Source organism: Schistocerca serialis, chromosome 5 (genome assembly GCF_023864345.2).
Source record: "Schistocerca serialis cubense isolate TAMUIC-IGC-003099 chromosome 5, iqSchSeri2.2, whole genome shotgun sequence".
Classification (NCBI taxonomy): domain Eukaryota; kingdom Metazoa; phylum Arthropoda; class Insecta; order Orthoptera; family Acrididae; genus Schistocerca; species Schistocerca serialis.
Genome location: NC_064642.1, coordinates 208,783,664 through 208,855,752, shown reverse-complemented (window position 1 = coordinate 208,855,752; position 72,089 = coordinate 208,783,664).

Here is a 72,089-nt window from a genome sequence, read left to right as displayed (position 1 = left end):
CCACTTGAGTTTGCTAAACATCTCCGTAACGCTATCACGCTTACCAAATAACCCTGTGACGAAACGCGCCGCTCTTCTTTGGATCTTCTCCATCTGCCCTGTCAACCCGACGTACGGATCCCACATTGATGAGCAATACTCAAGCATAGGTCGAACGAGTGTTTTGTAAGCCACCTCCTCTGTTGATGGACTACATTTTCTAAGGAATCTCCCAATGAATCTCAACCTGGCACCCGCCTTACCAACAATTAATTTTATATGATCTTTCCACTTCAAATCGTTCCATACGCATACTCCCAGATATTTTACAGAAGTAACTGCTACCAGTGTTTGTTCTGCTATCATATAATCATACAATAAAAGATCCTCCTTTCTATGTATTTGCAATACATTACGTTTGTCTATGTAGGGGGCAGTTGCCACTCCCTGCACCAACTGCCTATCCGCTGCAGATCTTCCTGCATTTAGCTGCAATTTTCTAATGCTGCAACTTCTCTGTATACTACAGCATCATCCGCGAAAAGCCGCATAGAACTTCCGACACTATCTACTAGGTCATTTATATATATTGTGACAAGCAATGGTGCCATATTACTCCCCTGTGGCACGCCAGAGGTTACTTTAACGTCTGTATACGTCTCTCGATTGAGAACAACATGCTGTGTTCTGTTTGCTAAAAACTCTTCAATCCAGCCACACAGCTGGTCTGACATTCCGTAGGCTCTTACTTTGTTTATCAGGCGACAGTGCGGAACTGTATCGAACGCCTTCCGGAAGTCAAGGAAAATGGCATCTACCTGGGAGCCTGTACCTGATATTTTCTGGCTCTCATGAACAAATAAAGCGAGTTGGCTCTCACACGATCGCTGTTTCCGGAATCCATGTTGATTCCGACACAGAGTAGATTCTGGGTTTCCAGAAATGACATGATATGCGAGCAAAAAACATGTTCTAAAATTCTGCAACAGATCTATGTCAGAGATATAGGCCTATAGTTTTGCGCATCTGCTCGACGACCCTTCTTGAAAACTGGAACTAACTGTGCTCTTTTCCAATAATTTGGAACCTTCCGTTCCTCTAGAGACTTGCGGTACACGACTGTCAGAAGGGGGGCAACAAGTTCTTTCGCGTACTCTGTGTAGAATCGAATTGGTATCCCGTCAGGTCCAGTGGACTTTCCTCTGTTGAGTGATTTCAATTGTTTTTCTATTCCTTGGACCCTTATTTCGATGTCAGCCATTTTTTCGTTCGTGCGAGGATTTAGAGAAGGAACTGCAGTGCGGTCTTCCTCTGTGAAACAGCTTTGGAAAAAGGTGTTTAGTATTTCAGCTTTACGCGTGTCGTCCTCTGTTTCAATGCCATTATCATCCCAGAATGTCTGTATATGCTGTTTCGATCCACTTACTGATTTAACGTAAGACCAGAACCTTCTAGGATTTTCTCTCAATTCGGTACTTAGAATTTTACTTTAGAATTCACTGAACACTTCACGCATAACCCTCCTGACGCTAATTTTGACATCGTTTATCTTCTGTTTGTCTGAGAGGTTTTGGCTGCGTTTAAATTTGCAGTGAAGCTCTCTTTGCTTTCGCAGTAGTTTCCTAAGTTTGTTGTTGAACCACGGTGGGTTTTTCCCGTCCCTAACAGTTTTACTCGGCACGTACCTGTCTAAAATGCATTTTACGATTGCCTTTCCATAAACACTCAACATTGTCGGTGACGGAACAGAAATTTTCGCTTTGATCTGTTAGGTAGTCTGAAATCTGCCTCCTATTACTCTTGCTAAACAGATAAACCTTCCTCCCTTTTTTTATATTCCTCTTTACTTCCATATTCAGGGATTCTGCAACGGCCTTATGATTACTGATTTCCTGTAACTGGTGTAACCGCCAGTATGGTGAATGTAAGAATGCAAAAGTGCATTGTGTGCTACAGGTGCTGGATGCCAGTTTGTGGGATGGAGTTCCATGCCTGTTGCACTTGGTCAGTCAATACAGGGACCCGTAATGGTGTTTGAGGATGACGTTGGATTTCTCATAAGATGATGTCCCATATCTGCTCTATTGGAGACGGGTATGGTTATCGTGCAGGCCAAGACAACATGTTGATACTCTGTAGAGGTCGTCGGGTTACAACAGCGGTGTGTATGGCAGCATTATCTTGTTGGGAATCACCCCCCTGGAATGTTGTTCATGACGGCAGCAGGACAGGCTGAATCAACACTCTGAGATACAAATTTGAAGTCAGGGGGCATAGAATAACCAAGATAATTCTTCTGCTGTCATTCTTTTTGGCACCCCAGACCAAAATTCCAGATGTAGGTCCAATTGTCTAGCTAGCAGATAGGTTGGTTCCAGGCCCTGAAATGGCCTCCTTATAACCACGCGAGACCATCACCTGTACCGAGGCAAAAGGAGCTTCCATCAGAAAACACAATGGCCAACCAACCCTCCAGTGAGCTCTCGTTTGACACCACTAAAGTCACAAATGGCTTTGGGTTTGGGTCAATGGAAAGCACGCTACAGAGCGCCTGGCTTGGAGCTGTCCTTGAAGTAACCGACTTGTAACAGTTCGTTTCATCACTGCGGTTCCAGGTGCTGCTGAAATTGCTGCTGCAGATGCAGTACGATTCGCCAGAGTGATACGCCGAACACGATGATCTTCCCTCTCGGTAGTGACACGAAGCCCAGTCTTCTTGCGACTGCACATTCTCGTGAACGTCACCGCAAGAAATCATGTGCAATGGCCATAGTCCCGCCAAATATCAGAAGGAACGTCCAGCTTCTCTTGGCACTATCTGAGACTACCTCGTTCATACTCAGTGAGGTGTTGATAATGGCTTCTTTGTTCCCTCAAGGGCATTCTTGACTGACATTAATTTACCACGTCGAACCTTAAAGGTAATTAAAGCTCACGACCGTTATAGAGTGTATTAAAAGCAAACCGGATTTGCATCCACATAGTGCAACTACTAGCGCCACTCTTATGCGACTGGCGCCAAATTCGAACAGACATTATCTCTCAGATATAAAAATACTCTATCATCTTTCGTATATGTCGCACAACTCCTTCTAGGAGTTGCTATATTTTTGCTGTCGTGAATTTAGGTGAGTCAGTTAAATACTTTTTCCAACGAAAGTGTGCCATGAGAACAGGATGAAGGATTATCAGGTATACAAGATTATCAGGAAACGCAATTTACAATTCCTAAGAAGAACTGAATACTACCTGTAAGATGTAACTTCCTGGCAGATTAAAACTGTGTGCAGGACCGAGACTCGAACTATGGACCTTTGCCCTTCGTGGGCAAGTGCTGTACCAACTGAGCTACCCAAGCACGACTCACGTCCCGTCCTCACAGCTTTACTTCAGCCAGAATCTCGTGTCCTACCTTCCAAGGAAGGAGACGAGATACAGGCTGAAGTAAAGCTGTGAGGATGGGGCGTGAGTCGTGCTTGGGTAGCTCAATACCGGCACGGTAGCTCAGTGTGTTTGGTCAGAGAGTTAGCTGCCCTCTTAAATAAAAAATACCGAGTTAAGGGATCAACGACGAACTCAAACGGGTGTTTTGCGACATCCGCCCCGAGCAGATGCAACGAAAGAAGATGAGCAAAGTGAGATTTTAAAAAAAGTTGGTGGAGCACTTGCCCGCGAAAGGCAAAGGTCCCGAGTTCGAGCCTCGGTCCGGCACACAGTTTTAGTTTGCCAGGAAATTTCATATCAGCGCACACTCCTCTGCAGAGTAAAAATCTCATTCTACCCGTAAGATGTACGTAATGAAGATCAATGTGAAGAAGACTAACAATTCTAATTTAAAATCAATCGTCCAATACAGCATTCTGGAAATTTCATGTAAGAAGTGGCATCTTTAATTTACAGCCCTGCTCAGTTCTTACCTACTCCTAACGACTTATATCTGAACTAGTGGTGATGTCAGAGTCCAGACTAATTTCCTGTTTGATTACATGAATGACTGCTTGAGAATGGTGTCGTCAGCGTGAAACTGGTCTAGATCGAAAGATAAGTAAATAAAACGGAAACAGATTGTAGCTATAGAGCCTCTACTTCCAAAATCAGTACATCAATGGAGTCATTACCCTGCACCAGTCGTCATGAAATGTTACGTGATGTTTCTAAACAACAATTGCTAACTGCTGTACAACTTTCATTTCCATACTTGAAATAATTCACAATGAAGTAAAATTCATGTTTTATCGTTTGGCATTAGAAGCAACCGCCTGAAACATTGATAATACACTGCCGCAAAAAAAATTAATGCACCTAGAAAGACGACGTCGATTTTGATCCGATGACCGCACGTGCCACCTGCGATAGTAGATGTACTGATAATGGTTTGGCTCTGAGCACTGGGACTTAACTGCTGTGGTCATCAGTCCCCTAGAATTAGAGCTACTTAAACCTAACTAACCTAAGGACATCACACACATCCATGCCCGAGGCAGGATTCGAACCTGCAACCGTGTAGTCGTCTCGCTGCTCCAGACTGTAGCGCCTAGAACCGCTCGGCCACCCCGGCCGGCGATAATGGTTTCAACGGCGCCTCCCAAAAGGTTACGTAGTAGCGTAGCTACAAATGCGTCATGTGTGTCTACCCTCGAATAAGGAATGCTCACAGACAGAAGGCTCATTGTGGTGCAAACATGTGAAGCAACCAGGGAACCACGCCACAGAGACGCGCTCGTACTTCCTATAGCCGACTGCGTGACTCTCAAAGAACTCAAATTGTTACCTTCCGAGTGACGGCAAGGTCCTTTGTGATAAATGCCACACAAGTTGGACAATAAGTGTCACGTGAACAATTTCACGCCTGTAGCCGAGATTCAGGACGTCCACGCAGCACAGACACCCACCAGGATAATCGTATTGTAAGGGCAGCAGCTACAGACCTTAGAGATACCACAGATAAGAAGGCTTCTCAGACCAGACGTACCAACAGAAACTGTTACGAACCGTAATCAGCAGTGGAACTACGGCCACGCACATCTGTAGCCCGTCTTCCACTGACGCTACGGCATCGACGTGCACAGCTCCACTGGTGCGGCCAGAGCATCACTTGGAAGATGGAATGGCGGGCCGTGGTCTTCAAGGATGAAATCGGATTCTGCCTGCACGCAAGTGATGGCCGTTTTCATGTACGACGTAGAACTGGTGAGCGATGTCGCGTAGAGACACACCCGCCCTACCTCAGGCCTTTGGTCTGTGGTGCAATAAGCTACAACTCTCGTACCCCTTTGATGTTTCTGGAGGTGACGCTAAACAACCCTCAGTACGAGCAGAATGTTGTTAGACCCATCCGTTTTCCATTGAGCAACTGGAAGGTGATGTGTTATTCCAACAGGGCAATGCTCGCCCACACTGCCCGTGAAACCCAACGTGCTCTGCTAGACGTACAGCAACTACTCTGACCAGCACGATCTCATGATTCGCCTCCAATCGAGAACGTGTGAGACATAATGGGACGAGAAGAAAGTCATGTGACTCGTCAGCAAACAACTCTTGCATAACTTCGTCAACAGGTCGAGCAGGTGTGGCATAATGTATCCCAGAACAGTAGCCTCCCTCTGTACGATCGACTGGACCCAGAGTCATCACCTACAATGCCGCCTGTGGAGGCTACACCACAAACTAAATAGGTACTTCAGGATGAGTCAATACCTGGTATCTCAGAACAGCTTGTGCTATTGATTTCTGAATGCAATCATCTCGTGTACTCTACATGCACGGCTGCAAAATAAACTTTGAGAGAAATGAAAACATCTAAAAGCCTATCCTAAATTTTTCCCGGCATTGCATTTCTATGGGTACGTCAAAGAGGGGGGGGGGGCTGCAACAGAACCCTTTTTTCCTATATAATTCGTTATACAGTATATGGTCTAGGAAACTGTGTTTCACATTTCGAACAATAATTATTTTCAGTTGTCTGTCAGTATTATTTACACCGTCAGAAGCTGGCACGGTAGCCCAGCGTTTTCGACCAGAGGGTTAACTCCCCTCTGTAGACGGTCGCGGTGGCCCAGTGGTTCTAGGCGCTTCAGTCTGGATCCACGTAACTGCTAAAGTTGCAGGTTCGAATCCTGCCACGGGAATGGGTGTGTGTGATGTCCTTAGGTTAGTTAGGTTTACGTAGTTCTAAGTTCTAGGGAACTGATGACCTCAGATGTTAAGTCCCACAGTGCTCATTGCCATTTGAACCATTTGCCCTCTGTAATAAAAAATAAAATGAACTTGCATAGGTGTGATAGGACGTCCGCCCCGGACAAATGCAAAGAACCATAACAAAGAAAGTGAGATCGGAAAAAAGTGATGTATGAGTCCTGAAATGTATTACTAATTAGAAATGAGTGAGTGTGCGTACCACATTCTGCTATCATGCATCAGTCATATACTTGGCGTGAAATATTTATTAAAAAGACGTCAGTTATGTATTGTAGGACAAAATATATTCCTCTCTCCTTAAGGTATTTGTCTGGAGCGACTGAAGGAAATTACGGAAAACCTAAATCCGGACGCTGATTTGAACCGTCGTTCTCCCTGATGCGAATCCAGCGTACTAACCACCGAGCTATCTCATGCAACCTAGCTTAGCACAACTAAGAGAGGGTTGCTACCAGTCAGGATTCAGCATTTGTAAACTGAAAATGTACTGCGCTGTCCCCTAGTAGTTTTGTGAAGATGTCTTACGTTGCATTTTGTTGAGAAGCTGAGTGTTTCGGAAATTGATAACAGCCGTTGTAAATGACGTTTCCGGTCGTTTTGGGACTTTTAATGAAAACTGTGATTTCGTCTGGCGAGAAAAAATTCAGCATGACTTAGGACTACTATGCAGCCGTATTTCAGGAACTTGAAGTCCTGAATAATGGTGAACTGTACAACGTTGGGCGAGCATGCTAAACCGATGAACGTCATGCGGAGTTTCAAACTGTTTATTGGCTGTTTATAGTTGCGGCTCTTTGGACATCAGATCGGTAGTTCGTTGTTTACACTAGCTGCTAGTGAGCAAATGTGAGCGAATGTGCTGTTTGGATGAGCGGAACGGTGCAAATTTCGATCAAATATTTGCCTTTACGTCATGAACTGTGTATGAGAGCGGACTTGGTACTAGCGTGTGTGTTGCTACAGTGGTAGTGCAGCATAGATATTTTATCGAGTAACTTGTCTTATATACTAGCTCCATCCTAAGCTAATAGAATGAACCCACTTTTTACTTGTGTGACAGTAAATTTTATGCATCCTGCTAACACTTATAATGCTGCCAGTGTTTCTGGGTTGAACCACATTCTGCATTCCTTGAGGACAGGCGGCGATTCTTCTGAAGAGCAGTGGTAAGTTCAGGGAAAGGATCGGGACCGCGCCGACAAAATTCTTCTTCAAAAGTAGCGGAGAAGGTTAGGAAAAGTGAAAAATGTCGATTATCATGGAACCCCAATATTTTAACTCATATCGATTTCTGCTGGTAATATTTTCCTCTTACTTCCTTGGGTTCTTACATTAACACATCACAACTATACGTTAACGACATAAAAGTCGTACGTTTTAAAAAGGACACCAGTGACTAGTAAATTCGGAAGGGCCAAGCACAATGCAACAGTATCAAGCAGACTGGTTATGTACCACTTTATCAGACATTTCAGACAAACACACATTTACTACACTGAAGTGCCAAAGAAACTGGTATAGGTATGCATATTCAAACACAGAGATATCTGATCAGGTGCTGCGGTCGGCTACGCCTATATAAGACAATAAGTGTCTGGCGCAGTTGTTAGATCGATTTCTCCTGGTACAATGGCAGGTTATCAAGATTTAAGTGAGTTAGAACGTGGTGCTACAGTCCTCGCACGAGCAATGGGACACAGCATCTCTGAGATACCGATGAAGTGAAAAAAAAGAGAAAAGTTGAGATTTTCCCATACGACCATTTCACGATGTACCTTGAATATATGGAATTCGGTGAAACATCAAATCTCCGACAGCGCTGTGGCCGGAAACAGATCCTGCAAGAACATGACCAACGATGACAGAAGAGAATCGTTCAACGCGACAGAAGTGCAACCTTTCCGCAAACTGCTGCAGATTTCAGTGCTCGGCCATCAACAAGTGTCAGCGTGTGAACCATCAACGAAACATCATCGATATGAGCTTTCGGTGCTGAAGGTCCACTCGTGTACCCTTGATGACTGCACGACACAAATCTTTACGCCTCGCCTGCGCCCGTCAACACTGGTATTGTGTTGTTGATGACTGGAAACACGTTGCCTGGTCGGACGAGTCTCTTTCAAATTGTATCGAGCGGATTAACGTGTACGGGTAAGGAGACAACCTCATGAATCCGTGGACCCTGCGTGTCAACACGGGACTGTTGAAGCTGGTAGACGCTCTGTAATGGTGTGGGGAGTGTGCAGCTGGAGTGATATGGGACTTATGATACGTCTAGATAGGGCTCTGACGGATGACACGTACATAAGCATCCTGTCTGATGACCTGCATCCATTCATGTCTATTGTGCATTCCGACGGACTCAGGCAATTCCAGCATTACAATGCAACATCCCACACATCCAGAATTGCTACAGAGTGGCTCCAGGGATAATCTTCTGAGTTTAAACACTTCCGCTGGCCACCAAACTTCCCAGACATGAACATTATTGAGCATATCTGGAACGCCTTGCAACGTGCTGTTCAGAAGAGATCACCTCCTCGTACTCTTACGGATTTATGGGCGGACCTTCAGGATTCATGGTGTAAATTTCCTCCAGCACTACTTCAGACATTAGTCGAGTCCATGCCACGTCGTGCTGCGGCACTTCCGCGTGCTCGCGGGAGCCCTACCCCATATTAGACGCCAGTTTCCTTGGCTCTTCAATGTAATATCGACCCAACGTAATGCACTTTTACAGTGCTGAATGTAGATGGTAAATTTGAAAAATAAATTATACAGCTCTTTAACAAGATCGCATTGCTAGAACATCTGTTTTAATGAACAAAGAAGAAAGGAAGGCATTCATTTCAGTTTAATTAAGCAGAAGCTAAATGTTGAATGCGGACTGAATGTAATCCTGGCCAGAAATAAAAAAGTACTTAGTATGTATTTGTATATATTCTGCGTGAAATCTGATGGCAAGGGCAATGAATGGTATTCATAAGAGTGTTTAATCGATTAAAAGTTCGAGGTAGAAACAAGACAGTAATCTTGTAATAGGTGAATAATAATGTTAGAAACAAATGTCACGTAAGAAATTAAACATTGTTTCTATCAGTCATTAGACTACAGGTAGTTTGTTATCCTACTTTTTCACGCTGTGAATATGAGACTGAAGCACCTCTGCTAACCCAACATCACCTTTCCGAAACAAACAAAGAATGTGATTTGAAAAATATTGGTGTTACGAATTAAATAAGGATGAATGTATTCTTCTTTTCAAGCCAGTGACTTAGACCTCAGAGATCATTTCAGTTGTCATTAAAATAATAAAATAATATAGATACCTGACCCTGTCTGCTGGAGAAAGATTATGAATTCAACGTAGACAAAGCTTCAGACATGAAATTTATATTGCCTTGATCGCATGTAGGCGCATTGGATTACTTGTTTCGGCAGGGCTAATCAGCCATCTTCAGATCCTCAGTCGACAGATTACGAAATCGCACTGTGCGACAAACAGCGTGTTTGATTTTGCACCACCGTAACGAACTCATGACGAAAAGAAAGTAAAACATCAAAAAAATATAACTCTGCACTCATGGCAACACTGAGTTATAGAAGTGTGGCACATCAAGGAGTATCACATCTGTCTGGGTTGACACCCGGCTGCATACTCAACGTAGCTTCCGTTCAGGGCTGACGGTTGTAGGAGATGTGACGAAGCAATTTTTTTGTGTATATCGTAGTTCCACAATCCACATTCGGATGATAATTTCTGCAATAGCAGTGATTTTCTGTTCTAATGTTGACACTGACCTTTAAATGTGTCTCCGTCACGAGATGTATGCCGAGACGTTCTCTGCCGAGATAGAAGATAGTGTCGAAGTTCTTCTGCTTGGCTGAATAGGCGATTTGCATTCCATAAGACGATAGTTAATCGAAGACATCTGACGTCCGTCTTTGGTGGTAACAGATGTGACAGAGGATGTAGCCTCTACCACAGTACTACGAACGCCGCTTTTTACATGACGTGGAATGTCGTGTACCAGATCCTTTAAAAGCTTCAAGATGTAGTTACTAAAGTTCAGAGTTTTGCGTCGAAGATCTGGTGTCTTCAGGGGTAATGCTTTTATCGGACGAAGCTCCGGAGGCGGATGGGATGAAAAACCCCGTTTTTTGTTTTTCTGTCAGCCCTCAGTTCAGGAGCTCATCGGTACGCTGTAATACTTGAGACAGCCGCTGAGCAGTTGACTCCTTTTTTTCGCAGCGCTGACTTCTTGTGCTAATTTCCCTGCATGAAGACTGCTCGCTTGTACCACTTACAGCCGTTCCAGACAGCAACGTGTTCTCCACTGTATTTGGACCATTTCGGTTTGTTCTTTGAAAACTCATGTATTCATTCACCTCTGTTATGGTTGCCAGCACGTGTTATACATTTTGCAGACATGCTACAATGTACTGAGATATTGCCGTGTTCCTGGTATTTATAATGCTGTACCGGTCTTCCTCTGTATTTAAGTTTCTCGCTAGTGATATCTGCTGCCCATAGCTTCTTAACGTCGGAGAGTTTTCTGTTCTCGATGTGGTCCGGGGTAACGATGAGACACAGTGACATTATCTTTCTTCTTGAATGTATCATTTTCGCAATAGTGTGCACGGTTAGACCTCGTTTCTCGATAGTCTCTTTCAGATAATTAGGATCGGCATGCTTCTGAGGATTCCTAATCACCAGCTATCTACAGCTGTCGTATGGTGAGTGTAGTTGCAGTTTGTAAGGCTACCACTGCTGCCTCACGGTCGTTAGGATTTGCGGCGAGGTGGTTAAATCTCTCTTTTTGCTCGTTTTGAAAGCGCATTGTGGTATTAGTCGTATTTGTCGTTCAGAGTTGACTGGAGTCGTTAAGAGACATCCTTGAATAGGTGCTGTAGTAAACTCATTGCCTAAAATTAATGATGCATCTTGAAACAGTGTTTTGCGCATTAAATACTGTCAAGAGATGTGTGATTCACTGTCTAAAGTGGCCACGATATGGAGTAGGTCTACACTATTTGTGAACTTCAGCCATTTATTCAGATGTAATTAAGAATAGAATCTCAAACAAATGCAATGCAACAGCATCTACACCAATGTCTTCATTACGTGATTACTCTGCTATTCACAATTAAGTGCCTGGCAGAGGATTCAATGAACCACCTTCAAGCTGTCTTTCTACCGTTCCACTCTCGAACGGCACGCGGGAAAAACGAGCACTTAAATTTTTCTATGCGAGACCTCATTTCTCTCATTTTATCGTAATGATCATTCCTCCTTATGTAGGTGGGTGCCGACACCCAACGTTTTCGCAATCGGAGGAAAAAACTGGTGATTGAAATTTCGTGAGAAGATCCCGTCGCAACGGAAAACGCCTTTGTTATAATGAATGCCACTGCAAAGGATTCAAATGGTTCTAAGCACTATGGGACTTAACATCTGGGGTCATCAGTCCCCTACACTTACAACTAACCGAAGGACATCACACACATCCATGCCCGAGGCACGATTCGAACCTGCGACCGTAGCAGCAGCGCGGTTCCGGACTGAAGCGCCTAGAACCGCTCGGTCACAGAGGCCGGCTTGCCACTGCAACTGACGTATCATGTGTGTGGCACTATCTCCTATATTTCGCGATAATATAAAACGAGCCGCCCTTCGTTGAACTTTTTCGATGTCATCCGTCAGTCCCACCTGATATGCATCCCACATGGCACAGCAGCAATACTCCAGAATATTGCAGACAAGTGTAGTGCAAGCAATCTCCTTAGTTTCCAGAATGAGATTTTCACTCTGCAGGGGAGTGTGCGCTGATATGAAACTTCCTGGCAGATTAAAACTGTGTGCCCGACCGAGACTCGAACTCGGGACCTTTGCCTTTCGCGGGCAAGTGCACTTGCCCGCGAAAGGCAAAGGTCCCGAGTTCGAGTCTCGGTCGGGCACACAGTTTTAATCTGCCAGGAAGTTTCAATCTCCTTAGTAGATCTGTTGCACCTTCTAAGTCTTTGATTTGTTCTATCCACAACATTATCTATGTGATGGTTCCAATTTACGATATTTGTAATTGTAATCCCTAAGTATTTCGTCGAATTTACAGCCTTCAGATTCGTGTGAGTTATCACGTAATCGCAATTTAGCTGAATTCTTTTAGTACTCATGAGAATAACTTCACACTTTACTTTATTCAGGGTCAATTGCCACTTTTCGCACCACACAGCTATCTCATCTAAATCAGCTTGCAATTCGTTTTGGTCATCTGATGACTTTACAAGACGGGAAATGACAGTATCATTTGCAAACAATCTAAGACGGCTATTAAGATTGTCTCCTATATCGCTAATATAGATCAGGAACAACAGAGGGCCTGTAACACTTCCTTGGGGAACGCCGGATATTACTTCTGTTTTACTCGGTGACTTTCCGTCTATTACTACGAACTATGACCTTTCTGGCAGGAAATCAGGAATCCAGCCGCACAACTGAGGCGATATTCGATGGGCACGCACTTAGGTTAAAAGACGCTTGTGAGGAACGGTGTCGAAAGCCTTCCGGAGATCTAAAAATATGGGATTAACTTGACATCCCCTGTCGATAGCACTCAATACTTCACGAGTATAAAGAGCTAGTTGTGTGATATTTTATGAATCAATGCTGACTATGTCTCAATAAATCGTTTTCTTCGAGGTACTTCATAATGTGTTCCAAAACGCTACTGCAAATCGACGTTAGTGATATGGGACTGTAATCCAGCGGATTACTCCTTCTTCCGTTTTTGGGTATTGGTGTTACTTGAGCAATTTTCGCGTCATTAGGTTTGGATATTTCTGTGAGCGAGAGAGCTATAGCATCAGCATACTCTGAAAGGAACCTCACTGGTATACAATCTGGACCGGAGGCCTTGCCTTTATTAAGTGATGAACATGAACCATGACCCATGGACCTTGCCGTTGGTGGGGAGGCTTGCGTGCCTCAACGATACAGATAGCCGTACCATAGGTGCAACCACAACGGAGAGAGGCCAGACAAGCGTGTGGTTCCCGAAGAGGGGCAGCAGCCTTTTCAGTAGTTGCAGGGGCAACAGTCTGGATGCTTGACTGATCTGGTCTTGAGACGCTAACCAAAACGGCCTTGCTGTTGTGGTACTACGAACGGCTGAAAGCAAGGGGAAACTACAGCCGTAATTGTTCCCGAGGGCATGCAGCTTTACTGTATGATTAAATGATGATGGCATTCTCTTGGGTAAAATATTCCGGAGGTGAAATTGTCCCCCATTCGGATCTCCTGACGGGGACTACTCAAGAGGACGTCGTTATCAGGAGAAAGAAAACTGGCGTTCTACGGATCGGAGTGTGGAATGTCAGATCCCTTAATCGGGCAGGTAGGTTAGAAAATATAAAAAGGGAAATGGATAGGTTAAAGTTAGATATAGTGGGAATTAGATAAGTTCGGTGGCAGGAGGAACAAGACTTTTGGTCAGATGAATACAGGGTTATAAATACAAAATCAAATAGGTGTAATGCAGGAATAGGTTTAATAATGAATAAAAAAAATAGGAGTACGGGTAAGCTACTACAAACAGCATAGTGAACGCATTATTGTGGCCCAGACAGACACGAAGCCCACGCCTACTACAGTAGTACAAGTTTATATGCCAACTAGCTCTGCAGATGATGAAGAAATTGATGAAATGTATGATGAGATAAAAGAATTTATTCAGGTAGTGAAGGGAGACGAAAATTTAGTAGTCATGGGTGACTGGAATTCAACAGTAGGGAAAAGAAGAGAAGGAAACGTAGTAGGTAAATATGGATTACATGAAATGAAAGAGGAAGCCGCCTAGTAGAATTCTGCACAGAGCATAACTTAATCATAGCTAACACTTGGTTCAAGAATCATGAAAGAAGGTTGTAAACATGGAAGAACCCTGGAGATACTAGAAGGTTTCACATAGATTATATAATGGTAAGACAGAGATTTAGGAACCAGGTTTTAAATTGTAAGACATTTCCAGGGGCAGATGTGGACTCTGACCACAATCTATTGGTTATGAACTGTAGATTGAAACTGAATAAACTGCAAAAAGGTGGGAATTTAAGGAGATGGGACCTGGATAAATTGACTAAACCACAGGTTGTACAGAGTTTCGGGGAGAACATAAGGGAACAATTGACAGGAATGGGGGTAAGAAATACAGTAGAAGAAGAATGGGTAGCTTTGAGGGATGAAATAGTCAAGGCAGCAGAGGATCAAGTAGGTAAAAAGACGAGGGCTAGTAGAAGTCCTTGGGTACCAGAAGAGATACTGAATTTAATTATGAAAGGAGAAAATACAAAACTGCAGTAAATGAAGCAGGCAAAAAGGAATACAAACGTCTCAAAAATGAGGTCGACAAGAAGTGCAAAATGGCTAAGCAGAGATGGCTAGACGACATATGTAAGGATGTAGAGGCTTATCTCACTAGGGGTAAGGTAGGTACTGCCTACAGGAAAATTAAAGTGGCCTTTGGAGAAAAGAGAACCAATTGCATGAATATCAAGAGCTCAGATGGAAACCCAGTTCTAACCAAAGAAGGGAAAGCAGATATGTGTAAGGAATATATAGAGGGTCTGTACAATGGCGATGTACTTGAGGACAATATTATGGAAATGGAAGAGGATGTAGATGAAGATGAAATGGGAGATGCGATACTGCGCTAAGAGTTTGACAAAGCACTGAAAGACCTAGGTCGAAACAAGGCCTCGGGAGTAGACAGCATTCCTTTAGAACGACTGATAGCCTTGGGAGAGCCAGTCCTGACAAAACTCTACCATCTTGTGAGCAAGATGTATGAGACAGGCGAAATTCCCCCAGACTTCAAGAAGAATATAATAATTCCAATCCCAAAGAAAGCAGGTGTTGACAAATGTGAAAATTACCGAACTATCAGAGTTAATAAGTCACAGCTGCAAAATACTAACGCGAATTCTTTACAGACGAATGGAAAAACTGGTAGAAGCCGACCTCGGGGAAGATCAGTTTGGATTCCGTAGAAATGCTGGAACACGTGAGGCAATTCTGACCCTACGACTCATCTTAAAAGAAAGAATAAGGAACGGCAAACCTACGCTTCTAGCATTTGTAGACTTAGAGAAAGCTTTTGATAATGTTGACTGGAATACTGTCTCAAATTCTGAAGGTAGCAGGCGTCAAATACAGGGAGCGGAAGGCTATTTACAATTTGTACAGAAAGCAGATGCCAGATTTAAGAGTCGAGGTGTATGAAAGGGAAGCAGTGGTTGGGAAGGGAGTGAGACAGGGTTGTAGCCTCTCCCCGATGCTATTCAATCTGTATATTGAGCAAGCAGTAAAGGAAACAAAAGAAAAGGTAGGAGTAGGCATTAAAATCCACGGAGAAGAAATAAAAACTTTGAGGTTCTCTGATGACACTGTAATTCTGTCAGAGACAGCAAAGGACTTGGAAGAGCAGTTGAACGGAATGGACAGTGTCTTGAAAGGAGGGTATAAGATGAATATCAACAAAAGCAAAACGAGGATAATGGAATGTTGTCGATTTAAGTCGGGTGATGCTGAGGGAATTAGATTAGGAAATGAGACACTTAAAGTAGTAAAGGAGTTTTACTATTTGGGGACAAAAATAACTGATGATTGTCGAAGTAGAGAGGATATAAAATGTAGACTTTCAATGGCAAAGAAAGCGTTTCTGAAGAAGAGAAATTTGTTAACATCGAGTATTGATTAAGCGTCAGGAAGTCGTTCCTGAAAGTATTTGTATGGAGTGTAGCCATGTATGGAAGTGAAACATGGACGATAAATAGTTTAGACAAGAAGAGAATAGAAGCTTTCGAAATGTGGTGCTACAGAAGAATGCTGAAGATTAGATGGGTAGATCACATAACTAATGAGAAGGTATTGAATAGAATTGGGGAGAATAGGAGTTTGTGGCACAACTTGACTAGAAGAAGGGATCGGTTGGTAGTACATGTTCTGAGGCATCAAAGGATCAACAATTTAGTACTGGAGGGCAGCGTGGAGGGTAAAAATCGTAGAGGGCGACCAAGAGATGAATACACTAAGTAGATTCAGAAGGACGTAGGCTGCAGTAGGTACTGGGAGATGAAGAAGCTTGCACAGGATAGAGTAGCATGGAGAGCTGCATCATACCAGTTTCAGGACTGAAGACCACAACAACAACTACTTATGTGTTTGGCTGCCAGAGCAAAAAATGTTTAACATGAGAGCAGGGAATGTCGTCCCAAAATTAACCATTCCTGATATCAAATGGCTAGGAGAATCTCATGGCGTGATTTCATTTCCCTGATGTCATAACTGTGATTAGTAAGTTATCAGTGCCAGAACGAGATAGAGTGGGTGTTAGATCAAGGTCAAAGATAAAAGGATATCAGTTTGCACTTCAGATGTCAGGTTTCAGGTTCTAGACATGATATATATATATATATGTGTGTGTGTGTGTGTGTGTGTGTGTGCGTATGTGTGTGTGTGTGCTACAGTTGATCAAGCCCACCTGCAGACCGTACCTCCAATTATCTTCCTCCCATCTCCACCCCCCTGGACCAATAAGATTAAAATTCAATTCGAGCACTTGACAGGGTGGCTTCATTCTGGCGCTCTGCTCCATAGGGTGAGGGTCAGGTTGTGACTACTTGTTAATAACTAATTAACGTTATTGTAATTATCTTAATCCTTGTAGCCGGCCGCGGTGGTCTAGCTGTTCTGGCGCTGCAGTCCGGAACCGCGGGACTGCTACGGTCGCAGGTTCGAATCCTGCCTCTGGCATGGGTGTGTGTGACGTCCTTAGGTTAGTTAGGTTTAAGTAGTTCTAAGTTCTAGGGGACTTATGACCTAAGATGTTGAGTCCCATAGTGCTCAGAGCCATTTGAACCATTTTAATCCTTGTCATTCAAGGTCTAGGGTGTGGTTATTTGTTAAAACAAGTCAAATAGAATATTATACGATTTTCGTAACTAGAGGCACCAGTAGAGAAGACATCCAGGCAAATAAGCAAGTTATCGCATTTTTCCACTTTTTCACAATACTATGTATTTATCCTCATTTTTTATGTTTTTGTATTTTCTCCAAAATTTTCCATATATTCCCAAAATTTACGTACTTTTCCACACATTTTTACAATTCCAAATACATGAGTTTTGTGCCACTGCTCTCGAAGTCACGTCAACGTCGTGTTGTGTCACTTTGCATCACATCGCTTCACATCTTGTCAAGATGTCACATAGGCACGCTATCACGTCACGTCATGATGCTCACAGCCAATCACAATACAGCATGCACCCAGAAGTACCCGAATTACTTATCATTTTTATGCCAGTACTACATTACTAGAGTGTTTTAGAAACAAACACGTTCCCCTTTTCGTGGAGATAGTCCATGACGATATAGTCTGCAAAATTAATGACGTCATAGCAGGTTCTATAAGCAATGCATCTTTACAGATTTCCAGCCAAAGATAATGTATGTGTAAGGAATACCACACCGCAATAGATAAAACCTTGGTAAGCCACCACTTCACTACTAGATTGCGGATGTCATAGTTCACGCGTTAAAGCGAGAGCGTTGTTAGAAATAATGTTGTGAAACTAAATTTCTGAGACGTACCTATTTCCAGCCAAAGATACATTACGTGTGTATAAGGATCAGTACAGTGCTACAAAACACGCACCTGAAGAGCTGACCGATATATCCAATCAGCCCCCAGTGAACAGTAAGTCGCTTGCAGGGTGCAACAAACTTCGGAACTCCAGTGCCTGTAGTATGGCCATGAACACACTGGGCCAACCCAGCTATCAGAGAGAATTTTTCATTATTGTGGGTGTATCTGGTTGCTGATGCAAAAGACAGTGCTGCTGCATCAACCATAGAGCGAGGGACCTCTCGCCCACTGTAAAAACGATAAACCCGTTTCGACACGCCGGCAGCTAAACGGAAATAAGTGGCCTGCTCTGCAGATATGCGACATCCTCACCACCTTTTTCTCTCTGGACCTTTCAGAATTAAGCTCCTCAACTATGCTTCTTTCAAAACTAGCGCTTAAGCGTGGGCGACCACATTATGCCCAGACAGCACTCGAAGATGGAATTAAGATACATAATCACAAATACGATATCTAAATAAATAAAACCTGCAATATTATTAGTATATCCAACATTATTAAAAGACTCATATACTAACCGTAGAAGGAAGTCAGTGTATGGTCATGGCTATTAACGTAATTTGACCGATCGATTGAATTCCAAAAACACAAGCTGGATAGCTAGCACATCGCAGAGTTTAAAAAGTAAGGGTTGCTATAAGAAAATATGTGCATTGATATTGAGTGACATCACATACATATGTATACTTTAATAGTGGAAAAAGGATGCGTTACTAGCACTAATCTGCTGGTTCAGATGATTCAAATGGCTCTGAGCACTATGGGACTCAACATATGAGGTCATCAGTCTCCTAGAACATAGAACTACTTAATCCTAACTAAGCTAAGGACATCACACACATGCAAGCCCGAGGCAGGATTCGAACCTGCGACCGTAGCGGTCGCGCGGTTCCCGACTGAAGCGCCTAGAACCGCTCGGCCACAGTGGCCGACTACTAATCTGCCACAGTACAATTAGTTTCTGACAATACTATAAGACACGTAGATAACAATAGAAAAGTTCTCATATATTCTCCCACAGCAGAGCACTACAAACAATTACAGTGGCTCCATATTATAACAAAATACGATGACTTTTTGCAGCGCATTAATTGACAAGAAAACACATTCCTTAATGTACGTTCTATAAGCAGACTGAAGAAGATCTCATACTTTCATTACTAATAACAATTTAGCTGGTTATCCAAAGATGCAGCCGTAATTACAATTAACCTACCACCAACGGCATTCAACTTGCAAACAACACAGTCACACTGACTACCGCAAAACGAACGTTCTACACATACTTGATAAACCAGCTCTTGACAACAGTCCAGAGACGGCGTCTCAATCTTGTTTCCCGCATACACTTGCAAGGTTATTTGTCGGTACCTTTGCACCTGGAACGTATTTCGGAATCCGTTTGCCACGCGGAGCAACTTCAAAACCATCTTGATCTTTTAGCAGTAGCTACTCCTTCTCATTACGATCTCTTTTTTTTCAGTTGGGATCACGCGCCTCTTACGACTGATGACCATAGTTTCCATGACCTCTGGGTTGACATTTCTGCTTCTACTATGGCAGGTGTTGCAGTAGCTGCAGAAGTGGTGGGTTAAATCGGAAGTATGGTATCGATTTCAGAGAAGCTGGATTCTGTCCAGTTCTAATTGATGCCATGGTCCTGTGGAGTTCTGTTTTGACATTTTACCATAGTCCATCTGGTAATATGTGGTGTAGGTCACATCCGTCATACTGGGTCGACAGGTTGCTGCAACCAATAAGCGCGTGGAGCCGAATCTACGTCTGGAGTCATCCATCTACTTTGACATACTGACTCGATGTATTTCAACAGCGCGCCACGTGGAAGTATACACTGAACTCGGTCGAAAGTGTCGCAAATATTACCTATCGCTTGCCTCGGTGTCGCTAGTTTTCACATACAGTAGCGTTAACATACGGCCGACGGGTCATTCCGTTTGTCTTAACAACAGCACATTCCTACTTTCCACGATAGATTCGTCAGGTGATGACGAATGGCAAAAGAATAACTGGCTGTGCAAGCATTTCAGGAGAGCCACAGTCTAACAGTCTCAATATTCGTTGCTGTGAAAGGCAGTTGGAGTGACATTAGCACCCCTAGTGGGAAGAAAACTAGCCGTCACTTAACGTCATACATGCCCTAATCTAATTACTTGTTTTTAATTCCTTTTCTACTTGATTTCCTGTCTGAAAACTTCCATAAGACTGTATACTTTTCGACATCAAGAGTACCAGTAGCATGAATCCATCTTATACCTCTTGATCTCTTTGACTATATTTTCTAAGCCATCTTATTTAATAATTTACGAACAATCCATGTTCCAGATCATATACTGTGTTTTCACAGTTTTCATCTATTTTATATTATGAAATTCTAAGGCGTCCTCGGTGCTTGTTTACCATCAACAAGTTTTCTGTGACGTTTGGTGAGCAATCACCGACCCCAAACCTAGAGGTACAGGGATTTTGACTGCAGGGTAATCTATCCTTAGATGAATCGCTTTCTCTACAGCTGTCGAAGTTCCTCTCCCCTTTTTTAAGAATGTGAAAGGATCAAGGACAGAGAGTAGGATGTAGGCACCAAATTATGCATGGGAATGTGTGTGGATAAGGCAGTAGCTGCTAATGTATCTGGGTTTTCGTCAGTGACGCCTAGAATAGCAATATTAGCAACAGGCACGAGGAGATGTACTGCCATATCCGCAAAGTGAAAGGTGAATTCTGTACGGAATTGCAGGTAGTCATTGGCGCCATCCTGAGTAGCATTTGTGAAGTACTACCGAGTGATATGGTTGCTAAAGTGGGAAGAGAAGACGAATTGCATTCAATAGTTGGAAGACAATTTACATGAACTCAGCAACGACAATAGCATCAGGTTCATAATCTTTATAATACTGAAACGATTCTTCACTAACAGCACAAATTTCCAGCAGAAGGCTGTTATAAAAGAACTTGGTTGTCGCCAGATGGTAAAACAGTGAATCAAGTAGATCACGTTGTAACTGACATCCAATCAAAGAACTGGGTGGTGGATGTAAAGATAGCACGGCGTGCAGAGTGCCAGCGATCACTTCCCAGTAAAAAGCTAGCTACAAGTACAATACACAGCCAACTTTAAGAAAGGAGTAATCTACCAAATCGATGCGTTCAAAGGTACTACAAAGAAAGAAGAATTTCAGCTCCAACACAGCAACTGATTTTAAATTCCGCAGGAGGAGGATTCACTAAAGAACCCAGAAGTATTATGGAAAGAAGTCAAAGATGTTTTAAATGAAGTGACAAGAAGATTTTGGTTGGTGACGAGTGCATTAAGGAATTAGCCAAGAGAGGAGAAGCTAAGGAGAACTGGCAATTAGGCACATATTTTGATCAAGCCAAAGCGCAGTTTGAAGAAGTAAGAAGAAATACTCTAGCAATACCGAGATTATATCTATATATATATCAGCTCGTTGTAGATGTAAAAGAATGAATAAAAACTTGTCGTTATCTCTGTAAACTTAAACGCACCACTGTTCTGATTCACACTTCCTCAAATATTCACTGTTTTTAATATTTTTTGGTGCTAATACATGAGTACACCAGCAATTCGAGGTTCAATTTATTAACTTAGTTAATTTGATTATTAACTAGAGTTCTGAAAGTGGCCTCCGACATAGGCAACACAAGTATCATGAGTAAATTCAATAATTTCATAAATAAAAAATTAAGGATGTAGCTCACGATTTGAAGGCTGCTGAGAAGATAATATTTTTCTTTATGTAAAGACAATAACATTTAGCATCCCACTGAGATATATTTATAATTGTAGCAAGCGATGGCTTGCAATTCTCCCAAGTACATACCCTATTTAGATTTTAAGATTATTATTTTTAATAACCATTTCTATCGTTTAATGTTAAATGTACATAGTTTTCCTCTGCACCTATGTTTCAACCTAGTAATAGCAAAGAAAAGGTGGAGTGACGGAATTCATGGGGTCTGCTGCAGATAGGTGTAGAGTGTGAGTGGCGACAGAAGGCAGGAAACAGAATCCAGTGGAAGACGAGCCCTGTAACTGTATGCGGTTCTCTGGACCTGACCGCGCAAAGTAAGTAAGTTTCCTAACTAATTTTCGAAATAATTATAATATTTTTGCGTAACACGTTAGTAAAATATCAAGAAGCCCAAATGATCGTTACATAAATGTAAACAAGACCAGAACTCATTACTTAAATGACATAAATAATACTCTCGATATGCATACTCATATAACTGCAAATTACTCCGCTAGAAGCACCAAAATATGAAATGACATAAGAAATGCTCTCGATATGCGTTCTAGTACAATTGCAAGTTACACCCCTGGAAGCCAGAGAGTATACAAACAGTGTTTTACTTCTAATAACCACATATTTCTGTTGGTGACTGTTCTGTTATGTGAGGCATTTTCATTGAGACACAACAATTTTAGATTCTTGTACGTACTCTACTTTCTAATCCGTGGATATTCTTTTATGTCTTCTTCAGAAGACGTTTCAGGGGATGGTGTAGGAACAGCAGTAGAATTGGGTTCTTATGTCAGGAAACAGTTTTATTGGTTCTGAAGTTTTAGTATCACACCTCTATGATAGTTGCTATCCAGGTACCTCAAATAAGGCAAGTACTGCACTCCATACTAGTTTGCTTTCTATGCATTCACAAACTGGTTTGGTTATGTGTTCAAATTTGTGTGAAATCATATGGGACTTAACTGCTAAGGTCATCAGTCCCTAAGCTTACACACTACTTAACCTAAATTATCCTAAGGACAAAGACACACACCCATGCTCGAGGGAGGACTCGAACCTCCGCCGGGACCAGCCGCAGAGTCCATGACTGCAGCGCCTGAGACCACTTGGCTAATCCCGCGCAGCGGCTTGGTTATAATTATAGTCAACAAAAATTCATTTTTACGTCTTTCGTAATGGTTCATTTGTTCTGCTATTTGCTATCCGTTTCTTGTTCTTAAAAATGAATGTTATTTTACGTAAACAACTGTAGGTTGTAAGGGATTCGTAAGTAAACGGTCCTGTAATACGCTGTTTCATCAGTTCAAAAAATGGTGTAAATGGCTCTGAGCACTATGGGACTTAACATCTGAGGTCATCAGTCCCCTAGAACTTAAACTACTTAAACCTAACTAACCTAAGGACATCACACACATCCATGCCCGAGGCAGGAGTCGAACTTGCGACCGTAGCAGTCGCGCGGTTCCAGACTGAAGCGCCTAGAGTCGCTCGGCCACTGCGGTCGGCTTTCATCTGTCCCATGGTCCTTACGGAACTTAAAGAATGACAAATGTGATGTTTTCTTTTTGTTAGTGATGCAAATTATTGAGCTATCTACGTTCCTCTTGTGCAAACCATGCTACAACTCATTATAAACGATACTATTCGCATTCATCAGATATATTATGTAGAGTAGCTTACTGTCACCTAGGTGCACTGCCATCGCACCGTACAAACAAGAACGAGCAGGACTGTCATGGCAGTATGTGTAACCAGTAGTAGTCAGCTTGTCACCTATCACCCACAAGTGGCCGTCCAGCTTTCATGGTAGGCGGTAGGCGGTATGGGGTTTAAAAAATTTACATCAGATTTTCATAAAATTTCAACATCAAGTATATAGTAAGTAATTATTATTATTTGTTTTAACTTGCTGAACCTTGCTTAGTAAGTCTTATAAAGTAAAATTGATTTCCTGCTTTACAAACCACTATTGTCGTGGGACTGGTGGGCGGATAGAAAATTTTACTACTAACAGTAGTACAAAAGTGGGCGGTAGGTAAAACAGATTGGCTACCCTGTGTGATACTTTGGCATAACAAAGCAACAAAGGGGTGCTTCTTTATTGATTTATTTATTTTTACAATGTGGCGGCGCTTCAGCAACCACGCGTGTAAGAGCTTCAGTGTTCAACCGATTGAGAATAACAGCCAACCAGCTGCAAAACAGAAGTGTATTAAACTCTGATATGGTTTCGACAGTTTTAAAAGTGTCTTTTTAAAAAGGTGTTTACAAAGAATCTCATTATCTATAACCAATGTGGGAGTTGTTGACTCTGTGTGGTACATTTACATGTCATCCACTTAACTACCCTTTAAAATATATTATTTAAAAGTAGTAGCTCATTACTGTACAGCTTTGTAGACAATAGTGGGCTACTACTTTTAAATAACGTATTTTAAATGGTGATTAAGTGGATGAGATATACTGTACGTGTATCATACAGAGTCAAAGATTGTCGGACTGGATGTAAATAGCGTGATTCTATGTAAATACACTGCCGATATCCTGGTCAGGGTTTAATAAACCATATTTTGCAAATGGTTAGCTGTTATTCTGAATGCACTGAAGCAACTAAGGGCGGAGAAGTGCGATGAACACATCCAACGGCGTTCAATGAATCCAGCGACTACCTTACTGTCCGCCATTACTGTGGTGGAATGGCATTAAAAGCAGTAAAGGGCAACGCAATAACGGTCTTTTCCGAGAGAGTGGTTGGGGAGGGGGTGAGGGGGGGGGGCTGCACTGTCACTTCGCGCGTACTGCACCGAGCCGTAAAGCACTCCACCAGCGAGAGCCGCGCCTGCTCGTAAGTCTGGCTGCACCTGCTGTCGGGCTCGGCACGGCTCTAGCGGGAAGGCTCCGCCCCGCCGCCGCCAGCCATAACCAATTTAATAAGGGCGCGAAAATGGAGCCGCGAGGAGCGGCGCGCCGCCGCGCCGTCCTCGTTTAATCGCCGAGTTAGCTGGCCATTAATTCGCAGCACCGGCCGCCAGGTGCGCTGCGAGGCGCGGGGGAGCCCCCGGCCGGGCTAAACAGTATTAATTGAGCGCGCGGCGGTCGGCCGTGTTGGCGGCAGAACGCAGCGAAACAGCCCCTGGGGAAATACCCCGGGCAGCGCCCGCCGGCGTGTCGGAGATGAATTTGTAACTACGGGGCGTGTTTGGCATGCTTCGGAGGGTAGGGTCTCTCTGGGCAGCGCAAGAAAAACAATTTCCCCGAAATAGGAACAGAAAGCAGCGGCATATGCCAGATGGCCCATATAGGATCAGGCTGTTCTTGTCTTACTCTTACTAAGAGACGGAAGAACAAGGTAGAAATATATCGACTTTAACGAGTTTGTGGGGCCATCGCAAGCGTCCGTGTTTTGCACACTGAGGGGGCTACTATTGAAGAATGAGAGAGTTATGAACGACAGCCACTAATTAGGAATATGAAATGAAACGAGGTGATACCAAAAAGATCCTGAACTTCATTAATTAAAATTATTACTTCTCACCTGTATCTTATGCTGTGCCATCAACATCGAAGTTGTCCTCTTAAAAGAGAATAAACTGATCCCAACGCTTTTGTCACTCTTCAGATAACCCTAGAGGTCTTTCTCTATTAAGGTATTTAGTGTCCTCTGGGTTCTGTGATTCCCTTAGAATATTCTCCATTGTATAAAATCTTCGTCCTTCATCTTGCTTTTCAACTTGAGAAAGAGGAAAAGTAGTATGAAGCTAAGCCTGGTGAGTACGAATGTTGGAGAACAACTGTCATCCTGCTTTTAGTAAAAATGTCGTCAATAATATAAACCTACGCGCTCGTCTATTGGCATGCTGAAGCATCCAGTCTTTTGCGCACCAATTATGATATGTAGACAGGATGATTCACCTAAAACTTGCACCGGAAATATTTCGGAAATGGGAAGGGCTGTTGATGTGTGGTTTTCACACAATTGATTGATAGTCAAAGGCTCGTATTCTTAGCGAATAAATAGATTGCAATATTACATAGATATTTTACTTTTTCTGGAAACATTTTTTAAATGGAACAATACCTACTGACTTCAACAAACTAAAAGCAGGGTAAATTAGAATGTCAGTGGTGTTTGCTGCAGGAATCTAGTGCAAGTCGTTTACGAGATGTGGTGTTTTGAAAAGTATCCACCAAAAACACTTGTCTGTACCATTCAAACTGTGTAGTTGCAAGGTACGATATTCTTATGTTTTCTCACAGTGTGCTTGTGTGCCCCCTGAGTGCATTGTGATTTGCTAGTCAGTTAGTGTGCGACATCAAAGCAGTACTCTGTGAGTAGACGATGGAACTTACCAATGCAGAAAAAGCCAACATCCTCATGGTGTATGGAGAGTGTAAGAAGAATTCAGTTCATTCTTGTATGTGATACTGTAAGATACACCAAAATATGTCAGCCGTCTCGGCAGTTATTTATCAGCCTCTCCAACAACTTACGTGAAAGTGGTAGTGAGACACCTGTTGTTGTTGTTGTTGTGGTCTTCAGTCCTGAGACTGGTTTGATGCAGCTCTCCATGCTACTCTATCCTGTGCAAGCTTCTTCATCTCCCAGTACCTACTGCAACCTACATCCTTCTGAATCTGCTTAGTGTATTCATCTCTTGGTCTCCCCCTATGATTTTTACCCTCCACGCTGCCTTCCAATACTAAATTGGTGATCTCTTGATGCCTCAGAACATGTCCTACCAACCGATCCCTTCTTCTGGTCAAGTTGTGCCACACACTTCTCTTCTCCCCAATCCTATTTAATACTTCCTCATTAGTTATGTGATCTACCCATCTAATCTTCAGCATTCTTCTGTAGCACCACATTTCAAAAGCTTCTATTCTCTTCTTGTCCAAACTATTTACCGTCCATGTTTCAGTTCCATACATGGCTACACTCCACACAAATACTTTCAGAAATAACTTCCTAACACTTAACTCTATACTCGATGTTACCAAATTTCTCTTCTTCAGAAACGCTTTCTTTGCCATTGAAAGTCTACATTTTATATCCTCTCTACTTCGTCCATCGTCAGTTATTTTGCTCCCCAAATAACAAAACTCCTTTACTACTTTAAGTATCTCATTTCCTAATCTAATACCCTCAGCATCACCCGACTTAACTCGACTACATTCCATTATCCTCGTTTTGCTTTTGTTGATGTTCATCTTATATCCTCCCTTCAAGACACCATCCATTCCATTCAACTGCTCTTCCAAGTCCTTTGCTGTCTCTGACAGAATTACAATGTCATCGGCGAACCTCAAAGTTTTTATTTCTTCTCCATGGATTTTAATACCTACTCCAAATTTTTCTTTTGTTTCCTTTACTGCTTGCTCAATATACAGATTGAATAACATCGGGGAGAGGCTACAACCCTGTCTTACTCCCTTCCCAACCACTGCTTCCCTTTCATGTCCCTCAACTCTTATAACCGCCATCTGGTTTCTGTACAAGTTGTAAATAGCCTTTCGCTCCCTGTATTTTACCCCTGCCACCTTTAGAATTTGAAAGAGAGTATTCCAGTCAACATTGTCAAAAGCTTTCTCTAAGTCTACAAATGCTAGAAACGTAGGTTTGCCTTTCCTTAATCTTTCTTCTAAGATAAGTCGTAAGGTCAGTATTGCCTCACGTGTTCCAGTATTTCTACGGAATCCAAACTGATCTTCCCCGAGGTCGGCATCTACTAGTTTTTCCATTCGTCTGTAAAGAATTCGTGTTAGTACTTTGCAGTTGTGGCTTATTAAACCGATTGTTCGGTAATTTTCACATCTGTCAACACCTGCTTTCTTTGGGATTGGAATTATTATATTCTTCTTGAAGTCTGGTGGTATTTCACCTGTTTCATACATCTTCCTCACCAGATGGTAGAGTTTTGTCAGGACTGGCTCTCCCAAGGCCGTCAGTAGTTCCAATGGAATGTTGTCTACTCCGGGGGACTTGTTTCGACTCAGGTCCTTCAGTGCTCTGTCAAACTCTTCACGCAGTATCGTATCTCCCATTTCATCTTCATCTACATCCTCTTCCATTTCCACAGTATTGTCCTCAAGTGCATCGCCCTTGTATAGACCCTCTATATACTCCTTCCACCTTTCTGCTTTCCCTTCCTTGCTTAGAACTGGGTTTCCATCTGAGCTCTTGATGTTCATACATGTGGTTCTCTTATCTCCAAAGGTCTCTTTAATTTTCCTGTAGGCAGTATCTATCTTACCCCTAGTGAGATATTCTCTACATCCTTACATTTGTCCTCTAGCCATCCCTGCTTAGCCATTTTGCACTTCCTGTCGATCTCATTTTTGAGACATTTGTATTCCTTTTTGCCTGCTTCATTTACTGCATTTTTATATTTTCTCCTTTCATCAATTAAATTCAATATTTCTTCTGTCACCCAAGGATTTCTACTAACCCTCTTCTTTTTACCTACTTGATCGTCTGCTGCCTTCACTACTTAATCCCTCAGAGCTACCCATTCATCTTCTATTGTATTTCTTTCTCCCATTCCTTTCAATTGTTCCCTTATGCTCTCCCTGAAACTCTGTACAACCTCTGGTTCTTTCAGTTTATCCAGGTCCCATCTCCTTAAATTCCCACCTTTTTGCAGTTTTTTCAGTTTTAATCTACAGGTCATAACCAATAGATTGTGGTCAGAGTCCACATCTGCCCCTGGAAATGTCTTACAATTTAAAACCTGGTTCCTAAATCTCTGTCTTACCATTATATAATCTATCTGATACCTTTTAGTATCTCCAGGGTTCTTCCATGTATACAACCTTCTATCATGATCCTTAAACCAAGTGTTAGCTATGATTAAGTTGTGCTCCGTGCAAAATTCTATCAGGCGGCTTCCTCTTTCATTTCTTAGCCCCAATCCATATTCACCTACTACGTTTCCTTCTCTCCCTTTTCCTACACTCGAATTCCAGTCACCCATGACTATTAAATTTTCGTCTCCCTTCACTATCTGAATAATGTCTTTTATTTCATCATACATTTCTTCAATTTCTTCGTCATCTGCAGAGCTAGTTGGCATATAAACTTGTACTACTGTAGTAGGCGTGGGCTTCGTATCTATCTTGGCCACAATAATGCGTTCACTATGCTGTTTGTAGTAGCTTACCCGCATTCCTATTTTCCTATTCATTATTAAACCTACTCCTGCATTACCCCTATTTGACTTTGTGTTTATAACCCTGTAGTCACCTGACCAGAAGTCTTGTTCCTCCTGCCACCGAACTTCACTAATTACCCCTATATCTAACTTTAACCTATCCATTTCCCTTTTTAAATTTTCTAACCTACCTGCCCGATTAAGGGATCTGACATTCCACGCTCCGATCCGTAGAACGCCAGTTTTCTTTCTCCTGATAACGACATCCTCTTGAGTAGTCCCCGCCCGGAGATCCGAATGGGGGACTATTTTACCTCCGGAACATTTTACCCAAGAGGACGCCATCATCATTTAATCATACAGTAAAGCTGCATGCCCTCGGGAAAAATTACGGCCGTAGTTTCCCCTTGCTTTCAGCCGTTCGCAGTACCAGCACAGCAAGGCCGTTTTGGTTAGTGTTACAAGGCCAGATCAGTCAATCATCCAGACTGTTGCCCTTGCAACTACTGAAAAGGCTGCTGCCCCTCTTCAGGAACCACACGTTTGTCTGGCCTCTCAACAGATACCCCTCCGTTGTGGTTGTACCTACGGTACGGCTATCTGTATCGCTGAGGCACGCAAGCCTCCCCACCAACGGCAAGGTCCATCTAGACAACGTAATAGAGGGAAGCGAAAGAAGATGGAGAAATGAATGTTCTTGCGTCTGTTTCAGTTGATCTGCACGTTTTCCCCTCGCAACTGCACGAGGAGGTGGCATGGGTCAGGCAAGTGTCCTACTCGTTCTCCATCGACATAGATTCCATCCCTCCATCTCTTTTCATCAAGAGCTGCATGGAAACGATTATGGGAACCACGGTAACTTCTGTGCATGGGTATTAAGACAGGATACTCCACATGTTAGATGTATCTTGCTTAGTGATGAAGCCACATTTACCAATCATGCCGAAACATGCACTGGTGGTCTGTTGACAATCCGCGTTTGCTTCATGAGGTGGAACGTCACTGTGCACGGAGTGTAGGTCATAGGATCGTTTTTCGTACATGAAACACTGAACACACACTCGTATCGCAGCTTCCTAATAGACCGTCTTCCACGGATGCTACAAGACGTTCCTCTGCAGACTAGGAGGAACCTGTAGTACCATAGAAGTCATTCCCTCATGTCTTAACAGATGTCCTATCATCTTGTCCCTTCTCCCTATCAGTGTTTTCCACACATTCCTTTCCTCTCCGATTCTGCGTAGAACCGCCTCATTCCTAACCTTATCAGTTCACCTAGTTTTCAACATTCGTATGTAGCAGCACATCTCAAATGCTCCAATTCTCTTCTGTTCCGGTTTTCCCACAGTCCACGTTTCACTACCATGCAATGCTGTACTCCAGGCGTTCATTCTCAGAAATTTCTTCCTCAAATTAAAGCCGATATTTGATATTAGTAGACTTCTCTTGGCCAGGAGTGCCCTTTTTGCCATTGCTAGTCTGCTTTTGATGTCCTCCTTGCTCCGTCTGCCACGCGTTATTTTACTGCTTAGGTAGCAGAATTCCTTAACTTCATCTACTTCGCGACCATCAATCCTGATATTAAGTTTCTCGCTGTTCTCATTTCTACTACGTCTCATTACCTTCCTCTCTCTTCGATGAAGTGTTCACAGTAACACACTCTCTGCCCTACCTTCCTATTCATAACGAATCCTACTCCCATTATACCATTTTCTGTTGCTGTTGATATTACCCTATACTCATCTGACCATAAATCCTTGTCTTCTTTCCACTTCACTTCACTGACCCCTAATATATCTAGACTGAGCCTTTGCCTTTCCCTTTTCAGATTTTCTAGTTTCCCTACCACGTTCAAGCTTCTGACATTCCATGCCCCGACTCGTAGAATGCTATTATTTTATTGATTATTCAATCTTTTTCTCATGGTAACCTCGGTCTTGGCAGTCCCCTTCCGGAGATCTGGATAGGGACTTTTTTTGCCAATGGAGAGATTATAATGACATTTTTTCAGTTACAGGCCACATGTTCGGTGGATACTCGTTGTGTGCCTTTAATGCGGTGGTTTCTATTGCCTTCTGCATCCACATGCCGTTGACCATTACTGATACTTCCGCCTTTAGGGGCACTTTCCTTCCCAAGGACAAGAGAGTGCCGTGAACCTCTGTCCACTCCTCCGCCCTTTTTGACAAGGCCGTTGGCAGAATAAGGGTGACTTCTTAAGCCGGAAGCTTCTTCCGCCAATGCTGACATTATTTTGCTGAAATATACGTCCAGCACGGCTTCCCATTAGGGGTAACAAAACGGTGCGTAGAATATCGTCGACGTACAGCTGTGCTGTGTGTGTGCTAGGGGCGGGGGAAGGAGGGGGGGGGGGCGGATGACAACCAAAGCCGTCCAGCTAGGAAACGAAATGGCAGCGCAGGCACTCTCGGCTGCTTGGTCGTAAGGCTTTCGACAGTCAGGAGGTATTCCACAGCTGTTGAAGACTGGAATCTCAATGACTCAAGTACAGTTGTCTTTAGTGATGCGTCCCGCTTTGAACTGAGCTCCAACTACCAGTGAAGACGTCTGCAGGCGCACCAGTCGACGCTATAATACCAACGTTAATTTCGACCTCCATACAGCCTGTCAACCAGGAGTGACGCTCTGGGGTGCCGTTTCATTTCACAGCAGGACTTGTTTGGTTGTCATCCACGGCACGTTTACAAACATCGGTAAGACGGTATCCTACGCCCCGTTTTGTTGTCCTTCATGGTAAGTCATCCTGTGCTTACATTTCAGCAACATAATGCACTCCCGTACACGGCAAGAATTTCTCCTGGTTGTTGGATATCAAGGTTGTCTTATCTCTACACAAGTGAGAAGGATTAGAACATTATGTGCAGGGCCTTCCAATCGTTTTGACGACCTAACGCGCCAATTGGACAGTATTTGGCAATATATTGCTCAGGAGGACAGTCAAGAAATTTATCAATCAATCTCAAGCCGAATAACTACTTTCATATTGTCCAGAGGTGGACCGTCACGTTGTTGACTTGCTCAGTCCGTAAAGTTCTTTCTCCCAGTCGAAATCTAAGTGATTAGTATTTTACTAATTCGTGCCGATACAGGCACGCTTGTGTACAGATAGACAGTTTTATTGAAACAGACTTTCGTCGTAAGGTTATCGTCGGTAGTTTTATTTCATTTCTTATAATACAGTGCACAGTTTTCGTACGGTTTCTTTTAGTGTTGTTAAAACATTAGTTAACATGAGAGCGAAATTAATCATCAACGATATATGCGAATTCTCTGATGTTATCTATAACAGTCTGACAATGCACATGCAGTTTATTGATTACACGCATGTAGAAAACGTGTTCTGAGTTAAAGCTGTCAAATAAGGTTTTATTCTTCATAAAATGCCACTGCCACACGACAGCTAAGGTAGACAATACTTTTCTGACGTATTTTGGCACGATGCGCTCTCCCCATACATAATACAAAAGTTTCGAGATGCATCTTCAGCCTGGCCATCTATTAAACGTGAAAAGAACAAAATGTCGCAGAAGTTAGCCCTTTTTCCTCATGCGACTATTTTGGGTTGAGAAGTGAAGGGAATTATGTTCAAAGTTCCATTAGATCGATAACTTCAGCAGACAGCAGTATGGCGTTTTAAAAAACGTAGCAGTAAATGAACCCAAACTCGCGACGTCTTATCAACAGTGCGTAACGCTTACCGTTATGCTACTAGCTGACACAGAGCTACAACACCTACAGAACTCAACAACAATTCCTCCAGAACTTGCGCATTGCACAGTGCTGTGAGATAATGCATATGGCCGGATATAGACTTCTGAGAGACAGACAGTTACAGCTTTTCTTTTGCACTGCACGACGTTTTTAACAAACAGATAGCGCAATAGAGTAGCTCAAGTCGAAAGGAACACTTCCTGTTTATATTTCTGCATCTTACACTGTTGGCAGTTCTGTGTAGGTGTCAGTTACGTGATTTTATTTCGGTGATTACAAAATAGATTCGAATGTATGCACTGGGTAGCCGAGGCAGCTAGTTCATGGCGATTTGGTCAACCAAGTAAATGAATGTACTGAACATGCTGCAAACCACTACAGGGAGTCTGTGTGTCAGAATTCTCATCCAGTGTGGCGCAACATTGTTATGATAGAAAAATGAATGATAGAGAAGAGAAGTCTGCTGATGATTTTTGATAAGGAGAGACAGATTCTGTTCTCTTCTGGCTACGCCAAGTGAAGAAGGTATAATGGCATTGTGGTCTGACATTCATGTTAAACATGATATTCCTTCTCTACCAAGTAGACGTTACGTTGAACCAAATAAAGTCAGGAGTCGCGACACGTAGAAACTCTATCAACAGTAACCTTTCTTATACTAGTTATTTATTTCTAGTGACGAAACAAACGCTATGTAGGGTCACAGGACACTTATTCCATGTTTTATTTGAGCTTCTGTATGTCCATGAAATTGGTTATGATCTGGTAACGCAACTCAGACTGCCCTTAACGCGAAATTTGATCCCTGCGTGACAATACAGCTCGACTGCAATTCGTTGTTTGTTCAAAACTGCAGATTCCTCAACACCTCCACATATTGCGCGTGAAAGGGTTCGAATTCTGGCCCGGTACTAAAGCTTTCATTATGTATTTTCAAGCTCTAGCAGGAGAACACCTAATTGCTGGTGGGTAATAATTTTGATTTTTAATGTATTTTCATTCGTTGTCAACACTAACGGCATCTGACGTTTTTGAGTCCGAGTGAGACACAGAACTGTTTGCGAAATCATTGTAAATTCAAGGATGTTATTCCGAGCTGCTGGTGACAAAAATTCGGTAGCTGACGTCTCTTTGAGTGCAGTCAACAACGATACGTGTGGGGCTCGATTCCCAGTCAGCACCGAACTATTCGTCATATTATTTCTAGTTCAAGCATGCTCACATGTCGCTGCTGGTGTAACAAACCCATTTTTAACGTTCGTTTTCTCTAGGATATGACAGCGATTGGTGCCATGTTGGAGTCCTGGGAAAGAAAAAATTAATGTTTGGTCTCGTCATTTCAGTTAAAACATCTAGCTACTGCTGAGAAAATCCGATATGTCACAGTTGATTGTGCTTCGATGACAATCCAATTAGGTTCTGGGTTCGAATCCCTGCCCAACACAAAGCTTTACCTCACGGCATTTCAAGTAAGTTACTTGTGAAGAAGCAATATTTAACATCTCTCGTAGTTCGTTAACAAGGACAATAGACGCTGGGTAGGAATTCGCGTCCGTTAACAATGTTTACGTTATGTAATTTAAAGTTGATATTTGCTAACTGATACTGTCTAAAATCGAGGTATATCACTCTCTGTATGCCTAGTCAGGAATGACTGTTAGTTTCCGTCAGTCACGAAGTCTTTGCTTAGTTGCATGACCTGGGTTTGAATCCATATGCAGAACGAGACGGTTCGTCGTGTCATTTGAAGTTAATACATATTCTCAACTAGCTGCTCGTGAATAACTTAAATTTTTAATTTCATTTTCTGTTAAATAATAAGTACGGTATGTTATTTTGAAGAGGAAATCATGAATACCACGAAATTACTACGTGAATTACCTATCTGACGTAATAATGAGAGTGGTAACATTTCAGGTATGTCATTTATTGTAATAAATGTGAGCTTACAAGCCTTAAGGACAATCTTATCTGTGATGAGGTGTTCCCTGATATTTATAGTACCTTGGTATTACTTTACATCTTGAGTTATTGCGATACAGAGCAGTGTTTTCTAGTGGTGACTTGTCGGAACCATTTTCAATAGTCAAACGACTGTACCGAGGGGCGATTAGAGGACCTGCTAGACAGCTGCGCTCTGGGAGTTGCATTCGAATCAGGCGAAATGCAATTCAGGTCGTTCGGATACTTTTGAGCACAACTGCACATAACAGATATCGGTTTCCTCCCATACGAATAATTCATTCGTTGTGCGTCGTTTGTTTTGTCTTAGGGTGTAAAATGGAGGAGCCAGTTTTCCTGTCTGTGTAAGAAAATCTTTTGCTACTGGTGTAATGCAGAGAAGTTGCGAAGTGATTAGCATGTACCAAAGAAGTACGGAGTACTAAGAAATGCAGTTCACAGCGTCATTATTCTGTGTGCTGAACAAATCAGTATGAGAAATAGCACGAAGAAGGAGTTGAAGCAGTTTTATCGGAATTAAAGGAATAACCTTATGTGGAGAACTAGCAAAGCGTCAGTCTGTGTGAGCTACAAAATAGCTATTCGTATAGCAGAGAAAGTAACGCCGTTTGCTGAAGAAAACTTTGCGAAAGAAGTGATCGTGATGACCACTGAAGAAATGTGTCCTCAGATGGTATAAGACATTGAAATAGCAAGTTTGTCTCTTAAGCCTATTATGTCACGTATTCAGCACACCAGTGCAGATCCCGAAGATGATCTAGGTGTTATGGTTTGTAAGCTTGTACATTATTCCTTAGCTGTCGACGAGAGTGGTGACTTACCAGATACTGAGCAATCAGCTGCTTTCATTAGGGGCGCCGATGACAAGTTGAACATTAGAGTGAAATTGCAGGATGGATACCATTAGGGGAGTGAGCTTGTTTCCGTCGCAACAGCTGGGGCTCTGTACATGATAGGAGCCTATGACGGATTAATCACACCGATGAAATTAAATATGAATCTTGTTCCTGCTGCAACAAGTGATCTCACTGACGCCCATCGCATTCTTCGTCACGAGAATATTTGCGCCAAGTAGATTAAAGTTAGAAAATATTATGGATACCGTGTAAGTTACAAATTCTATCCGGTCAAGAGGCCTTAGGTACAGACAGTTTAAAACTTTACTTGAAGAATGTGGCAATCAGCATGATGATCTTCCTTATCATTGTAATGTGTACTTCTTGTGCATGGGTAAGGTGTTGGGTCGATTCTTAAGAGAATGACGAATAATCTCAATCAGCACGTTCCTCAGTAGCAAGAAAAATTCTGGATTTGAGACTTAATTTTCCTTGCTGATTCTAGAGGTCACTTGAACGATTTAAAGAGCTCACTTCTCATCATAGCAGGTATGAATTATAGAATCAAAGACTTCATAATGGCGTGGGGTTTGTTACCGAATCAGCTGCTGGCTGGAAACACTGCGCATTTTTCGCAGTTAACGTACGTGCGTACTCGAGATATTAGTGTCCCAGAATAATATGTGCAAATCCTGCAAAATCTTCGTAACCAGTTTGAGACCATGTCAAGATATAGAAACATTGTGTACTACGCTTCAGCTCTGTGGGAACCCGTACTCTGTGGTTTTCAACAATGTTCCTACCAGGCAACAAACAGAACTGTTAAATTTATGGTATAACGATTTTTTGAAGGAAAAATTTGACCACAAGGAAGACGTAGCTGATTTCTACAAGAATTTTCTCCAAACCAGATTTCCGAGGTTGCATGAACTTGCTGCACGGATATTCTGTATGTTCGATTCGACATATGCGTGCGAAAAATTCCTTTCAGTTATGAAATTAGCTAAGTCCAAATCCCGATCCTGCTAGGCAGATTACAGTCTAACATGCAGTCTTCGATTACATATATTTCAAACTTTACGTCCTAACTTTGATAAACTTGTTAAACAAAAACTGATCAGAAATTTTCGGAAAATGTCCACATAACTGTTGCCTGCAGCTCTCTTCTAAAGTCTAGAGAAAATGATATTATGTTCTATTGGGTTATGACTGTCGATCACATAAAACTAGAATGTTTATATATTTTCTCATAAAATAGTGCCGAAATGCAATAACGTTTATAATCTGTGACCGTTATGTAATTGAAACAGTTACCACTAAAATGACGACATTCAAGATATTATTTGTGTTATTAGCAACAGATTTGTTTCCTGCATTTCCTAAATTGCTGCATCACGCACGCCCTTTCCGCTTCAGCATCATTACAGAGGTCGGTAACATCACATACTGAACTCTTCTTCCTTGGAAGCATTTACAGCGGTGTCGAGGTCCACGAGCCGTGACGCTTATCACGTGATACTGCACGTCTTACGAGTGCCACCAATCGTCTCCGGCGGGGAGTGAGTAACTATTTCGGAGGAGTTTGATGGTTCTTGACTGCACGTTTAAATGCATGCATGCTCTCGATAGCGCATGACAAAGTTAAGACCTTTAGTAAGTAGTTTTCCAATTAACTTTTGACTTGGTATTAAGAAACCAGACTCAAACGCGTTTTTTATTTATTTAGTGCCAACCGGTTTCAGCCCAACGCAGGGGCCATCTTCAGGGCGAACATACTGTGAAATTACAATACATACCTTAGACAAGATTAATGATAACTATCTTAAAAGAGTGGATTACGTAAAGATAATGTTTTACCCACCGGTCGACTGCTGGTGGCGTCACGTCTACCAAGGTGTGGCAGGAGACAGTAAGGAGTTTACCTTAAGTCTGGGTTTATGTAGCAAGCTATGAGCACCTGAGCGTCAGCAACGCCTCCAGCGGTGACCAATGGTAGACGTCTAGGCTTACAGTCACGTGCACATAGCGTGCTATACAGGGTGGTCCATTGATAGTGACCGGGCCAAACATCTCATGAAATAAGCATCAAACGAAAAAACTACAAAGACCGAAACTCGTCTAGCTTGCAGGGGGAAACCAGATGGCGCTATGGTTGGCCCGCTAGTGGCGCTGCCATAGGTCAAACGGATATCAACTGAATTTTTTTTAAATAGGAACAACCCCATTTTTATTACAGATTCGTGTAGTACGTAAAGAAATATGTATCTTTTGGTTGGACCACTTTTTTCGCTTTGTGGTAGATGGCGCTGTAATAGTCATAAACGTATAAGTAAATGGTATCACGTAACATTCCGCCAGTGCGGACGGTATTTCTTTCGTGATACACTACTCGTGTTAAAATGGACCGTTTACCAATTGAGGAAAATGTCGATATAGTGTTGATGTACGGCTATTGTCATCAAAATGCCCAACGGGTATCCTGGACGACATCATCCAAGTGTCCGGACTGTTCGACGGATTGTTACGCTACTTAAGGAAACAGGAAGTGTTCAGCCACATGTGGATCGTCAACCACGACCTGCAACAGATAATGACGCCCAAGTAGGTGTTTTAGCTGCTGTCACGGCTAATCCGCACATCAGTAGCAGACAAATGCGCCAGAATCGGAAATCTCAAAAACGTCGGTGTTGAGAATGTTACATCAACATCGATTGCACCCGTACCATATTTCTATGTTCTGCAACTGGGCACAAGAGAAATTACGGAACGATGACAGATTTTCTGCACGCGTTCTATTTAGCGACGAAGCGTCATTCACCAACAGCGGTAACGTAAACAGGCTTAATATGCACAATTGGGCAACGGAAAATCCGCGATGGATGCGACAAGTGGATCATCAGCGAGCTTGGCGGGTTAATGTATGGTGCGGCTTTATGGGAGGAAGGATAATTGGCCCCCATTTTATCGATGGGAATCTAATTGGTGCAACGTATGCTGATTTCCTGCGTAATTTTCTACCGATGTTACTACAAGATGTTTCACTGCATGACAAAATCGTGATGTACTTCCAACATGATGGATGTCCGGCACATAGCTCGCGTGCAGTTGAAGCGGTATTGAACAGCATATTTCATGACAGGCAGATTGGTCGTCGAAGCACCATACCATGGCTCGCACGTTCACCGGATCTGACGTCCCCAGATTTCTTTCTGTGGGGAAAGTTGAAGGATATTTGCTATCGTGATGCACTGACAACGCCTGACAACATGCGTCAGCGCAATGTCAATGCATGTGCGAACATTACGGAAGGCGAACTACTCGCTGTTAAGAGGAATGTCATTACACGAATTGCCAAATGCATTGAGGTTGACGGACATCATTTTGAGGATTTATTGCATTAATGTGGTATGCGTTCTCACAAATGATAAGTTCACAAAGCTACATGTATCACACTGGAACAAGCGAAATAAAATGCTTTCTCACAAATGATAAGTTCACAAAGCTACATGTATTACACTGGAACAAGCGAAATAAAATGTTCAAACGTACCTGTGTTCTGTTTTTTAATTTAAAAAACCGACCTGTTGCCAACTGTTGGTCTAACATTGTGACCCATACGTTTATGACTATTACACCGCCATCTATCACAAAGCGAAAAAAGTGGTCCAACGAAAACATTCGTATTTCTTTACTTACTACATGAATATGCAATACAAATTGGGGGTTCCTCTTTTAAAAAAAAGCAGTTGATATCCGTTTGACCTATTGCAGCGCCATCTAGCGGGCCAACCATAGTGCCATCTGGTTTCCCCTCTCGAGCTAGACAAGTTTTGTTCTTTGTAGTTTTTTCGTTTGACGCTTATTTCGTGAGATATTTGGCCCGGTCACGATCAATGGACCACCCTGTATAAACCCGGACTTAAGGTTAACTCCTTACAGTCTCCTGCCACACCTTGGTAGACGTGACGCCACCAGCAGTCGACCGGTGGGTAAAACATTATCTTTACGTAATCCACTCTTTTAAGATAGTTATCATTAATCTTGCCTAAAGTATATGTTGTAATTTCACAGTATGTTCGCCCTGAAGATGGCTCCTGCGATGGGCTGAAACCGGTTGGCACTAAATGAATAAAAAACGCGATCAAGAGAGTTTTCTTAATACTAAATTAATTATTTTAATCGCTGTTATTCCATAGCCATGTTGTCCAAACATCTAAATATTGACATCCCGTAGGCACTACACAGAGCCGATCGTTCGCGAAATGTGGCGAACAAACCCACTCGGGTGACGTCAAACGCTCGTTATGGGGCCTGTATTTCTCGTGGACCCCGATTGGTGTTGGTTGACGTCTCACCTGTTCTACCTGTTATTCCCTACGCTAGACATTTTACCTTCATTGTCCCACAATGATCTAGTTCACTTTCAGTTGGCTCATTCTCTTTCGTACCTAATTTACAGACGTTCACACTTCGAAGCACTAAGCGGGGAATGACGAACAGAATACGCTCCGTTAGTGAACAGATGGAGGCCCCTCTTCGGAAATTTTCTTGCGTAGATGGGGCGCCCTTCACCGGGAAAGCAGTGTCGGTGCAGGCACCCATTTCGCGCACCGATGCGCCCAGACACGCTACTCGCATTCGCCATTCGGCGTCCCGTGGCGTCGGCGCAGATAATTCCTCTCTCTGGCGGCAAATATTAGTGGCGAGTGGCGCCCTAAATTAGAGAATCCGGCAATGGCCGCGCCAAAGAGCCGACTTTTTCGCCCTCCCCCCGGCCTCCTATTTTTTGCTCTCCCCGCTGAGCCCGCGCCGGGGTCTCCGATAATAGGCTGCTAAAAGCGGAATGGAATCCGGTGAGCTCTATTAGGATCCGGCTGCTGGAACTGATGGGCGCCACAGCGCAGAGGAGCCCCTGCGGGGTAGGCAGCCAGCTCAGTTCGTCGCGAATTTCACACTAGTGGGATTTTGCCTAAGCAGCCAGCGCAGGCTTCGATTTCTCAGGAAAATTCTAACTTTTTGATTCATTATAATCATCTTCCTTTCAAATATGGCAAGTACATAACATATCTTCCACGGATAAAAGGTTAAGATTTCTTTAAAATGTACTCTAAGACAAAAAAGGCGCACCTCGAAGGAATTATCCGAATGGGACGGAAATCGGTAGATGTGCAATACAAACATGTGATTACAATTTCAGAAAAATTCATGACTTATTCTAGAGAAAGAACTTCACCAACTGAACAAGTCAATAACGCGTTGGACCTGTGACCGTTATGCAAACAGATATTGGGCCTGGCACCGATTGATAGATCGTATGGTGAACATCTTCACGACCGAATGTCATATTGGCTGATGAATCTTCCTGGCTGTATGGCCGTGACCAAAGAAATTTCCGGTTCCTGACGTTCCGCTCAGAGCTGCGCTGGGCATCTTCGGAGGCGGTCCTGGTGACTCTGAGCCTCCCGACTGACAAGTCGACAGTTGGAGGGCGACACATTACTACCAACGACTATACAGAGAAGCCATCGAAACATATAAGCACAGTGATAATTTTAAAAGAAAAGAAGAAACCATGAAACCCAGTGATGTATGGATAGTGGCTCTGCAGAATCGACACACAAGATCTGAACCTTGACAGGTGACAATCGAAACTTAAGTCTTATCTCTGACAATGATTGCCTCTGATGACCACGTGTTCATTCGACCACTACCACTTTAAGCAGCACTTCTGTCGCTCTCCGACATCCAGCTCCTCTGTTGGCAAAACCCAGCGTCGCCAGGAGCACCTCCGAAGATGTACCACTCAGTTTTGGAGGAAACATCAGGAACCGAAAAGCTTCTTCCAGCACGGCCATGCAGCTCGGAAGACTGATCAGCAAGTATTGATTGACAGGGTTGTTCGATGTCCTCCTGTGGAACATCGCGATAAATCCTGTCCAATTGGCAGGTTAGGTCGTCAAAATACCGAGCTCCTTTGAGGACCCTGCCCATAATGCTCCAAACTTTTTTTTAATTGGGCAGAGATCCGGAGACCTTGCTGGCTAATGTAGGGTTTAGTACGAAGACAAGCTGTAGAAACTTTCGCTTTGTCCGATCGTACACTATCTTGCTGAAATGAAAGCCCAATATGGCTTGCCATGAAGTGCAACAAAACGGGGGTAAAATGTCGTTGATGAACTGCTGTACTGTAACGTGCTGCGGATGACAACCAAACGGGGCTTGTTATAAAATGAAATGGTACACCAGATCATCACCCCTGGATGTCGGGCCTCATGGCGGGCGACAGGCAGGTTGGTATCCCACAACTGTCTGGGGCATGTCGAACAAATGTTTGCTGATCATTCGGTTTCAGTTGAAAGCGGAATTCATCACTGAACACAACAGTCAAATAACTTCCAAGTCCCGTCACTACTGAAAACGGGATTTTTGGTGTACAGCCGTCAATGGTAGTCAGCGCAACTAGTGCCGTGAACTCAGCCCCTTTCTATGAGGCATATATTAATGTTCCTTGTGATCACTGAAGCACCTCTTGCACGTCGGATCTTTGATAATGATGTAAATAAATGGAAATGCAGGGCACGTCCGGCCGCCTTGGTGCATGTCTTATTATATTCGATGTCACATTGGGCGACTTTCTCTCCGGATGGGGATGAAATGATGATGAAGACAACACGACACCCAGTCCCTGAGCGGAGAAAATCCCCGGCCCTGCCGGGAATCGAAACCGGGCCCGTCAGACGGCAATCCATCACGCTGACCACTCAGCCATCGGGACGGACTTTGATAATGATTAATCCGGGGCACTGAGTGCCTCTCTAACGATTGATGAGTCCTAACGTTCTCTTGTCTCTTGCGGTCGATCGATTCGTTCTCAATGGTGTGTTCGACCATGGTTCACCTATTCCTGCGAACATCGTCGATTAACGGCATCGCTCCTACTGAAATGTCGAGCAACTCGATGATCTTGGGGTTGTTTTTGAGCTCAATTACACGTCCTCGCTCAAATGCTGACATTTGCGTGTATTGTTCGTGCGCCTGTCTGCAGGGCACAGCTGCTGTCCAAGTGAGTACGAGGAATGAAATCCTCACTTTATGCTCTGATATCCCCAGCCCCTGTTTACTATACTTGTCAGCTGCGCGGGGAAATTGCGCTGTAGTGTCACACATTCATCTATCGGCTACCAAAGTTTTTGGTTCTGAATTCTCCGTTGATACCTATGTGAATATCAAATTGTGGCCAATTCGCATCATATATTATATTAGAGGCCAAGATCGATTGCTGTGAAATTGTTTATTTCATGATCAGTTGCGACAGTAACTCAGATTGTAAAATCTCCCAATCAGTTTCGTCGACATACTGACAACATTCTCCAGTTATAAAATGCCTGATTCCTTCGTGGTGCGTCGCTTTTTTCAGTTTTTTACACTGTATAATATGTGTCCCACACATTTAGCTTTCAAAATGGGAGAGGACCCGAAAATGAAATGAGTTACGCAATCGAAAGCCATAAGCGATTATTCGAGACGATTTGACGTTCAGAACGGGCAGTGTGTATGAGGCATATGTTTGTAAACTGCTGGCAAGACCCACGATCCATGGAGTTAATTACACCGATGGACTGGAAGGTGTTACGTAATGAAGCACCAATTCGATATTTCTCAAACTTCGTGGAAATTTTCATCATGCATTAAACGATTACACTTTCATTCTGTTTGGAAGTGACACACATTATCAGTAGGAGGTGTGGCCCCCACGAAAACGTATACAGACTTGTATTTGTTGGGGTGGCAGACAGTCTCCAACAGCCATCTTGAGGAATTGCTGAGCATAAATGGAACATACGTCGTGTCACTTTGTGAAGATTGTGAGGTTGCCTGTTTTTATTTCTTTGTGGACCACACAAGATGAGCAAACACAGGAAACATGTTTGATTAAAAACAATAATAAAATTTCTGTAGCAGACAAGTAACAGTTATTCTTATCTACAACGTAAAGTACACAGAAAGAGCCTGAGTACAAAGAAAAAAGTTTCCTCAGACAATAGTTAAATGCCCTTCAATGCATTACATCAAGACCAGATTCGATGCTTCCAACCTTATCATCAGATATACCATACCACTATGGAGAGACACAGCAAACCAGTATAGAATATGTAGTGCAGTTTCATTACGTATTGTACTGATTTATTGTACATCTCTATTGTGAACAATTACGTACTGTACTGATTTGTTGTACGTCTCTATTTTGACCAGGTACGTCTCAGTATGAGCCGACAAGCCTCTTTCCTTTTTCCAACTGAATAGTACAACTGCATTCTCCATAGCCCCAGCAACGAAGGGAAGTGTAACTAAGCAGAAATTGTTCTGATGGACGTGAATGTAGGACAAGCGGCTGATGAAATTTCTTATGAAAGTAGTTGTGGGAACAGTATGAACTTAAGATATCTATGTGAAACTGGTCTTAATTTTACAGAATTGTCTCGCAAGTCAACAGCACCGCTATTTCAACAAGTAAATTTACAGTCTCAACAAGAAACTGAGGAAACACATGATTAACATGAGGCATTAATGACATGTGTGGGAGGTGTTGAAAATGGGATTCTCACAAACGGCTGAACTATACTATGAGAGGTAAGAGAGAAACTCAGAAGTAATGAAGAGGAAAGGCCAACTGAAAGTACTGACACAGTGCAGACTTCAGAAAGTATTTGATGAATTTAGGCTTAATAAGTAAACACACACACACACACACACACACACACACACACACACACACACACACACACACAAAAGAAACAGTTGAGATTCCTAACAACTAGATGATGTAGGAACACATCGCCACTTTAAATGAAAAATATTTAGTACTTAGCCACTAAACTGTGAGGTGCACTCGGTGAATATTTTGACTTTTATTGCGGCGTGAGCTTCAGGCAGGTCTTCACAAACAGCCAAAGAATATGTATGTTATGTACACTTTATACACAACGGTAAGGAGAGGCGGGATACAGCATATGTGGCAATCTGCGTCGTAGGAATGCTGAATAGTAACAGAAAAGATTATCGAACAAGCAACACAGCAAAGGGAAGATTTGCTTAACAGGTGTTTCTCCCAACATTCACTAAGTGATCAAAAGTAGCCGGACACCCCCAAAGCCATACGTTTTTCATATTAGGTGCATTGTGCTACCACCTACTGCCAGGTGCTCCATATCAGCGACCTCAGTAGTCATTAGACATCATGAGAGAGCAGAATGGGGCACTCGGCGGAACTCACGGACTTCGAACGTGATCAGGTGATTGAGAGCCACTTGTGTCAAACGTCTGTACGCGAGATTTCCACACTCCACTGTTTCCGATGTGATAGTGAAGTGGAAACGTGAAGGGACACGTACAGCACAAAAGCGCACAGGCCGACCTGTCTGTTCACTGATAAGGACCGCCGACTGTTGAAGAGGTTCGTAATGTGTAATAGGCAGACATCTATCCAGACCATCACGCAGGAATTCAAAACTGCATTAGCATCCACTGCAAGTGCTATGAAAGTTACACAGAAAATGAGAAAAATTTGATTTATTGTCGAGCGGCTGCTCATAAGCTACACTTCACGCCGATAATCGCCAAACGACGCCTCGTTTGGTGTAAGGAGCGTAAACATTGGACAATTGAATAGCGGAAAGCTTTGTGTGGGGTGACGAATCACGGTACACAATGTGGCGATCCGATGGCAGGGTGTGGTTATGGCGAATGACCGATGAACGTCATCTGCCAGCGTGTTTAGTGCCAACAGTCAAAGTCGGAGGCCGTGGTGTTATGGTGTGGTCGTGTTTTCATGGAGGGATTTGCACCTCTTGTTGTTATGCGTGGCACTTTCACAGCACAGGCCTACAGTGATGTTTCAAGCCCCTTCTTGCTTCCCACTCTTGAAGAGCAATTCGGGGATGGCGATTGCATCTTTCAACACGATCGAGTATCTGTTCATAATGCACCGCCTATGGCTTAGTGGTTACACGACAATAACATCCCTGTAATGGACTGGCCTGCACAGAGTCTTGACCTGAATCCTATGGAACACATTTGGGATGTTTTGGAACGCCGATACCTCTCCTCAGTGCACCACTCCGTGAAGAATGGGCTGCCATTCCGCAATAAACCTTCCAGCACCTGATTGAAAGTGTGCCCGCGAGATTGGAAGCTGTCATCAAGGCTAAGGTTGGGCCAACACCATATTGACTTCCAGCATTACCGGTGGAGGGTGCAACGAACTTGTAAGTTATTTTCAGTCAGGTGTCCGGACACTCTTGATCACATAGTGTACGAAGACTCATTACAACTGATGTAACAATAAATAGAGTCCAGCTCCTACGACAGTGACAACAATGATGTTGGAGCCGCGACTAGGTATCGTTTGCGTAGCTTCATGTAGCGATGTGACTCCGAACATGAGTGGGATGAGTAGCTGCCGTCGTCCGTCCTACATCGCGGCAGCAGAGGCCGCTCACGGTACTGAGCGCTGGAGGCGTGGCTCAGCGGGCATGCTCCATTGGGTCCGCCAGATCCCGCAAGACCACTATCGGCATTTCACGGAAACTCGTAGTAACATTCCCATGGCGCCATGCGGTGGTATCAGTACGTGATACCAGTCATCGACGAAATGCTACTTCTGGGCGCTGCAATTGTGCTCTAAAAGGTGAAAAAAAAAGGCATAGGCGAAGTTGAAGCAGAAGTCAGAGCAAACAACTGCAACGAGACGACATACTGGAGTCCGCTACGCGCCGGTCAGCTACCCTCGATCTAGGTGGACGTCTGCAACTTCCTAATCATTGTCGTTCATGCGATGATACCAGGCCATTAGCCAGGTAGAACTACGGTTCACCCAACTGCCATTTACGACAGACAGTCATTGCCTTCAGTGCAGATAATTCGTCTGACATACCAGGCTCCGACGGTCTCATATGCATCTACATCGTACTCTGAAAGTCACCTAATGGTGTGTGCTGGAGGGTGCTTTCGGTACAACTATCTGATCCCTCCAACCCTATTCCACTCGTGAATAGTGCGTGAGAAGAATGATTGTCTGTAAGCCTCTGTACTGATGTATTTTCTCGAATGCTATCCTCGTGATCAATACGCGCGACGTATGTGGGCGGAAGTAATATATTGCCCGACTCCTCCTGAAAAGTGATGTCCCGAAATTTCAATAGTAAATCTCTCAGTGAAGCGCAACGCCTCTCTTGTAACGTCTGCCAGTGGAGTTTGTTTATCATCTACGTAACGCTCTCTCCCAGCTAAACAATACCGTGGCGAAACGCGCCGCCCTTCCTTGGATCTTCTCTACCTCCTCTATCAGTCCTACCTGATAGGGATAGCAGATAGATTAACAATACTCAAGAATAGGGCGAACAAGCGCCTTATGATCCACTCCTTTCGTGGATGAGCTACATTTGCTTAAGATTCTTCCGACGAATCAGATTCTGGTGTCTGCTTTTCCCACCATCTGTTTTATACGGTCATTCTACTTAAGGTCGCTCTGGATAGTTACGCCTAGATATTTTACGGCAGACGCTGTCTCCAGTTGTTTATCATGAATAATGTAGTTGTGCAGTAATGGATTTCTTTTCCTATGTATGCGCAATGTGTTACATTTATTTATGTTCAGTGTCAACTGCCAGAGCCTGCACCATTCGTTAATTCTCTGTAGGCCGTTCTTCAATTTCTTACTACCTTCTGGCGTTGCAACTTTGGTATAGACAATAGCATCAGCTGCGAATAGCCTTAAAGAGCATCCAACGCTTTCTACTAGATCATTCTAGATCATTTGTATATATTTTAAACAGTAACGATCCTGCCACACTTCCCTGCAGTACGCCGGATATTACCTTTACATCTGTCAATTTAGTTCCGTCAAGAGCGACGTGCCGAGTTTTATCTACAGGAGAGTCTTGAATCCATTCGCAGGCCTGCTCCGCTACTCCGTAAGCTCGTATTCTTTTTTCATTAAATGGAAATGCAGGACGGTGTCAAATGCCTTACTCAAATCAAGGAATACGGCATCGACGTGAGCGCCGTTGTCCACAGCTCTGTGGATTTCATGGAGGAACAGAGAGAGCAGAGTTTCGCAGGATCTCTGTTTGCCGAATCCACGCTTATTTTTATAGAGATGTTCATTTTCCAAAAACGTCATAATTCTTTAGCATAAACCATGTTCCATAATTCTACAACAGATTGACGTCAACGATGGAGATCTATAACTGCGTGGCTCTGTCTTACTGCCTTTCTTAAAAACGGGAAGACTTGCGCTTTTTTCCAGATCCAGTGGAATCTGCGCACATTCCGCAGCGTCACAGATCTCCTCTGCTACTCCGCCACGTGGTCTGGCCTTACGGCAGCACGCTGTAAAGACGACTTGCTTCAGCAAGGTTGCTGACACCGCCAGCAGCAGCTGTCTCAGCATATCGATAGTATCGTCAGAAGACTGCCCACTAGCAAACGATTAGCTCCCAAGATCCTGTCATCGTAGTACTGCGCGAAAGGCATCAAGGTGTAAAAAACGTTCCTGTTAAGTAAGCATCCTTGGCTCTGCACTCGCTATGGGACTGCAAAACCCATACCACAGCTGCCCATGTACACAATTCTTCAGGCAGAAACTGCTACCCTGTAACTTAGGAATGAGAAGTGACTGCGCTCCAGTATCTTTTATCGTATGTGTAAACAGTACTCTGAATTTCAAACGGAAGTCGAAAATGAGTGTCGGATTCGCAAACAAAGAAATAACATGAAAAAAGTGGAATTTGCGGAGCTGTTATAGTCAGAGTAAGGAAAAGTATTACTAGTAGTTCAGTAAAAAATAAGCATATTAATAAAAAATATGGCACTGAAGTCGTAATACTGCTGTTGGGGGACGGAATAAAGAGAGAAGGAAATGAACACAAAAAATGAATTACATAGGATGAGAACAGAATCTAGTAACACAGAAGACAGAAACAGTTAAAAGAACGTAGATCGAAACATAGATCTAGAGAAACTTACATCAAATAGTTGGAAGATGAAGTCATGTTAGGTGTGCAAGCACTAAACGTACACAACGAGACACAAACAGAATTGCAGTATCATTGAAACGAAGGGAAAGTCAGATACATTAGACGAAATAAGAAACTAGGGCGCAATGAAGAAGCTCTTAGCACAGTGGCAGAAGAAAGGTTAATAGAAATTTGTATAAAACTACCAACTAACTAATTATTTTTGTTCATTTTTGGTATGTTAGATAGAGAGCGACAGCGAGCATAGTTTTTATCCGTAATGTTTGTTACACTAAAAACTAGAGTAAATATTTCATTGGGTATGTCGTTTTCCACTGGTTAATTATTTCATTGGCTCGTTGATGAGTATTGGCTTAACGCTACGTAACAATGTATTGATCATCATCCTACATAGGAGGCTACTACCGACTGGCTACTACAGTAGTGAAAAATATTTGTCCAGTTAAAACTAGTAAGGCCGTACAAATATTTAGGCACGTATTGACTGCAGGAGACTAGGAATTGCGGCTATGCCTCCTTAAACCACGTCAGTTTTTTCTTTCTTTGTTAAGGATTCTCTACATTCCTCTTCCGCTACCTTTTGACTCATCGTTGGGCTGCCCACAGTTTCCTGCTGTTCCTCCACGGAGCTAATAAGTCTTTCTTATTTCCACCTTTGAGTGCTTTGAATGTTTCACTAACCTCATAAGTACTGGTGTTAAAGTTCAATAGCTGCTGATCCCCTCAGTAATTTCGGACATATAAAGATGTGTAACAAGACCCACTCAGGCTCATGCGGCCAGATAATAAATATCTTGAGAAAATAACTAGCGACTTTAACAAACAACACTCCAAAGTGGTGTCGCATAGAGGTTCGCACCAGAATAAGGGCCGACTCGATGTTGACTTTCTGTGCTTAGAGGCTATATTGGGCTCTTACGGAATATTTTCAGAACGGTCATCCTCCTATTTTCGACGATAACACAAATTTTTTGATGAGAAGGGTCTCTATTTCGTAGGAACATGTTCTAATGTTGGCGAAAACATTGATCGGCCGTGTAATTTATGAAACTGGTGCATTCGTTCAATAACCCAGCTAAGCCGTACGGTAAATATTAGAGGGTGAATCAGAAATACTTCTACAGGACCTAAAAACCAGATTAGCAGTGGCAAAAAGAGCATTCCTGCCCAAGAGAAATCTATTAGCGTCAAACATAGACCATAATTTGAGGAATAGATTCCTGAGAACGTTACGTTTGGAACACAGGATAGTATCATAATGAAACATAAACAACGGGAAAACAGAGCAGAAGAGAATCAAAGCATTTGAGATGTAGTGCTACAGATGAGTGTTGAAAATTCGGTGGCCTGATAAGGCAAGGAGTGAGGTGGTTCTCCGGAGAATCGACGAGGGAGGAAATATGTGGAAAACACTGACAAGAAGAAGGTACAGATTGTAAGGACATTCAGCAAGAGATCATGGAATAACTTCATTGATACTAGAGGGAGCTGTAGAGGGTGCAAACGGTAGAGGAAGACGGAGACTGGAATACATTCAGCGAATAATTGAGGGTGTGGATCGCACTTGCTACTTCGAGATTGAAACATTGGCACAGGAGAGGAATCCGTGCCAGCCAGCATCAAACCAGCCGGAAGACTGATGACTCAATAAAACCAATATATTGTACGTCTCTTTGTGACAGATTAAGAATCAGCACCGATTTCATTTTATATTAGCAGTACACCAGACAGACCTCTACGTATCTCAACTGATCACACTCATTGAAATGACCACCACACAGAGCAGTAGCGTAAATTATGCACCTGTGTGAGATCAATCCAAAAAATTTTTGAGCCGCCTCATCACCTTGGATAGGAAACCTGTGGATTCACTACCGCCGAAAAAGGTGAAGGCCTGGCTGTCATCGATGATAGGCATACTGAGAGTTTTCGGGACTGAAATGGTGTGACGCTAACAGATATGGCCGTAAGAGGCATACCATCAAAGGAGCATTCGGTAAAAAACAGTCAGTCACACATTCTGCTCCTTTGAACTATCAAATTTTCTCGCCCTCACGTGTTCTCCTGAATTAGCGCCCAGTGATTTCTTCCTCATTCTTCGGACGAAGAAATCATTGTGTTGCAGGCATTTTTAGTGTGACAAAGAGTTGATTTTGAAGTTGTGCAAAGTTCCACAGTACACACTCTTCCAAAATTAAGGTGTCTGATAAGTCATCCACCATTGGAAAATGTGTGTTGCGTTGATTGATGATTGTTTACGGAAAGACAAAACCCATCACAAAATTTCATGGCCACAGCTTGATTTTCTTCGATGTAATTGAGTCGTGGTAAAATTTGCTGTTTTGAAGAGCGCGTCACAGAGCGTAGTGTGAAGCAGTCGCCCTCCTTTTCTGGCGGTGGCGCCGCTGTGGGAATCGCAGCTTTGGTGTCTCCCTCTGGTGGGAAAGGGGAAAGGTAGCCTGCCTGCTCACGTGCATTTAAGGGGCACTATGAGCTCGGCAGGGTGTGAGTCTGTCAATCTCGGCGAGTGTGGTCAATTGGTCAGCCGGGTCAGTGTGGGGCAGTCAGTGTCTGTCTGTCGTCCGTAGTGCTAGCATGTTTTAGGCCGCCAGTCTGCTCGAGTTTGTTTAGGCAATGGTCATTGGCGGTTGGATCGATCGGTTGGTCGGTCGCGTACTGGGACACAAGATGACTTGTCCGTCTTGAGCGTCGGCTCATGTGAGATCGCCACGTCAGTGCGGTGGCCCGTGCTGTATAGCGAGGGATACTGGCTTCGCGGCCGACACGAGAGCAACAGGAGTCAACCCACGACATCGGCTGGCCGGTGCGAGCTGCGACGCCGTGAGACGGGAGATCGACGCGCCTTCCTGCGTCCGTTGAAGCGGCTGGCAGCGGGCGGTTCGGGAGAGCGTTTTGGAGGGTGCTCCGCCAGGTCTTCGCTAGACATCGCAGTTTATTAGAAGTTAAGTGATTCGTGATATGTTGTTTCAGTTACTTGTTAAATTCTACTTGTCTTCTTGGTCAGTCTCTCGTCCCCAGCTTGCTCGTTCGTCTCTCGCCCGCATTTGTTAGGCAGTTAGTTCGATCTGTCTGTCTGTCGGTCTGCTATACGTTAATAGCTGCCTCTGTCATGTTTGTCGGATTCGGTGTTAACGAATTTATAGAATTTAGAGGCCGAATTCCTGAAATATGTTTTTAGCTTGCCTATCACCTTGCGAGGCGGTATATGTGTAATGTTGAGCACGTTGTACATTTTATGTAAGTCTGCATTTTATGGGTTTTATTTAAAAAGTCATTTTTATAAAGTTGCCACCCTTCCACCGTAAGAGTCCTTTTATAAAAACAAATTGCACTTTCGGTGACATATAATTTCTAAGTGTGAGTGTTTGTACCATTTCCATTCCTCTTACGGGGTGCATAGTTAATGTGTTTGTGTGAGTTGTTAAAATTTTTAGTTTAAAGTAATCTGGTGTGTTGCAGATTTGCAGCAGTGTAGTCTTTCAGAGGTTGTTATGAGCGGTCATGACTACGGCCGTGTTAAAAGGGAGCGACAAGCTTCTCACCCCGAAGGCTCATACGGTCAATGATGTTCTTTCTGCCTCTAAATAAAACTGTAACTTGATATTTTGATGGTGCTTTCCTGCTTATAAATTTTGAATATGTTTTAAAACGGCTTTTATGAATAAAATCCCCATTTGTTTAAGGTAACTTCATTTTCATCAGTTATTCCCTGGCAACTACTTCCACGCTCACCTAGCGTGATTAAATGTGTTAATGTTCTTGATGAATCGCTAGTAAATAAAGTAAATTCTTTAAGAAAAGATTTTGAAAGTAAATTAACGGTTCAGTAATAATTAAGTCTTTTGGACTACATGTCGTATTTATGAACACTATTACTAATAGTAAATGAAGAAGAACAAGAGAGGCGGAAAAACCACTACAACATACGTCAGAGGACCCATTCTGTTCAGCCTCGACCACAAGACTGTCGCCTGTTATAGCTTCTCGCTTCCCCAGAGGCCTCACAGGCCGTCCTCCAGACGGTCGGTCGCTAATGTGATTCACGCTGCAGTCCTGCCCCGCGTCCCACACAAAGAAACGTCTGCAGACGCGCTAAAGTGTTTTCATTTCTTAAACCAGTCGTAGGGAACGCCTAATGCGTCGACTAGATTAAATACATGAAAAAAAAGATGGAAGTTCCATTCCTCGTAGAAAAGAGACTCAGTTTCACACAAAACAAATAACGGATCTATTTTTGGCGAAGAAAAACTGACGACTGAAGATACAAGTTACACAACTATGAAGGAAAAATTGACAAAATCTATGAAATTCATGGCTCATGTGACTATTAACACCACAAAATTATTAATCTTTCTGACCAAGATGTGAAAATTACTGTTACAAAACCGTGATGTTGAGAATGGAAAGATACAATGTAGTCTACACAGCCAAATGACTTTTACATTCAACAAATTAATTTGGCCGTGTGTAACATATTACGCTTCTGTGGTGGTTTGAGAATTTCAGAATCAGCTAAAAAGCTTAAAAGCGGTTGTTTCATGGGTAGCAAGAAGAATAATGTTATCCTGAAGCTTAAAAATGTGGTAGGGATTTGATTCTCTTGCAGGGGTTTAAAGTGGGAATGCTATTTATCTTTGTTCTAGATCAATTGTTTTCATTTGTATACAACATATCAATTCGCTGAACACTAGAAACGGCACATCATTCCTAATTTTATTTTCTGCAGGTTACACGACTCTCTCTGTGAAACCCTCCGAATGTGATGTAAATGAATTATCAGACTCTTCCACTAAAAGCTCCAGGTTTCTTTTGCATTGAATCTAAATTGGGATATGGTACTCGCTCAGTGACGGTAAGCCACACCAGGGTCGGCCTGAAGACAAGTTACCTAATGAGAAGGCCAACGAATAGCCATTTCCTACCCTGCTACGTAATATGCACGTATTATGTTCGAGTATAATGACTTTTCTGGAGACTAGAAATCTACTCTGTAGGAATCAGCATGGGTTTCGAAAAAGACGGTCGTGTGAATCCCAGCTCGCGCTATTCGTCCACGAGACTCAGAGGGCCATACACACGGGTTCACAGGTAGATGCCGTGTTTCTTGACTTCCGCAAGGCGTTCGCTACAGTCCCCCACAGTCGTTTAATGAACAAAGTAAGAGTATATTGACTATCAGACCAATTGTGTGATTGGATTGAAGAGCTCCTAGATAACAGAACGCAGCATGTCATTCTCAATGGAGAGAAGTCTTCCGAAGTAAGAGTGATTTCAGGTGTGCCGCAGGGGCATGTCATAGGACCGTTGCTATTCACAATATACATAAATGACCTTTTGGATGACATCGGAAGTTAACTGAGGCTTTTTGCAGATGATGCTGTGGTGTATCGAGAGGTTGTAACAATGGAAAATTGTACTGAAATGCAGGAGGATCTGCAGCGAATTGACGCATGGTGCAGGGAATGGCAATTGAATTTCAATGTAGACAAGTGTAATGTGCTGCGAATACACAGAAAGATAAATCCCTTATCATTTAGCTACAAAATAGCAGGTCAGCAACTGGAAGCAGTTAATTCCATAAATTATCTGGGAGTACGCATTAGGAGTGATTTAAAATGGAATGATCATATTAAGTTGATCGTCGGTAAAGCAGATCCCAGACTGAGATTCATTGGCAGAATCCTATGGAAATGCAATCCGAAAACAAAGGAAGTAGGTTACAGTACACTTGTTCGCCCACTGCTTGAATACTGCTCAGCAGTGTGGGATCGGTACCAGATAGGGTTGATAGAACAGATATACAAGATCGAACGGAGAGCAGCGCGATTCGTTACAGGATCATTTAGTAATCGCGAAAGCGTTACGGAGATTATATACTCCAGTGGAAGACTCTGCAGGAGAGACGCTCAGTAGCTCGGTACGGGGTTTTGTTAAAGTTTCGAGAACATACCTTCACCGAAGAGTCAAGCAGTATATTGCTCCCTCCTTCGTATATCTCGCGAAGAGACCATGAGAATAAAATCAGAGAGATTAGAGCCCACACAGAAGCATACCGACAATCCTTCCTTCCACGAACAATACGAGACTGGAATAGAAGGGAGAACCGATAGAGATACTCAAGGTACCCTCCACCACACACCGTCAGGTGGCTTGCGGAGTATGGATGTAGATGTAGATGTGTAGTTTTACAAACGCGTGTGATCAATGCATACAGTATGGTCAAAAGTAGCGGGAATTTTTTAATTTAGTGGGTGTTATACATCCGATTTTAATTCCCTTTATCTTGTTGGTACACATGTTCCTGATGTACATTTGCAATTTCACCTGTTCTCAATAATTAACAGTCGAAAACTTATCCTTGTTTACGAGTGCTTGGTGAAATTTTACTTTTGAAAAAGGTAGATCGATAAATTTGCATAAAATTTTGCTTGGAATATGGAATGAAGTGCAGCAGCGTATTTGAAATGTTGACTGTAGCATTTGGCGAGTATGCTGTGAGGAAAAACAAGAGTTTACAGTGGTGTAAACCTTTCAGAAAGGGGCGAGAAGGCGTTGAAGATGACGACCGCCTTGGACGCCTAACATATCAATTACTGACTACAGTGTGAAAGGAATAAAGAAAATCGTTCTGGAAAACTGCCGAATCACCATCGGAGAGATTGCTGATCATGTCGGCCTATCCTGTAACTCATTCCAAGCAGTTTTTCGTATGTTTCTGGTATGAAACCTGTAGCAGCAAAATTTATTCCAAAATTGTTGAATTTCTGTCAGAAACCACGTCACTTAGACATCGCCCAGAAAATGCTGAATGAAGTCGACAACTTTAAAAAATTTGTAGAGAAGCCTATAACGGGTGACGCAACATGTAAATACTGGTATGACGTCGAAACCAAAGCCCAATCGACCCATTGGAGACTAACTAAGGAACCAATACCGAAAAAAGTTCGATGTTATGTTGTGAAGGTTCTTCTCGCCGTTTTCTTTTATTACAGTGAGATAGTATATCATGAGTTCCTGTCTTATCGTTGTACGGTAAATAAGGAATACTACGTAGAAGTCAAGCACCATTCGCTTGAAGCAATCCGAAAAAAAAGACCAGAATTATGACAGAGCCAATCGCGGAAATTCCATCGCGATAACGTTCTCGCTAACTGAGACTGAAACTGGGCTCATTATTGGCATGAGAGAATGTGATGCATCCATCGTGGAAACTGCTGCTTGTGTGGGACGAAGTGTTTCGACAGTGTAACAGGTGTGTGTAGAATGGTTCACGGAAGGCCGTAGAATACGAAGAGGTGGGTGGGGTCGCACCACCAAGACTACTTCCCGAAAAGATCGACACCACATCCCAATGGTATTGTAGGACAGATCTGCGTCCTCCTCAGTTCTGGCGCAACAGTGAAACAGTGTATCAGCGGTGACTGTCCGTCGCCGTTTGTTACGGCATGGGTTACGCGTCGTGCACTCCTCTGCCTACATTTGACAAATGCGGAGAAACATGCTAGGCGGCAATGGTGTGTGGAACGACGTTACTGGGTACAGGAATGGCGTCAAATAGTGTTTCCGTACGCATACAGGCTCCGTTTATTTGTAAACGATGGCCGCATGCTGGTTCGCTGCAGACGGGGGGAGCAGCATCACAATCACAATGACTCCATTTGCACAACGCGTACAGCGCCAACTCAAAGCCTTATGGTGTGAGCTGCTGTTGGGTACAACCAAAAATCACAGTTGTTCCGTGTCCAGGGTCTGTGACCGGTTTGATGTACGTGAATGACATCGTGCAACCTATAGCCATATTCCTTCTGCAAAAAACCTCAAATGCCATTTTTCAGTAACGCAATGCACTACCACATTTTTCTGAATGAACACGTGCCTTCTTGGTCTCACACAAAGTCAGCCTTTTGCCCTGGACTGCCAGATCACCAGACTTGTTGCCTACCGAAAATGTGTGGGGTATGGTGAAATGATGGGTGCAGTGCTGTGACCCAATGTCAACTAACAGAGACGAACTTTGGAACCAGGAGAATGCAGCATGCATAGTTATAGCACAGGACGCAATTCGCGCACTACACACGTCGATGCCTTCATGTATGGAACAAGTTATCTAGGTCCATGGCGGATCCTGTGCCTACTAGGCAACAAGGCACATGCTGAACCAAGGTGACTGAAATGCTTATCATTTCTGCGGAACTAGTAAAGTAAATTTCCTGTGAATTTGAATGCCCTATCTCTAGTCATTTCGGGGTGTTCTGTTTTTCTGAAGAACAATGTATATAACCGAACAAGACACGAATAGAGATTCATTCCAGTGATGATATGGCCAGCAAGTTGGGAAAAGTTAGTAGTGGGGTAAAGGGGTTGTGAGCCCATTTGATTTACATGGCTTTGCGTGCATACAGGTGCAAGCATACATTCAGGGGCAGATTATCCCCTCCCACTCCTCTTAACCTATTGTAATGCTAATTGATTTATGAACACTGGGGGTTTATTTATGATCCCATGGGGTTAATCCATCCTTTTGAGATAGGTTGAGGATGCATTTCGAAACTCATAGAGACTGTTGCCTGTGTTGGAGCTTTTGTGTTTTTTGATATGGCCTGTCAGTCCACAATGCAGGAGACAACTTCGTCCTATTTCACTGCCCCAGACTGAATGAACTCGCCTTGGTGTATGAGGCTCAGCTGAGAATGCTTGAAGCGGTTTTTATTCCCCAGGAACTAATAGGAATGTGGCATTCCTTCCCTCACCTAAAAATTGGTGGTAGTGAGCAGGAATGTTACATCTGGTCACATGATCGTGATATCAGGGGATATAAGATGGACAAAATAAAATAAAATCATAAGGACAGCTGTATTTGTTTTTATTTTTTGTAACAATAGTAAACGGCAGTCGTCCCAGAGACCTCCTGCTAAAAGGGTGGACATGCAGAAAAAAGATATGAGATGGATGTGGCCCCAGTCTCAGTCTGTCAGTGGAAGAACTGTGAAGTGCCAAAGGCAACCACAGTTGGTCATCACCCACATCCACCACACAGAAGAAGTAGAACAGTAAGTATATGTGGTTTAGTTCCATGTCTTTGATCAACTCTATGTCTACATCTGTGGATGCTTATTGTTTCTTCTCCTTAGTTCTCTAGTATGTTTGGACCAACAGCAGCCACCATCGGCTAATCAGGACCTGTAGTGTTCTCTGGCCCATTGGGACTAGCAGCAGCAACACTGTGAGTTCCTGTAGGCACTTGACCACCATACTGAATCAGGACAATAATCTGCTGTTATCAGTCCTACTCATCAATCTGTGTAATGAAGACATCCAGCCAGTACCCTGACTCTCAGAAGAATTGTGCTGGGGCTCCTACATCACATAGTGCAATCAATACTGGTCTCTAACATATGCATCATCTCAGAACATTCTGGTATTACTGCAAGGACAGAGTGTTAATGGGGTGAATGAAAAACTGCCGATTCCTCCCAGTAGTCTAAAGCTAATCACTTCAATTAATAATTTAATAGCTAGCAGTTCAGAAGGCTTAAGTATTGGTATAAAGGCATTAGTGGACAGTCACTGACGTGTTGTGTTAAAGACTAAAAATGCATCGAGAAGCATTAAACAGTGGTTTACAGAGTTGGAATGTGGTGAACTGTGTTGTGCAGAACCCTACATTAATGAACAGATGAGCACTGAGTATTGTCCATCTCGTTCACAGCAGGACATTTATTGTACTTGCCTGATGCTATCTATAACATCATTGTACGATGGCGCAACACTCATGGTGAGATCTGGAGACCAATGCATACATGTGTGACACTTCACCATTACAAACTTGTTTGGCCTACACATGGTGCTATTCCTTGTATTGAAAAATGTATAGTGTCCATGCAGACTATTTAGAACACTGCATCCCTATGATGTCAAAGGGAGAAGCTAAAGGAATGCCCATCAGTTTGAGAGAAATATGTGCTGAATTCTGTGCATACAAGAAAGCTTTATTTGCTAATCTCTGAGTAGACATGAAGATAAGGAAAGAACTAATTGATTTAATTTTATGTAGTGCACCCAGTGTATGGCTGTTGAATAAAAATATGTGTATTAACGCAAACTGTGTTTTATTTTGTTCATCCCTTTCTTAATAAAGTTACTGCTACCAGTATTTTCACTGAAGTGCCTAGAATACTGCAGTACACCAAAGCATCTGAATAATCTCATCCCAACAGTCATTGTCTTCAGTCACTCTTAAACTGAATGATATAGCAACCTCCGTGTGAGTATACACACTGTGTGAATTTTGTAGCTCAGTTGGTGACAGAGAAACACACACACTAATTTATATATATATATATATATATATATATATATATATATATATACTCAATGCACACCAAATATTATGTAGTTAGTATCATGGTGGGACAGGTGAAGCATCAGAACTTTGTTCTAAATGACTAGTCCTGTGTGATGGTGTGGAAGGAGACCAGAAGAAGAAGAAGAACAAGAATGAGGTATTCCTAGCTGATAATATATGGATGATAACTGTAGGTCCATCCATTTGCATCAAGACAAATGTTCTCATGTCACTGCTAACACACCCAGACAGTGTCCACTTTGAGTATGGATGTATAGTTTCAAAAGTGCTGTTTCATACCAAGTACTAGATGCTGCAAAAGATGATGCAAGGTTTTGATGGGATAAAATACACGACAATCAGTCAAAGCAGCGAAGTCCCACTCCAGAAAAATTAAGCCAAACACCATGTTGATAATTAATTATGCCATTCTGGAGCACCAGGATCAAATTCTACGATATTCCTGTTTTGGTCGTCAGAGGGCTATTGACGAATTTTACTTGAGTCAAGCATATTACAAAATCCTGAAAGAGTTGATGATGCAGGGATAATGCAAACTTCATTACAGGCTTCAAACAAGACAACCGAATTTAAAGCATATTTATGAAGCTTGTGTAGGAACTGACATGTTGTTCAAGTGACTGTAACGTGGAGATTAATGGTATGACACACAATACAAGTTTCTTGTTATCGATAAAACAGGAAAACTGAATGATTGTGGGTATAGGCGCTACTTCCAGGAATATATATATATATATATATATATATATATATATATATATATATATATATAATTATGAATTTGGCCAGCTATGGACCGCATACAACTTAAGACTTTTGGTGTTTCTTTTTCTTCCGTTCTTCCCAGTACTTCTTCATTTTCTCGCCAACTGCTCGTCTCTGCTCATCTGTCCACACTCTCTTGGGTCGAGGTTTTGGCGCATCTTCTTCATAGTTTGCGTTTTCTATAAGTAGCCTAAAGTTATTCCTGTCACGTATTATTTCTTCTGTAGCACCTATTTTGTTGGCGTCTTTCTTTACTGCTTCTATCCATCCTACGGTGTTTTTCAGCTTACTAACGTAATTAAAAATTTTCTTTGTAATTCGTGTTTCTTCCATTCTTTTTAAATGTCCATAAAATTTTAGCCGTCTCTTCCTCATTGTATCTGTGATCTTTTCTGTATTTTTGTATAGGTCTTCATTTCTCCTTTTAATCCACCTGTTTTCCTTGTTTTTCTCAGGACCTAGAATTTTTCTTAATATTTTTCTCTCTCTTTTTTCTAGTTCTCTTAATTCGCCTTTCTTATTCAATGTTAGGCACTCTGATCCATATGTTGCTTGTGTCCTAATAACTGAATTATAATGTTTAATCTTTGCTTGTATGGATATTGATTTCTTATTGTAGTAGTTTTGTGTTAATTTATATGCAAATTCCAACTTTTTTATTCTTTCTTTATTTGTTGTGTTATCCAGTCCATTGGCTTGGATCCACTCCCCCAGGTATTTGAATCTATCAACTCTTTTAATTTTCCCATACTTTGTTTTCATAAACTTTTCTGTATTATGTTTGTGTTCTATATACTCGGTTTTTTCGTAGGATATTTTTAGCCCAGTCTTTTCAGCAATCTCGTGTAACATATCAAGTCGGTTTTCAGTTATCAATGCCACATCATCCGCAAAGGCTAAACATTTTACTTCAAATTTGTTCTTTCCTTGGCCCATGCTTATACCCTTTGTGCCTCTGTTTTTTAATGTGTTTTTCCATGTTTTTACTACTTTATCTAAAACCAAGTTAAAGAGAATTGGGGACAGTCCGTCACCTTGTCGAACTCCTGTTTTGATTTTGAATGGTTCAGAAATTCCGCCTTGAAACTTAATTCTTGATGTTGTATCTGTGAGCGTTTGTTCAACAAGTCTTCTGGTGTTTTCATCTATCCCTGATTCATAAAGTATCTGGAATAGTGTTTGTCTGTCAACTGAGTCGTAGGCCTTCTTGAAGTCTACGAAAGTGACTACTGTATTTTTATTTTGTATAGCTCTCACTCTCAAAATTGTTTCTAAATTAAGAATCTGTTCTACACATGATCTACCTTTTCTAAATCCTGCTTGATAATCTCCTATATTTGGTCCTGCTTGTTCCTCTATTCTATTTAAAAGTGCTTTAGAAAGTATTTTGTATGTCACTGGTAACAAGGATATGCCCCTGTAGTTGTTGGTGTCTGTTTTATCTCCTTTTTTATGGAGAGGGCGGATCAATGCTTGTTTCCAGTCACTGGGTATGATTCCTTTTGTCCAAATGTCTTTAATTACTTTGTGAATTTTCTGACATGCGGATAAGCTCCCTAGTTTCCACATTTCTGCCACTATCCCATCCTCACCTGGTGCTTTGTTATTCTTCAATGCTTTGATAAGCAGGCTTTTATATAAAAGCACCAGACTGTAGCGTCTGTTCCCACAGTGGGCGGCTGCAAAAGGCGTCTGTCCCACATGTTAGTGGTGGCCTCACTTATAATTCTAAGCTAAATGCTTGAATTTTTATCATCGAAAGGTTCAACTACCTTTCCCCAAACCAAACTTTAACCTAAGACATGATGGTAAATTTCAAAATGGAAACTACTCCAGGAAGTAACCAATCTTCCATCGCTATTCATGGCGGTGCAACTAGGCCTTTGGATTCTGGAGAGCCTAGAACATCATGTAAGGAAGAGTCGGAGCTTCCGAGTACTTCTTCAAAGATAAGACCCAAGAAAAAACATCTACTGGGGACTCTGAATATATATATATATATATATATATATATATATATATATATATATAAAAAAAATTGGTATGCATAGAGAAAGGATTCGTCTATACACAGGTGGAAAATTTCATTCTCTTGAACATAAAATTAAGGAACTAGAGAAGGCGTATATCCAGATCCTTCTGAGACTGATCAACGAATTACAGACGAGGTTCACTCATGTTGAAAAGAATATAAACGGCTTAACTGTAAAAGTTGAGAATTGAACAGAATGTATATAGGGTGCACCCAATGGAGGAGTCCTCTCAGAATATAACAGGATGTTTACAAAGCAGAGGGGCATTATCTAACAGAAGGTTGTTTGAGAGAAGCTATGACTGCTGAGCTTGGGACATTTGGGTCGAGAGCAGACACTGAGAGAAACATTTAAAACTGTTACTGAATCTTCCATGAAATTTCAGTGATATTACACAACAACTACGTCGTTGCTGATTTCATTAACCATCACAGCAATGCTAGGATAGACAAAACATTCAGCGTCAGTAGTACAAACCCATGCACGTTCGGCACGCAGCCTAGAAGTTTAAAAGAAAAAAACAATACAGATACGTGATAGAGAATTTCAAAGAACAATTCTTTTAGTGAACCTCGATTTCCTAAATCATACAAAAAGCGTAAATTATTCACCGAAAGACCTGGAGATGTATAGTGCAACACTGCAATTGACTGGCGATCATAATAAAATGTAAACTGTGCAGTTCTAAATACAGAACCATTGTAAAACCTATATTAGGTGCTTGTTATAGCTCTGGTGTTGGTATTGACATCCAGCATAAATGTACCAGAAATCGACCACTGCAGTATATATGCTTCGATGATTCCAATGAGCTAATAGATTGACTACGACTGCTTGTAGTATCAGCTGCTGCTAACTGGAATAAGGTTGTTTCAGTAATCTCCAGGGAGGTATAGCTGAATAAATATGGAGGCAGTAGTTCGAGAACTCTACAAACCAGTATGCAAAAGATATCCTCACAGACACATTATGACTAAAGATTTTGATGATTTATGGCAGGATGATATTGTAGATAAGTGGGACTATTCACACGTGAATAACGGATTCAAATATATTTTAATTGTCATTGATACATACTCTAAATTCGCATGGGCTCTACCCGTTAAAACAAAAACAGAGAAAGATGTCGCAGAAATGTCTGAGCACGAATCGATGCCCAGAAACCTTCAAGTCGATCATGATTTTACAATAGATATTTCAGGATCATTATACAATGGTTCGGAATACATCACTACTCGACATTCACCAACCTTAAGGCGAATATGGTAGAACGTTTGAACAGATCAATAAAAGATCAAATGTGGTTGCAATTTAATCTTCCCAGCTCATACAAATGGATGGATATCACCACAGAAATAATTTCACAGTGTAATCGAAGAAAGAAGCTCATTTAAAAGGGGACCAACCGATGTTCATGATAATGGACTCGTGGGAACAGTATACTATCGTATTAAAACGTTGGATCCCCGTAAACAGAAATTTAATGTGAATGGTTTGGTGTGTATCTCAAAACATATGGCTGAATTTGACGAGTCATACCTCCCAAACTGGTCGACTTAGATATGAGATATTCACAGTTTCCAGAGTGCAAAGAACAAGTTCCAGAACTTACATCCTAATGGATATCGGTGGCCCTGAAATTTCAGGATGCTTTTACACAGAGGAAGTGAAGAGGTCAGAACGACACGTGGTTCTCAAATAGTGCATCATAAGATGTCGAAGGAATGAAGCACTAGTTGAATGGCTTCGTTTTCCCTCAGCACAAAACAGTTGGATTGATGCTGACGATTTGCTATATACTCGGGTGCACAGAGCACAGCTAGCACAGTAGCATGACATGCACAATAGGAGACACATTATAGGAGGTGGTAATATTCTCGACAAACTTCATGTCGAATTGCACATCCCAGGATATATTTACTGCAGACCCGGTACAGATCTTCAAATGGCTCTGAGCACTATGGGACTTAACTTCTGAGGTCACCAGTCCCCTAGAACTTAGAACTAATTAAACCTAACTAACCTAAGGACATCATACACATCCATGCCCGAGGCAGGATTCGAACCTGCGACCGTAGCGGTCGCGTGGTTTCAGACTGAATCGCCTAGAACCACTCGGCCACTCTGGTCGGCTAAAAAGTTGGGCTCCTTGTGATAAGGGAATTACCTTGCTTGACGAGGCGTGTTTGGCACGCGACACTGTGCATGCAAAACATAAAGATCTCCCAGGACGTTACACAGTAGATCGAAGTTTAGCTGGTAAAGCTAAGGGAAATGTGCAAGAAAGGATCTTGGTATAGGACAGGGCACTGCAGCTTGTGTAGTACATAAAACCATATGTGGTAAAACTAATTTGGGCTTGGGTGTGAATTTAAAGCCAGTTATGAGCGCTGCACGTGATGCACCGAAGAAGAAGATGAAAACGACGACGAAGAAGAAGAAAAGAGGCAAGGACAGGCATTTTTAAAAACTATATACTGACAGTGATGTATGCAGCTAAAATTGCCTTGAAGCATAAAGGACCGATTAGAACATCCCATGTTCTGCTTATACTCAAGACCTGAGGCAGAAATATCCCCTCCCTCGTTTCGGCTCTCGCATGTTTTTCAGTGATAAGTTCACTGGCTCGTGGTGCTGTGGCTAGTGCCAGAACAGTCAGGAACGCACAGAACTCGCAGAAGGAGCAAGAGGAGGCAAGGAAGCAGTAGCCACCGGAAAAGAAATGTATCTGAAACCATACCAGAAAGGACTACATCTCTTTATAAAACAAAGCCCATTAGTTATTCTACCAGACAGACAGCTTACAAATACAGATCTGCTCAAGTTTGTTAGGAAGAAATTCAGCATTCCAAAGTTCAATCATGTGTATATGCGGGATACATTACTGAACAGCATGTGGAAATCCAGAAAATGTGGAATTGTGTTGTGAAGTTAGATGTTGCTGGGAGACCAGGAACTCAATGGGTGGCGTGTGTTACAAAAATACAAATAATGTCTACTATTTCGACTACAGCCACCAGAAATTTTACAACGAAACTTCTTCACTGACAGAAGACGTGGGTTCTACAATTTTCATCGCTATCAAGACTTTAATACTCATCTGTGAGGCCATTTGTGCATCAAGTTCCTCCTAACATTTACAAAGAAGCGTATATACGGAGGAGTATTAAGGATCCACTTGTCAATTCAGGTTGAGACGCAATGTCGTATACTCTGACTTTAAAAGAGCGATCGTCAGTATTAAAGACAAATTACTTCCCACCGATTGATTTCAGGAATGGAAAGTGGAATATTGCGCTGACTAGACTGGATATGTACAACAGCATTCCGAATGTCACAGAGGCTAAAAATAAACTTCATCTGGAAATTAATGGTAGAAAACACACTGTGGGAACAAAATACAGGGCGTACAATTTGACGATTTAAAGGAAGTTTTAAACGGTGTGGAAAGAACATTGTGCTACATGCAAACATCAACACACTTAAATGTGAAATAAGGACATCAAATCCTTAGACAAAGGTTCAGTATGACGACTACTGGGTTTCACAAAAGGACAGGTGTATTTTACAGATCTAACCAGTCAGTGGATACACATCCTGTCAGTATAATCTGTGTCGAGTGTAACATTGCAACGAACTTTTATCTCAACAATACATTGATTGATACGATCTACGGATTCTTCCCGTCAGCTAGAACAGGGTATAAGGTCATACTGATCCCTACCGACTTTATGTAGCTCCCAGTAAGAGTTCAGGCATTGGACTATCGGAAGTTGTCTACTGCGGATCAGGATAAACAGCTTGTTGACTTTTGAGGTTGTAATGGTACTTTAATTACGTAACCATTACGGCGCCACACCTCAACCTCTCGATACCAGCAATAGTCTACTGTGTTTCTGTAAAAAAGTTAACATATTTTTCTGTGACAACATTCAGATTTGATTTCATTAATGTAGAGGTACTTCGATACATCGATATGTATATATTGCAATGATATTATTCTTATGTGTATTCTTCCTTTTGTCACTATGATCTTTGAAGTACTTGTAACTCTGATTTTTGGGCGCGTAGGCCGTTATTAGATAGTCGAACTTTGGTAGTCATGTTAAAAAGACGCAAATTTTAGTCAGTTTATGAAATGTGAACTTAAACAGTGAGGAAGATACTTTGAAGTATGTTTTATATTGTGAAGTGATGTTTTGGAACGAGTTACGTGATATTGCACCAAAAGTAATAAAAAAGAAGTGTAACTTAAACTCGGAGTGGTGATTACTTTTTTACATCACCGTTCTCCTAGCTTGCAAAAGTTTAATCTTCAAGAATGGTTTATGAAACACATCTATAAGACTTTTGAATATCTCAGAATAACACCTAGGCCTCTTTGCATCCGAGCTTGGAATCATCATTACCTAGATTTTCGAAGATTGAGCCACGAGTTCACAACGAGACCAGCGTGGGAAACACGAAAAGATGAGTGCCTAGTTTATCCATTATTTCAAGAAATGACTTTATTAACTGTGCTCTTATCACACCTGCCACATAATATAACTTTGTTGTTGCCCGAAAATGCAATATTTAGCAGCGTGAGCAACACTACAATCACAATTAATTTTTGACCTTTGTTGTGGTAGGTTTGTTAGAAGGTGAGGGAATCATTGTACGACTACATCTAAAGCAGAACTAGAAGTGACCTCGCATGTGCAGAGATCTCCCAGTGGTGGCACTTAACTTCAATCAGTCAGGGCCAGAAACGGTGGTGATTTTTAGCCATCTGGGACTCACAGGCAGCCTCCTGCTTCCCGTTGTCCACGTATTGTCAACGAAGACAGCATGGGCTTAAGGTATAAAACCACCACACACAACTCACAGCGTGGCACTTCGCAACAGAACAGCCCAGACCGTAACCTGTGCGAACTATGAATATTTTAAATCTGTAGATCTGAAACCTCGTAATGATATCGTTCGACATAACTAACCCGATAGAATATGACAAGCTCTTATACGTCAAGAATACTCCTCACATAACCCTTATGATTCAACGATATTTAACAAGGAAGATGAAACTAAGATCGTGATCCAACACCAAGATGCTCTAACACTCGCATGCAAGATTCCATATATCTTCATGGATCATTTACGAAAAGCAATAGTACTGCTACAGTGGCATCAAACCTTACACAGAATGCTTCAGCGTTCTGTTTCATGAGATACGATATGAACTTAATCGGTCGAGGCGTCTATTTAGAATATGCTGGATGCGTCAAAGATGAGCCAGTGGAAAGAACAGTGGAAGAGTATAGGGGATTTACTGCATGTATGCCTCTAAAACAGCTTATGGGATACTTTGCAGACCTTGGGCGAGTTTTTATGAATGCTGAACAGGAACTTACACTGGTACAGACGGCAACGGATACCATCTCGTATATTCAGGAGCTCAAGATGATGACGAGATCACCATCAATAAAATAATATGGAAAATAAAATACATCACTGTATCAGACGAGCAGAGTTCGAAGCTTTTGAAATTTCTGAATACTGGCGTATTTCTACCATTAACTTTCCATTCATGGGAGCTTTTCGAGCACGCTGTACTGCCTACTGTAAGCAGATAAATGCGATCTATTAAAACCTCTGTTCAATTGGAGACGCCAAGATTCATCATACTTACATTTCAAACCAATAGAAGAGGGAATAAAGCAAATAATCCCACCATATTTGACAGCTGTATGTTAACCAATGCCAGAGTCCACGTGAACTCCAAATTCTACCCATACGATAATTTGCACCTACTATGGGATGAAAAAGTATACAGTCCAGCATTTGACATGTATGTGAGTTTCCATGCTTCTTCGTGTCGAGAGGAAGGTTGATAACTTAGCACATAAAAATTCAAGGAGCTGGCGATAATCACTGAACCAGACTGCTCAAAGCAATACAACATAATTAAATCTGGACCGGTAGATATACAAACTGAATTTAAATCTTCAGTAAATTTCCCAGAACACACTGCAGCGTATGTTCTACGAGTATTTCTAAATGACTGTGTGATTAACTATTCCCTACTCACTGGTTTTATGCAATGATTTGTACAAATGAACAACTGCTGCGGCATACCCAGAGCATCTCAAGCTGTAAACATTGTTACAGACACTCATAAGTTCTATGATTATGAGCGTACAGTTTATATTTAAAGAGATATTTAGAGAGACACAATAAAGACATTCGCAGCAGGAATTATTACGCTCTGTGCTTGAAGAGAACCATGGACATGGTATCTGGGTAAAGTTACATACTAACAAAGTGTGAATTGTAGCGTTTGAAGTGCGCTACAGCATGAAGGAGTGCAAAGTGGTTTATACATGGAATTCACTTGGATGATTCCTGGTATACCCTACAATGATACGGTGGTGTCGCTTCGGTTATTAGAACACATGGGTACCATCATTTATGTCAAACGTCGAATATTCAAGTTTGCCGTTATTGAAGACCTGGAATTCTGTAGCTGCCCTGCTCTCCACCGAATCAAGAAACATAAGATGTGTGAAAATAGTGTTGTGTCTGCTTATCAACATGTAAAATCGATTTTAAGTAGGATGAAAACTAAATGAATTTTACCTCATAATATGTGTACCTTCTTTCACACTTTGTTAGTATGTAACTTAACCCAGATACCACATCTGTGGTTCCCCTCAAGTACAGAGGATATAATTGTAGACATTTCTGCTACGTGTTTCTGGAAGCAGACATGGTCACGTGCTACCTGCTCCCATAACGAAACACATGCTGTACAATAGGTGTAATCCCGTGCATCCATGACATATATTTTGTTATACCTCATCTTAAATTTGATGTTCTTAAAAGCACTCATGTTTAAAACTGTCATTTTTGTCTTTCACAGCTCTTTAAATATATACAATTACGAAAGATTTTCTGTAAATAACAACAACAAAGATGCAAAGCAACGATTTTTTGTTTATTCAGTTCTCAAAGATATATTCTGAATCTTGAGATACAATTTAGTTCTTGAGATACAATTTGGTTCTAGTATTTCAGTGCAGAGATACTTTTTTACGCAATAACAAAAAATATTCAGTGGCTGAAATATTTACAATTTTCAGCTATGTTAATCCATGCTGAAACTAATGGGGAGATACTTTTATACTTACACCACAACTAATTTTATAGACCCAATATTAGAAGTTACATGGTTATAATAAAACAATAATAACATCAACGACAATTGTGATTGACTGTGAACTATGTACATACATCAACATTTAAAAACTAATCAGACTTGGACAGCTAGCAGCAGATGAAACCTAAAAACTGCTCTGTTTACATGACGCTGCACGAAGCACCCTCTAATCCTGCATCTGGGTGGCACCTTCCAATATGTGATATGCATATATTTTTCCTTTGGGAATTTCGTTTCAATTTTGTTTCTGCCCTCATTTAACTTCCTTTCAAGTATGATGTCGCGCGATGTGATACATGTGTTGCTTCTGATTTCGTCACTAAGATAACTTGCTTCGAGGAAAAAGTTCCTCACATACTGCAGACAGGCATTAATCCTTCGCACATCAATCGGTGCTTGCAGGCTATGGGGTGTCACAGCCTCAAAGAGCTTTGTGGTTATACATTGTGGAAGTTCTCTGAGTATATGGAAAGTCCGTCTGAGGAACAGAGCAGACGCATTATTGCGAATATCCACCAAACCGAGGCCCCCGTCTCTGACATCCAGTATAACAGTAGTCGCACCAACCCTGAATATGTCTCCTCGCAATAAATAATTGGTAACAGTGGACATGATCCATTTCGCTACTAGTTAAGGGATTGGAAATAACTGCGCAGTGAAATACGCTTTAGACAAAACGCAGGAGTTGATGAATCTGACTTTTTGCACCAGGTCCATAGTTCGATGGATGTTCTCCATTACGGCACCATGAACTTTCCTCCTCGTTTCCGTCCAGTTAAAAGCAGCCATCCTCATCGGACATGCCATTGAGGTTATTCCCAAAGTTTTATGTCTGTTGTCTTGTTTTGGCCATGCCAGTCGGAGGTGATCTACGCCCCGTAGATTCAATATTTTACTTTTGTTTTCATTTGTTGTCGCTAGGCAATAGCTTTGGATTTCTCTTTCCAGTGTAACTGTCTCCTCCTTATTCCTTATTACAACGCCCACGTCTTCAGCATAAGCTCGTATGACAGTTTTCTCACCACTCAATGTTATGCCTGTTAATCTTGCGTGGACAGTGCGGAGGAAGGGCTCTAAAGATACGGAAAATAAAAACATAGATAAGGGACTGCCCTGTGGAACCCCTCGCCTTATCTGTGTGGGTTTAGAAGTTTGGCCATTGATTGCTATCTTCGCATTTATACCTGTTGCAATATTTCTTAGCATGTTGACAATCTGAGGGTGGAAAGCCATTCCTGATAGCGTGGCAAAGAGGTATTTATGACTAACGCGATCAAAAGCTTTGTTGAAATCTATAAAGATTAAAGCACATTTTACACTTGTCACTGAAGTAATTGCAATGACGTCTATGTATGCAGATAGACTTTCGAATATCGTTCTAGTCGGAGAACAAGATTGATGATGACTCAATATTTTGTTGGAAAAGGCAGAGAGTCTTTTGTTGATAATACGCGAAATTATTTTGTAATACGAATTTAGTAGCGAAAGAGGCCGAAAATTGTTTAAGTTGGTTTTGCCTTTACCCTTAGGAATCAGTACTATTTTACTTTCCTTAAACTCTGCAGGGACCGTTTTTCCGTTCAGGACCTCATTTGCCATGGAAGTGATCTTGTCCCCAATTATAGTCCAGTAGCGGGCATAAAACTCCACAGGGAGGCCATCAAGTCCCGTTGATTTTTTGAGAGGTGAGTTACGCACTGCCTCATGCACTTCATCTTTAGTAATACGTGACAGGATGTCAGCGTTGTCTGTTCCCGACAATTGTAGACCTAAAATAGTGAGAAAGCCCTCGAGAGCTGCATCTTCCACTGTGGTAGGGGCATATAAGGTTTCATAGTACCTGTGGACTTCGTCCAGTATTTCTTTCTGGCATGTGAGCCTCGTACCAGTATGCGTCTGGACTTCATCAATAAAAGTTTGACGTCTGTTTTTAGCATGCCGCACCAAGTGATACAGAGAAGCTGTTTCATCTGCTACGACTGATGTGGCTTTCGATTTAATTTTTAGTCCCTCCATCTGTTGCCGTTTAATGCTTAATAACTTGGCTTTTATTTTTTTGATATCATTCAGACGAATTACGTCATCATGGGCCTGTTGATATAAGTCTCTTAAAACTTTATAATAAAACTCCATTGTACTCCTCAACTCCCTGTGCCTCGCTGCACTAAACTGCATGACAACTTTCCGCAGCCTTGGTTTAGCACTCCTAGTCCACCAGTCAATGACTGTTGGGTGCTTGTCTACTGTGCGGAGGCACATAGTCCACGCTACTCTTATTTCCTGTTCCAGTTCTTCGTCAGTTAAAACAGAGATATTTAAATTCCATTGGCCTCTGAATCGACGGGTTGGCTGTACACTTAAATTAAAGCAAGTTAAAAGTGTACTGTGATCGCTAAAATACACGGGAATAGTTTCAACGTTTAATAAATAATTTTGCAAATTTGGTGACACGTAAATTCTATCTAGTCTGCTGCGGGAGTGGCTGGTTATATACGTGAACCCGACTGACGTCGGGTGCTGAAGTTCCCACATATCGCTAAGGTGTAGATCACTTACTAACTTTTTTAACTGTGGCGAGTAGTTGAAATTGGGTTGTTCATCTTTCTGGTTTAAAACACACTTAAAATCTCCACCTAGTATAAAAAAAACACGGATTTTTCCTCAATAAATAAATCAGTTCATCTTGAAAAAACTTCGCACGATCCAGTTTGTGGGAATTTCCTGATGGGGCGTAAAGGTTAAGCACTGTCACATCGAAAATTTTTATGCCTACGGCTCTTCCTGATTATAGTCGTTCGATTTCAGTCACCGGAATGCCTTCCCTTATAAGAACGGCTGTACCGATATTGGCTTCCGTAGAAACATTAACAATTTCAAAAAAGCCTGGGATCCGAAATTCCGTTATCGCAACTTCTTGTAGCAACGCGATATCAGTCCGAGACAGGTACAAGAATTCTTTTAGTGCTGCCAATTTCAAGGGTGACTGTATTTTATTAATGTTAATAGTAGTAATGCTATAAGCTTGCATCACAGACATACCAGAAGAAGCTATTTGGGATGAGGATCGGTATGATTATAGCAGCAACGTGCTTCTCTACAAGTCAAGATCTTTACAAGCTGCGTGCCCATTACATGTACTAACTTCCTAGAAAAATTTTCACTGCTTTTAAACCAAGTGCTTGAGAAGAAAAGTATCCTGAAATCCTGACAATGCATTGCTATAAGTCACTGAGACCCTTCTCTTTCTCCTCTTCAGTGTTGGCCCTGATGACTTCATATTTAATATTCTATTTCTTCATGTCTTTCTTCTCTGGTGTGGCTTTCACTTGA